We start from the raw sequence: 72,089 nt of genomic DNA on the forward strand, positions 1-72,089 counted from the left end.
GGAGCGTTGTAGAGGTTATGCTGCTTGGAGGCCTAGGCTTTCGCAAGTTCGGGCCCGTGTAGGATACGAGTATGAGACACACGTGCCCCCTAGTTTTGCACTTTACTGGTGTCATGGGGAATTCGTGTGAGGCATCGGCCTTGGCTTTTGCAAGTTCAGGTCTATGCCGAGCACGGGTACGAGGCATATGTGCCCCCCGGTCTTGCACTTTACTGATATCGTAGTGACTTTGTACTGACATCATATGAAATTATATTTTCTGTTGAAAACACGTTTTTAGATTTTTGTTTTTTATCCTTTTCTTTATTTTGCATTTCTATAAGGAAACTCTTTTTTCTTATTTCCTCATCAGAAATCTCTTCTAGAATTTCTAGAAGGTGTTTTCCATCTAATGAAAGCATATTGATGCTTTTTTGTTCTTCTTCTATACTTGTTTCATATTTACAAGCGCAGATTCTATCATTGTAGCAGGTTTCAAAAGAGGTAGAAGATTCTCTTTCTAAAGTTACCTCTTCTTCACTATTAGATTCTTCTAACTCATTAATTTTCTTCAGGTTTTTAAAACACATATTAGTATATTGTTTTTCCCACATTTGAAGCATGTAGGGCTTTTGTACTCTTTCTTATTTTTAGAATATTTTGATTTCTTTACTCCTTTCTCATATTTTTTCTTATAGAACTTTGGTTTTTTCTTCCTATGCATTGGTTTAGAGCCAGTTGGTTCAGGAGCTACCCCAAACTGGTAACAAAAATCTCCTAACTCTTTTTTTTAGAGTCATATTTTTCTTTCTTAATTTGCCTTATTAGGCTTAAGTCATTTTGCGTAGGCCTACTTGTTTTACTACTTGTACTAAATACCCAAGTGTATAGTGAGGGTATAGCAGTCTACCACCACCTAGTAATTTTGTCTAGAGGTGGTTAACCTATGTACTTTGAACAAGAATACATATTTATAGCATCGAAAATCAGATAGTGTTTTACATCTAAGATTAATAAGTTGTTCGCTTATTCTCTCAGTCATATCATTAAAATTTCCTATGAAATGACTCAATATATTTAAGACTAAGTAGTTACTACATCTTCTTGGGTTAGGTAATGAAGCCACCATCCTTTAAGTTGTCCGACAAAAGACTCAATTATTACCATAGCTATTACCTTTTCTTCATTTCCTACCAGTTTGTTGGTACTAGTATACATGGTCATATGATGAACCATCTCATGGATTTGGTATTTAGATTTTCAATCTAAATTCTATTCGTAAAAGGTATTCCCATCATAACTAATCTGTGGTTTAACCAGCTCTTCAAACAATAAGTCTATCGGCATATGCCTAGGATAATAGGGCTTTTTACTTTTGTATGATAGCTTATTTAACTCTATTAAGGGGTTTTCTTGAAGTTCCTTTTCTGGGTCCAATTCGATTTCAGATCCTTCACTCAATAAGTTTATTGAATGTAAATCAGATGCCTTTTCTATTTTCTCTATTTTAGAGGATTTAGATGTTTCTCATTTTTCCCATTTAGAGGATGAAATTAATTTTGTAAATAGCTCCTTATAACCTACTTTAGATAAATCTAGAAGAGCTTTCTTGATTTTCATATTAGAAGGGGATTCGGTAATTATTCTCATGGGTCTCTCTTTCTTAATTATTGTCCTCTCTTTGGAGATTTCTAATGAATTCAATAATGTTTCTATCTTATTAGTTTATTTTCCTAAGACATTTAGGCATATATTAGTGTAATTATTTTGTTTTATTATTTGAGAGCAATGTTCATGTATTACTATCTCATCTTCTTTTATTATTGTATAATTTTTAATAGGCTAGCTATTAGCTCCTCTTTGCCTATTTTAATGGCTTCTAAAGACGGGTGTACTGATTCTACAATTTTACCAATAGAGATAATTTTCCATGCTCTAGAAAGTCTTTCTGTCACACAAAGATCTAATTCCTCTACTGGTGGTTTTATGTTTTTAAATTGTTTTTGCTTCACAAACCAATCCCATAAGGGAATATTTTCTTTCAATTCTAACATATCTTCATACCATAGTTCTTGAATACGCTCTCTCTCATTTTTAGAGAAGTTTTAAAGAACCACTTTTTCTTATTGGCTACGAATTGAATTCTAACCTTATTAGGTCTTTATCTATTTGAAATTCTTCTTCTATTTTCAGAACAATTATTCCAAAGTCTGCTTCAATTGGCTCGTAGGATTTTACTGAGGGGTTAGCCTTTTGAGCTAATAATAATTGAAAAAAGTGTTAATTGTTTTTACATGTTGGTTCATATAGAGCAAATATTCCATTGATCATGGAGTTATTATTGTTGGCCTACGAATAGTCCTATACATCGAGGATGATGCCACTCAGTCCAACATTATCAAGGCGAATTAGGTCATTTCCAATCAATTTCTAATAGAACCAACACATTTGCTTACCCCTAGGAATAATCACACATGAAAACATACATGAGTCATTGCACCAATCATGCATGACAAAGTTATAAATTCTTTCTTTGTATGTGAATAAAATTAGCAAAAGAAAAACATATATGCAAGACAGGGGCTACAAATGGATTGGATCTTAATCCGATTTGAATTTAAATCCAATTTGTTCATATCAAATTTAATGTCCATTTAGTCATTAAGTAGATCAAATTGAATATGAACATATGATATTTTTGTCAATTAGATCAAATTCGAATATTTTTTTATTTGATTGTTAATATCGGATTCATATATAAAATTCAATCAAATCCTTTTGCAACCCCAGCAACTGACACCATGTAGTTATCCATATAAATATCTTTTGGTGTGTCAAGGCAGTCTATGAGATGCAAGAAATGAAATTGGCACCAAAATCATGGAAGAATCTAAATTCCAAATAAACCTAGCTTGGCTAGGTTTCAACCAAGCCCTCAAGTTGGTGCTCTCGAAGCCTGAGACATCGGGTCAGCTAACTAAGTGGGCTATCAAGCTGTTGGAGTTTAACTTACATTATCTGTCGAGGCCTAACCAAGCCCCTGAGAATGAGGAGGAGTAGATGCCAACCTAAACCTTGTTCATAGATGGATCTTCCAATGCCAAGGGAAGCGAAGCCGGCCCCATACTTCTCACCCCAAATAATAATGAGTTGGAATATGCACTATGGTTTGGTTTCCCTACTTCTAACAATGAAGCTGAGTACGAGACCTTGTTGGTCAGCCTCTAACTTGCAAAAGACCTCGGAGGAAAGCACATTGAGGTCTTTAATGACTCACAATTAGTTATGAATCAGGTGAATGGAGAGTATGAGGCCAGAGAGCCCAATATGGAAAGATGCTTGAATAACGTTTGAGCGCTAACCATCGCTCTACACCAGGTCCCACGGGCCATGAACACACTAGCTGATGCCCTGTCAAAGCTTGCTAGATATTCAGGGCCGGCCCTTCGCTACATTGTGCACACCGACAGCTTGACATGTCCCAGCATAGAAGAGAGGCAAGTGTGCCCCGTCAAAGCTGAACCTTGATGAATGGATCCCATTCTCGCTTACTTGTAAACATGGGCTGTTGCCATCTGACAAGAATGAGGCAAGGAGAGTCCGATGACAGTCAGCACATTTCACCATACCCGAGGGAAAGTTGTATAGAAGATCTTTCACCCTACGTTACCTTAGATGCCTCCGCCGAGAGGAAGGAAAGTATGTACTAAGAGAGATTAATGAAGGCATCTGCAGCAATCATCTAGGGGGTAGGGCCCTGGCATAGAAAGCACTTAGGCAATGATACTTTTGGTCGACCATCCAAAAAGACACTATTGAGTTGGTATAGAAGTGCAATTGATGCCAAAGACACTCTAACATCCTTCATTGGCTTGCGATGACCCTCTCGGCCCTCAACAGCCCCTAGCCCTTCGCAAAATGGGGAATGGACCTCCTTAGGCATTTCCCCTTGGCCTCAGGAACAAGAGGTACATTGTCATGGCAGTAGACTACTTCACTAAGTGAACCGAAGCCGAAGCCTTGGCAACTATTACAGCCAAGACAATTTAGAGCTTCTTCTAGAAAAACATTATTTGTAAATTTGGCATCCCATACATGCTAGTCACCAACAATGGCCGATAGTTCGACGACGCAAAGTTTAGAGAATGGTGTGGAAGCCTTGGAATAAGGCAACAGTACACCTCGGTTGGCTACCCTCAAACCAATATGCTACTCAAGGTCACCAACAAGACGATCCAAGACAAACTAAAGGAAAGATTAGACAGAGCGAAAGGGTTTTGGGTGGATTAATTGTACAACATTCTCTGGACATGCCAAATGACACCTTGGACTGCCATGGGTGAAAACCCCTTCAAAGTTAGGGAGCATCACTCCAGAGTCGGAGAGCATCACTTCAAAGAAGATGACCTCATCCTTAGAAAAGTCATGATTCCCGAACCTGGCATTGGAAAGCTTAGCCCAAACTGGGAAGGATCCATAGAATCAAGCAAGTAGTAGGACCCGACACCTTTCAACAAGTGTCTTTATAGAAAAAGGGCCTCTTATAGGAGAGGCGTCAACCCCTTACAAAAAAAAAAATTTAAGGGCACGTAGGCCCAAACAAAAGAAAACAAGAAAATAGGTCTACTACTTGAGCTTCATTAGCGAACAGATCTACCTGGTCGACATCGAAGCTTGAAAGGAATTTTGTCACTTGTGCCTTGTAGTCGTCAAAGCCCTCTAAGTAAGCTTGGGAGACAAAGGTGGTCAGGTTCGTCTCGTGCTCCTCTGAGGTCTTATATTTTTTGATCGCCTTTGCCGCCGACTCCTCCAACTATTGCTCCATTGATGCTAGGGAGGATTTTAGCTCATTCAGAAGCTCTCTATTATTCGCTACCTCAACATTGACTTTCTTGCGACGCTCATGCTCGTCACATGCTTGGCCCTTGACCACCTCCTGACCGGACTACACCATGGCCACTTGCTGCTTTATACGCTCAATCTCCTCTTGCGCCTACCAAAGCTACTGGATCAACACCATCTACACAAGAAAAAAAAAATTGTTAGTCACATTCCTCCAAGAAAACCTCGGTGACATGTCGAACTTGAAGAAGTGCGTGCATACCTGAACGGCCTTGTCCAGAAGTGTGTCCTGGACCGAATCCACCAAATATTGTGTCCAGGACTTGCAGTCCCCAGGAAGGACCATGCCGACCGCTAGCTACCAGCCAACGCTAATAACTGATAAGGAGTCCCCCCTCTCGAACACTCCATTATGGCCGGAAAGTTCGGTGAGAGGTGAACAAATCATTCTCTCAGGGGTCAGACTACCGAGGCACTGCCTAATGTGACCCGTCCGAGGTCCCTTGGACTATAGCTGCTCGTGCAACTAAAGTCTTTTGGCTTGAGTGTCTCACGCCATTTTTGTAGGGCACTTTTGCGCCTGTGTCTTCTTACGGACCGCCTCGGCCTTGGTCCGTTGTCATGTGCCCCCCTCCTTTGGCTGACGCTGAGGCATGCTTCCAATAGCTCCCTTCCCAATGGCTCTCTTAGACGCTGCCTCCAACAACTTCGTCTTCCTGCTACCTTCCATTTGTACAAACAAGAAAAGCAAACGGGTCAGAAAAGCGCCAACAAACTCAAGCAATTTCACAACTAGAAGATAGCGAGAGCATCCATACCAAGGGGGGCAAGACAAAGGCCGGCCATCACCAAGGCCTCCTCCTTCACCAAGGGTCTGGCGTGAATCATCCCTCCTAATCGAAGCCAATTGATCACGACCTTCTCCTCATTGCTGCTACATGGCTTAAATCTCTCGGTTATCGTATCTAGGTTCCCCCAACTAGACCGAAAGGACCACCCTTGGGGGTAAATAACAAAGAAGAATTTCTTCTTTTAGTTGTGGACAGATGACAGGTTGTCCACCACCCTTTCCCATCGACCTTGGAAGTACCACAAGCATTCCCTGTTAGGATGCTTCCTCAATGCAAACAAACTCCGAAATATGTTCAGCGTCACTAACAACTCTTGGAGATGGGCCATCACCAATATGACTACTATCATCGTAACAGCATTGGGAGTGAGTTGGTTGAGGGTGAGGTTGTTCAAGATCTCAAGAATGAGGGGTGCAAGGGAAACCACAACCCAAAGTGAAGGTAATGCTCGTAGATGCACACCTCCCTTTCGGGAGAAAGCCACATCCTATCACCCTTGAAAGGGACTCTAACCCTGTAGTCCCACAAAATGTAGTACTTCTCGACCAACGCGCAAAATTTCCCCTTGCTGAGAGTGATGTCTAAGTTGGATAAGGGATAATGCCCCAACGTCACGCCTTGACCCGCTCCTCAGTCGTGGGTTTCTCGACCTCTTCCACATCTACCGCATCAAGGTACCCAAGAACATTCCCTAGGGCGTTGACCCTTGGCAGCGTGGAAACAATACTCTCATTGGCAAACTCCGCACTCTACTGGTCACGCTTAGCCGCATGAGGCATAATGCTCTCCCTTAACACTTGGACACTAGACGTCCGAGAGGAGTTCTAAGAGTCACTACTGTCACTCCTATCACTACTAGGAATGCTGCTAAGAGTACTTCAGTTAGGAAGATTATAAGCCTTAGAACCAGAATCTGAGGCCAACATGTTGGATACAAGAATTCTTTACCTAAAGATGCTAGTTAAAGAAGGTCTAAGGGATTAGTTGTTGATAGCTGATGTGTCTTCAGTGGCTCCAAGGCGAAAGGTTTTGAACAAATGGTGAAGAGTCGCTCGACCAGCCTCCCTATTTAAAGAAAAATGTATAGCTCAGATCCAATTGATAAACAGTTACGGACCTACCAACCTAATGACCCAAACCAACGGGCTCTGTGAGACATTGACCTCGGAAGACAAAACAATGCCAAGAGACAGGACCGGTTTTCCCATTGACTCTAGCTTAAGGATGTGACAAATCGGACCCTCCATGCCGTCTCGTGCACGACCTCAATTAGTCGACTCTGACGCCCGTCCTACATATGGACCTCAGACAGCTGATGTCAGCACCCGTACGGGGCACAAGCAATGCACACTGATAGCCTACGCCTATATAGTTCATAGTCACATGCCCTCGGCTTGGAGCGATCCTTTATTTATGCGAAAGATGAACAGAGGAGCAGGCGCCAAAAAACCGTTGAGAAGAGTTCTACAGCCGAGGTCGACGCCTCCTCACGAATGTATTGTACTCTTTTTGGCCGAAGTCGGGGCCTCAACACAACCCGCTAACTAACCTACGGCCTCGAAAGTGGGGGGCAAGTAATGTAGGGGTATCTGGCCGACCTGTAGATCTTGACACGTGACATAGGCCAGATGCATCCCAGCCATCCCATGGATGCTAACACGTGGCGTCAGCCGAACGCACCCTGACCATCCATCAATAACCACTGCCAACCACCACCACCTGCTCCCAACTACTCGGACTCTAAGGCAACTCTGACTATAAAAAGGAGTTCCCACATTGAGCTAAAGACACTCTACTAACTTGACTATTAGAGTCTTTGCCCTTGGGATAACTCCCGGGCCTCTAACATCTTCATTCTCTCAATAGATTGGACTCGTCGACCTCGAACTCCATATTCAATAACAACAGGTGCATTTTAATTTTAATTGTTTTTTAATGGACTAAGTGCATGCATCATCTATTTTTCTTCATTAACCAACCATCTAATTTCTTACGCAGAAAGTTTTTTATTCCACTCCCCTACCAAGTACTTCTCCGCTAATTTCAATCAGAGAAAAGTACAGAGTCGAGGAATTCAACCATTTGTCGTAGAAGGAGCAGGTTATTACCGTTTCAAGTTTGCTTTCAAGGGCGTAAAGGCCAAACGCCCAAGTCGAGTATGCTTTAAAGGCCATAAAGGCTTTCGGGTTCAATTCAATATGCATTGTTACACATAAGAAGTAGATCCAGGACAAGCTTTTGGATCAGACCAGCGTTACACACCTTTTCGCCATTACCAAGTACCTTGGATCATTAGCCACTGGATGCACTTAATTAGTTCAACAAGCAAGAAATGAAGCAGCTGAGTTCTGTTTTAGATATGGATATGAGATGGTTGTGGCTGTATTGACCAAGTGGATCTCAGACAAATCACAGATATATACTAACATTTCTATATGCACGAGACCTCTTGGAGTAGCTGCTATGGTTTTGGGCATTGATGAAGAAGCTGTGGCAATTAATTTCTTAGAGAAGAAAGTGAAGAATGATCCCACATTCTCATACGAGGAAACCATGCTGCAATTTCCGCTATAGAAGGATTCTGAGGCCAATGAAATTGAGGTGGGGAGTAAGGAAAATCCACTTTTCAGAGTGTTGTCCACGGCGGAGATTGACGAGCATTTGACGGCACAAGTGAGCGTGACTAATAATCATTGAGTATGTACCAGGGCCACATGTCATAAACTCTTCTACAGGTTGATTAAAGATAAAATCTGTTATTTTTTTTTTGGTGGTGGTGGTGTCGCTGTACAACTGGCCCCATACCTACGTGAAGGTTCAAGCTTTTTTTCTCTAAATGCTGGTGCAAGCTGATACAAAAGTTTCTGGCTCCATACCAAGGTCACTAGGTAGGTTCAAAGAGCTCCAAACCATGGTTTTCAAAATCAGACCGGACCAGAAAAACCGGGAACCAGTCAGTTAGATAAGTGGTTCCATTTTTTTTTCTAAAACCAGATTTTGGCAAAAAAAAAAATGATTTCATCAGCAAAGTGCTCACCTGGGTGGTTGAATTGTTCAAACCGCTCAAAGGTTTTGACTTTTTTTATTTTTTTAAATTATTTTTTATTTATCATAACAGTTCGAACGATCGGCCCATTTGACCTGGGAATTGGACCCCTAACTGGTTCGTTCCCCAGGTCGATTTTAAAAACCTTGCTCCAAATGCTCTCAAGTAAGCATCCTATTTGGGTTTTTCCATCGAAGATTGGTAATTAAAACTCTCTTAAGCAAGAATACTGAACAGTATTTCTTCTAAAGGGAAATTTTGGAATTTTAGAATTGTTTCAAGTTGTATGTGACCTCAGGTGCATTAGATAACTAGCAGACTATGGCTTTTAAAACTGACCCGATGACCGCACTGACCAGGGGTCCGGTTACCGATTTGAACGGTTAACCGGCCAGTTCAGCAGCTTGCAAACCAAAATCAATGATTTTGGGGAAAAACTGAAAATCGGTCATGGTCCAACTGTCCAGTCTGATCCGATTTTGAAAACCATGTAACAAACTATTAATCATAGGTACTAAACTAGCAGTTTTTGAAAGTTCAAGTACTATAGTGGCACACTTTAAAATTCAAATACTAAAGTGAGATTACCCCTAAAATGCAGGGTATTTATCTCGAATTTTCTTCTTTTTAGTTAAATATTAGTGTAATAGGTGGTCTTTTCCCTGGAACGAGATTTGCTCCTTACATTTGGGCGCCTCACATGCACATCCACCTTGTATTAGGAACATCTCCCATGAAAATAACTTACAAATACGGGAGATATTCCCAATGTATAGTAAGATGTGCAAGTGAGGCGCGTGTGAGGCACCCGATGTGAGGAGCAGATCCGGTCTCCTTTTCCCTAACATGATATATACAAAATTTACCAAAAAAAAAAAAAAAAACACACATAGGGCAAAAGAAAGAAGGATGCGGTAGTTTTTTCTCTTCTGCTTTTCAGAAAAAAGAAAGCTGCAAAATTACTTTAGAATTTTTGATAGCCCATTAAGGTATAAACTCGGTTTGTTTGTGGTGTGAGTTTTATTTGTATGGAAATGCAAATAAAATTTTGATTTACACTTGCTTTTGGAGTTGACTTTTTTTTTTTAACTTTTGCTTTGGTTTAATTTTTAGGATAAATTACACAGATCCCTTGTAGCATGGTTTTGAAAAACGAACTGGTGATCGAATCGATCAATTGTCCAGTTACCGGTTCAAACAGTTTGACCGTTCGACCCGAACGATTGGACCATTCTGACAAAAAAATAAATTAATTAAAAAATGGTCAAAACTGTTCGAATGGTTTGAACGGTTTGAACAGTTAATTGGCCGGTTCAACGGTTTGCTGACCAAAATCAACGGTTTTGAGAGAAAAAGGTTTTGGTGGAAAATGGAATTGATCAGGTGACCCATTCCTGATTTTTCCGGTCCAATCCGGTTTTGAAAACATTGGCTTGTAGCATGCGTCAGTGACAAAAATCCCTGCATTTTTTTTGCAACAAAGACCACTAAAGTCATATGACGGAATGTGTTAAATTACCAAAATATATTATTAAATTTTCTCTATTTTTTTTTTTCTTGCCATTCTCTCTCAAAACCTTACTGCCCTAAAAATACCTTTATTCATCGCCGGAAAAGAAAAAAATCTGGTGAAAAACCTAAATTTCTCACCACCAAGCAGTGGGCTCCTTGGTCTGCCCCAAAAGCCCTCGCCAGTCCCTGTTGGTCCACATAAGTCTGTTACCTCCTCCTATATATCATACTCATACTTCTACCAATCCCAGACTCCCATTCAAAACTGAAAACCACAAATTCGTGATTCACCAAATTGTCCTTTCGCTTGTCATATTAAAAGCCAAAAGCCAAGAACAATTGTTGTACAAGAAGAGAACAGAGAGCAATCCACTGGTCGATCCAAAACCAGTATTCCATCCGTAGCTCAGCTGTAGAACGTAACGGGCGATCTCCCAAAGTTCGAGCTTTTCCTCTTCATTCAATAGCTGCTGCTGCAGCAGCATAGGCAAGGCTTCGAGGAGATTGAGAAGCATGACGATGGGGAAGCAACAGAGGACGCGGTTCTACATCCTATGTCACTTTACTGATAATAGTCTTGGATGTTCCTTTCTCTCTCGTAAACACAGTTCCACCAGCCGAGGCATCAACACTTGTTGAAGCAACAGTGTCCTACCATTTGGGAAAGACCTGGGAAGATAGCTAGAACCACTCAGCAACCTCAGAATTTGCATCAACACAGCTGTAAAATAGAGCAAGAGCTACTCCTAATTGTGGTAACGGTAGATGTAGGCGGTGATTGTGATTGTGTGGTATAATAAAATGTTGGTCTACTTTGGCGAATTAAGTCCAGAATTTTCTGCTTCCAGTATATATAGAGATGAGCCAATCACCATTTAATCATCATTTATCAGTTGTGGTTGTGAGGTTTGTTTGTCGGGAGAATGACGGTTCAGCACAGGGTTAAAAATTTTAGACCCAAAGTACAGTTAGAGTAAGTGCCATCTTGGAATTGATGCCAATTTATGAACGGACATGGTGTATAAAGTGGAAGTTTTTCCCGTTGTTTGTTTGCTTGTTAAAGAGAGAGGAATTCTATGGATAGCATTAAGTGAAAGAGGGAGAAATAAACCACTTATTGTGGATATGAGAACGACTCTACACTCGAATTGAGATGAAATCATGGCTCTAAATCTACAATGAGAGTGACTGCTACTAGTTGTTGTGACTGTGAAATCATGGCTCTGTATCTACAACTGCTATTAGTTGATACTTGAGTTTGTGAGGTAGTGGATTCTGATGTGATTGTGACTATGAAAGCATTATTGGTAATTTTTGGCCTCTCGTGTTCTTGCACCAGCCTCGGCTATTAGTTGATACTCGTGTTCTTGCACCACAGCCTCGGCTATTAGTTGATACTCGTGTTCTTGCACCACAGCCTCGGCTACTAGTTGCAGTGGCGACATCCCAACAACATCCCCTGCTCTCTCTCTTCTCCCATTTTTCAATACCTCCCACTCTCTTCTCTCTGACATTCTCCTTCCTCTCTCTCTTGTTCCCTTGTTCATTTTCTAATGTCATTCCCTGTAATCAAGTCAACTACCGTCTCACTTTGATCGCAGTACAAGCATTCAAATAAGAAAAAGGTAAAATAAGAATCTTTTTCAAAGTAAACTGACGGAATATTAAGGGAGGAAGACTTTGTCTAACGGCCATAATTTTAGGAAGGCGTTTGTCGAAAAAAAAAAAAGTGCAAGGGTCTTTGTCACTGACCTCATATTTTAAATTTATTTTTTTAGCTTAATTATAATAAGCAAAATAAGAAATAAAATGAATTGATCCCCAACTTATATGAAAGAGAATGGAGGTAAGAAGCAATATGATGTCCCCGTCTCATCATATGAACTGCTCCTCTCACGATAGTATAAAAATCAATTTGATGTTTCTCATATTAATTATGGTCTTTGCACTGTTGCTTGTATTCTAAGCCATGTCCTAGATGCCAGAAGCTGTAAACAGAGAGGCTTGAACTGCCTGGGGAGCCATTAATATGGCACTGAATTTCCATGAATTCCTGTCACTATTGAAGGTGACTCAAAATGGGTGATATTGTGTCTCAAGTCTAAAACACAAGGTGAAGCCCCATGGAAACTGAGAAGCACAGAAGAGCTACACTAGAATGAAAAACTCCTTCAGTAGAAGACTTGCCTTTCACCATGTCTAGCAAGAGACAAATCAGACAAAGGATCGGCTGTGTCACAAAGCTAAATTGCTTTGCTGATTTCGGGAGACGCACCACCCCCGTTGTGTATGGTGCCATTTGGGTTTTATTAAAAAAAAAAAAAACAAAGTGGTGTAAGTACTCCAATTGCAAATGAGATCAAATGTAAAAATTTTATATCAGGTCCAGTGCAGAAACGGGGATATAAAGCTGAACACCGGGTGAGAAACTGAGAATAATTTTGTTTGTTAATTTTTTTATTGCAAAACAGAGAAAAAAATTCTCCTACAAGCTGAAGACTAACAGAACCCCATGGATCACACACAAACGAGAGTCCGAGACCCACAAAAAAGGCATACAATGAACGGAACCTGTGCCATGTCTGATAAAGTTGTGCGTTGTACCCCATGGAGTCATGGACCGCAGAAACGCGTCTCCACGATCGAAATTAACCGGGGCACAAGAATCATTCCACAAATTGGGATTTGGGGTTGAGGAGGGCTCCATCTCCTTAAATCTTCATCTTCCCCGTTGGTTTTCGTCAATTAAACCTGAAGCAGAACCTTTTGCAGGCGATCTGCCACCCGGCTCTCGTTTCCTGCAAAATTTTCACATCCATGTCATGGGATGTCTAAACCCCTACGCTGGATCTAAGCAAGTATTCTAAATTCTCTATCGGATCGTCTATTTCACTGTGCAAGTACGATCAAAACCTCAGATCGCAGACACAATTGAGATTGAGAAAGCTGGCAAGACAGTAAGAAACTAAGGACTTTTTTACAAAACCACGCTCATACAGTAAAGCACTATACCAGTACAGACACGAATATTGCATCCATCAGCCCAACCCCAAGACAAAAAGATGCCACCTCCGTGGTCCGTGGTTGTTAAATTTCATATGTAATCCTACAATTTACCACCCATACTAACATTACAAAAGGACCAAATAGAGAAGCACTAGTCAGATAATCTAATCAACTCAACCAGAGATCTCAATCGACTTTACATCGGGCTTCTTCACCTCCTCCACTTTCGGCACGGTAACAGTCAACACGCCATCCTCCATCGCCGCTCTCACTTGATCGACCTTGGCATTCTCCGGTAATTGGAACCTCCTCAAGAACTTGCCACTGCTCCGTTCTACGCGATGCCAAGTGTCGTTCTTCTCTTCCTTCTCATGGCTCCTCTCTCCGCTGATCTGGAGGATCCTTCCGTCCTCAACCTCCACCTTAACCCCTTCCTTCTTCATCCCCGGCACGTCCGCCTTGAAGACGTGAGCCGTCGGCGTCTCCTTCCAGTCGATATGTGCTCTTGCAAACTGTGAGGTCTCGGTTGGCAGATTTGAGAAGAATTGGTCGGAAAACGATCGGAAATTGCTTGGGAAGGGGAACCCCTCGAACGGATCCCAGACGTCCAGGGAAAAGGGATCATAGACGTTGGATCGGCGGCCGAAGAAGTTCGGAATGATGGACATTCTTTACAAGAAAACAGAAAGCCACTTCGAGATTGAAACCGCAGACAGAATTTTCTCAGTAGCTTACGAATGGGAAATCTCTCTAGGAACGGATTACTTTTATAGATGGAAGAGGATTGGGATAATACAAATCTGGATGGTTCTGGAGATCTCTCACTCTCACCTCCTTCAAACCCCTTCTCGAATGTTCTACACAAGTCTATCGTAACCAGTAGTACTCCGTAAGCATCGAACGTGTTCCAGAGCAAACAAAACCGTCGGATCCGGGCACATGGTTAAAGGTAAAATTCCACTTTAGGCTAAGTTTGGAAGGATGATAAATATAAATTTGTAGAGTACAAAATCTCACATTTTATATTATTTTGTATGTATTTGTAATGTACATATTTGTATTTCTACTCCTTGCAAATTGAGCCTTTAGAGAAAATTCTCGATTACCCTACATTTTGAGCCTAGTGTAACTTTGGTCTCCAAATTTTAAAATACAATAATTCAATATTCAAACTTTTAAAATGTGATAATATAACATTTGTCATTAACTAGCTGTTAACAAGTCATTAAATGGCATTTAAAAAAGACATAAATGCATTTCAAGTGTTATTTAATTTTCTTTATCAATCATCTAAACATTGACAAAAAAATTAACAGTCTCAAATTCTTGCCTTTTTCATGCAAGAAAATTGCGATCATGTTTGAGTGGGCATTTTGGTGATCCCAACTTTCTTGAATAGAAGAGGCAAGGATTTGAGATTGTTAATTTTTTTGTTAATGTTTGAATGGTTGATAAAGAAAATTAGATGACACTAGAAGGATATTTGTATCTTTTCCAAATGCCACTTAACGACTGGGTAACAACTAGTTAACAACAGCTATTGGATTATTACGTTTTGAATGCTTGGGTATTGAATTATCACATTTTAAAATTCGGAGACCAAAGTGGCACTAGGCCCAAAGTAGGGTACTAATTGGGAATTTTTCCTCCACTTTACTATATTGTACTTTGGGAGTAGTGTCATGTTAGTACCCAAAATTTCCAAATGTGTTTATGCAATATTCAAACTTTTAAAACGTGTCAAATAAGGTATAAAACCATTAATCGACATCAAGTACCATGTAAAAGAATAAAAATGCCCTTCACCTATCATTTAATTTTTATTTTTTTATGGTTGGTATTGGAGTGCCTCTCCAATACTTTCTAGATTCTCTTTTCCTACGCCCATGCTCAGAATCACCCTCCAACACCGCCAAGAACGAAAACACATCAAAAGTTCTTTTTCACTTTGAAGCCACATAGAAATCGTTCTTTTTCCTTTTCTTTTCCTTTTTCTTTTTTTTTCTCTAGAGCATATGAACTGATGATGTGCGATCTAGCAGCTCCCTACTGGCTGATGACTCAAAAGCTGAGTAGGAGAGTTCCTTGCTGGAAGGTGACTCAAATGCCGAGCTGAGTAAGGCTGAGCTAGAAGATAGCTCAGATGTCAAGCTATATAATGGAGAGCTGTGTAATTTTCTGGGAGAACTATAGTGAAATAATATTAGAGTGCCTAGGTTTCTTTACCTGGGGTGGCCACTCCAGTGCTTAAGTTAACGAATTAGAGACTTTTGAGAGAGCTAGAGAACTGCGAGAACTAAATTGCGCATGTACCTTGTGAGATTGGAGGTGAGGCCTTTATATAGGCATTGTTTGGCGTGGGCTTCACGCACAGTGTCCGAGATCTCTGGGAGGTCGTGGCTAGCTGAGCCGAAGTCTTCGGAAGTAGTGGCGCACGTAGACTAGGCTTTGTGCCTCTGAAACATTTGGTGTAGGAGCTGACTTTTGGAAGACCCGGGAGTGATGGAATTCACACACAAAGGAGGTCGACGAGCATGTCTTGCAAGTCGCCACCTGGACCTCAGTCGAGTCGACAAGTCCTCAAGGGAGGTCACTCCTCACGCCGAGGTCACTTGGACTAGTAATGGTGAGGTACCACAGGTCGGCCCTAGACAAGGTGTTCCTAGCCGCCTTACCGAGGTGCCTAAGTTGTAAATGAGGTTGCCAACTAGGACTCTAGTTAGCCGATGGAGGTAAGTTGCCAAGTCAGATTTCAGCTAAGGCAAATCATCGCCTACGTGGTGCCGAGGTGTTGTTTACATGTTTTGAGATGCCACATGTCACGATGTCAATGGAGGGCCCAATCTGCCCTCATCAATTGCCCCCCATTCCTGAGCTGAGGTTAGCTCGACGAAGGGAGTAGCTTGTTGCATGTCCTTTAGCCCAGAATGACTAGTTCAATGAACTCGTAGGCATTGGTCCAGTTCGCTCCCCAAGTCGAAAGTCTTAAGGGTTAAATACAGCCTTACGCAAGGCTTCACCATCTTGATTATCAGGGCATGGGAGAGAACTCATCTGCTCGAGGAGAGGCAGAACGGGCACCCCAAGGACATCTACCTTACTAGGGATGCAACCATTAAGGAGTTCTACAATTCGGCCATATACCTCAAGAGTGAAGTTCGTCATGCCATCCTCACAAGGGGCTTCCAACTATGTGAATGCCTCTTCAAGTCGCTCCACTTATGTAGACTACAACGCAAAGTCCCTCATGTCGGTCCTCGAAGGAGTAGCCGACAAGGTCGATGCAAAGCCTAAATCCGAGGTGGAGGATGACTGTGAAGAAACCAACCAAGTTTGCATGTCTATTGCAGTGCTGAAAGTGAACTAGTTTTCCTTTATTCCATTTTTCTTTTTTTTTTTCTTTTTTTTTTTCAAGTCAACGATGAGATGTCAACGTTCTTTGAGTGGTGGCAATGTTGTCGAACTAGATAGATGGGGAGTCGACCAGCTTAGATCGGTCTACCCATTGTCATCGTGTTTCGAGGTTGGCTTGAGGGGGCCTTAGCTAAAAAGCGGTATGGCTTTCCCTTAGAGCTTAATTTGACCAGGTCACCAAAGCGGATGGTCATTCTGTAGTAGTTTTAAATGTGGTTGCATCTATGCCATCACGTGGTTGACTCTCATGGGTCTGTGCTTGTAGGTCAATGCCATACATGTACTACACCTACTTCTAAAACTGTTGGCCGCCCACTTTTACTAGAGCCATGGGGGGCTCACCTTGAGGGGGTGACTCTACCATCAGCGGGTCGCCTACTCTCACAGGAACCATAAAAGATTTGACCTATGAGGTCGGTTCCTCATTCAGTTAGCTGCCAACTCTCACGGGAGGCATGAAGGGCTCGATTAGTAGTGAGGCTTCGCAGTTTGGGCTGGGAGATAATTTGTGCCAGATCGCTAAAGCTTGCCCGGGCTACAGGTTCAGATTTTGCCCTTGTGATAGCTTTGTCGATACGTGCATTGCTGTCGGCATTGGATGGTAGGTCGGTGCCATGATTGCATCGTATCAATTCTCCGAGATGCTAGCCGTCTACTCCTAAAATAAGCCGCAGGCAGATTGACTTACGGGGGCAGTTCTACTAACTGTAAGTTGCCAACTTGCATGGAAGCCTTGAAAGGCTCGACCCGCAAGGGCAACCACACAGTCCGTTGGCCACTAACTCCCATGGGAGCCACGAAGGGCTCGACCTGTAGAGGCGACCTCGCGAAACAGATTTGACGAGGCTCATAGGGCAGCTCCATAGTCTGTTTGCCGTCAACTCCCATGGGAACGACGAAGGGCTTGATCTGCAAGGGCAGCCTCACTTCGGGGTTCTTGTCTCCGATCTGGTGATTGTTTAGGTTGTTTTATTGTTGATTGTTCTATTGTTATTAGTTGTTCTGTGGTGGCATGAATGCGTCAAACTTCTCCTACCAAGCACGCATTTGGAGATTCAATTTATGGACGTATTGCACTAGCTTGTAGAACCTTCGTGCATTAATCCTTGTGGGAACCATTGATGGCTCAACAGTAGGGAAAGGCACGTTCACTTGGTGCAGCAGGAAAGTTGGGTTCGATACTGCGTGCACACCAGGTAGGGTTAATGGTATTGTAAAGAAGGTGAGAACTTGGCTTTTTTGTTATGGTTCCCACAAACGACGCCAATTGATGATGTGCGATCTAACAACTCCCTGTTGGCTGATGACTCAGAAGTCGAGCTGGAGAATTCCTTGCTAGAAATTGACTCAAATGCCAAGCTGAGTAAGGTCGAGCTAGAATATAGCTCGAATGTCAAACTATATAATGGAGAGTTGTTTAATTTTTTGAGAGACTTGTAGTAAAATAATATTAGAGTGCCCGGGTTTCTTTACCCGGGGTGGGCACTTCGATGCTTAAGTCAGTGAATTAGAGATTTTTGAGAAAGCTAAAAGTAAGAGAGCTAGAGAGCCACAAGAACTAAATTGTGCATGTACCTTGTGAGGTTGGAGGTGAGGCCTATACATAGGCGTTGTTTGGCATGGGCTTCACATAGCGTCTGAGATCTTTGGGAGGTCATGGCTGGCCAGGCCGAAGTCTTCAAAAGTAGTGGCACACGTAGACCAAGCTTTCTGCCTCCAAGACATTCAGTGTAAGAGCTAACTTCCGGAAGACCCGGGACTGATGGAATTCACACATGAAGGAGGTCGGCGAGCATGTCTCGCAGGTTGCCACATGGACCTCAGTTGAGTAACTCGAGTTGACAAGTCCTCAAGGGAGGTCGCTCCTCACACCAAGATCACTTGGACTAGTAACAATGAGGTACCATAGTTCAAGGTGTTCCTAACTGCCTTACCGAGGTGCCCAATTTATAAATGAGGTTGCCAGCTAGGACTCTAGTTAGCCGGTGGAGGTAGGTCGCCAAGTTGGAATACAACTAAGGCAAATTATTGCCTACGTTGTATCGGGGTGTCATTCAATTGTATTGAGATGCCACATGTTGCAATGTCAATGGAAGGCCCAATCTGCCCTCATCATGAACAGTTCTCTCTCACGGTGTTACTTGACGTTCCACCGTGACAAACATTTTTTTAACGTAGCCAGTCAATTGCTTTCTTCCGGAAGAGCACGAGCTGCACGACTGATGGAGCCACCTAAAAGGAGAGAGAGAGAAACTCTTAGCGAGTCTATGCCGTTGCGGTACCGTACGTCATTGAATCTATAAATGATAATCACAACTGTAACTCTACGAAACCATGTACTCAATGCCAAATTGCCAATGGCCAACTCTTTGCAATCTCTATTCTTTATCGTTCCCATTCTCTTCCTCATCCCATACAAGGCGACATCTTCCGTTCATCACCAACACCACCACCAGCAGGGACTTAAAACCTTCCACTTCTCTCTCTATCAATAAGGGACGATCAACAAGACCGGATACGTCATCGTGAACGGTTGGGCCTAGTAATTAGTGAGTTATTCCGCTTTTATATTTGGTTTCCTTTTAAGTAACTTTTGAGGTAGAAATCATGTCAAGTTAGAATACTAAGCTTCAATACTAACTTCATACTATCCCCAATGTTCAAGGTATTTGATAGTGCGCAATCTGGCTACTCGTAGTTGAAAGGCGATCCAATTCCAATTGAGTGGCAAGCTTGATCGTTCTGCAAAATAGTGGATCATTGAATTCAGGGTAATTAACCTGGCAAGGTCGCTCCGATGCTTAAGTCAATACTTATGCTGTGATTGGGAGTAAGTAGAATAATCACGCACACCTTTGCCTTGAGGTTTCATGTCTTTATATATTGGAATAGTCGTGGGCCTTACGAATCTCTGAGATCTCTAGGCTATGTAGATGAGGTTTGTTCCGTTTTTTAAGGAGAGCAATATGTTGATAAGGTTTATCGTTTTACCTCCGATTCAGGCGGAGTTAGGACGAGTCTTATCATGATCCCAAAAAATTCGGGGCCCGTTGGAGAGGCTTTGGAGTCGATCACGTGACATTTTGGCTCTTTAGCCCCAGACTGCCATTTCGATTCTTTAGTCCCGAACTAGATTGGGTGTTGAGATGCATCTACATTGAGGTGGTTTTTTGGGCCAAGATGGCTGAATACCCGAGCTCCGAATGTTACAAACTGGGTTCGCTTGGCTGAGTTGTCACCCCTCAATTAGATCGTGCCTACATATCCCCTTCTTGCTAGGTCATGCCAAATCACCCTTCATCAGCATTAAAATGGATTTTTTCTATGAAAAGAAGAGGAAGTCAATTCAAATAGATTCTCATCCAACGGTTGCAGAGGTGCTCGTCACATCCTTAAGAGGACATTCTCCTCTTTCTTCTTCCTTTTTCGACAAGCATCAACGCCATGCCCGGGCTGCCGCGTAGGCCTGCGGTTTTTCTTTTTGCCGCTTCTCTTATCTTTCCTTTCAATTCTCGTCAGTTTATTTTGAGTCATTATTACAATTTGCAACAAGTTGGACCAACAAAATACGCTGAGGCCGTCGTGTATGTTAATAGTGTGTTGAAACATATTTTGTTGCTAGGTGATTCAATCTCATTTGCAATGGGAATTTACATCTGCACCCGATAGAGCGCTCTCTAAAAACGCCCCACATGCACATCTTAGTGTGCATCGGGAGTATTTTCCATATTAATCATTGGAAGATGCTCTAGATACATGTTTGGGATGTACTATTCGACGTTTTTGGGGCACACTGTATGGGGTGCATATATGAATTCCTCATTTAGAGGTCTTCATTAAATGGTCAAAGTGTGAAATTAAATCGTATTCGACGGTTTACTCTGATTTGACCTCAAAATGGGTAGGCCTCATGGTTTTCAAAACTGGACCGGATTGGATGGTCAGACAAAAAAAAACCAAGAATCGGTCAGGTGACTAGTTTCGTTTTACCCTAGAATCATTATTTCACCAAAAACTGTTGATTTGGTCAACAAATCACTGACCCATGTGGTCGAACCGTTCGAACTGTCCAATGGTTTGGCTGTTTTTTATTTTTAAATTTTTTGTTAGAACAAGCTGTTCGTTTGGTTCAAACGGTCGGACACTTGACCAATTCGTTGTCTGATTTGGTTTTAAAGACCTTGATTTATCTGGTTTGAGAATTTCTCAAACCTTAATTTGTTTTGTCTGATTTAATTTTCTAAATTTTAGAAACCAGATCAAATCGTAAGTGGTATTAAACAAAATTAACATATGTACATATTTAAACATATGCATGTATATATTCATTTTATATTTTATACATTATTGTTGTTTGTTTCAATTTTTAACTTATAATTTCATGCCCTAGGACATTATTATGTTTGAGAAAGTGTAAATGTAAATTATTTAGTAGTAGTGTGATACTTGTTAGCATTTCAATTTGATGTTTGTATTATATTTGTTATTTATGCAGATATGTATGTTGTTTGGACTTTCTAATTGGATGAAGTCCAATAGAATGACCCAAACTGGATTGTAATAGTTTGATTTGATTTGTATATTAAATGGTTTGAATTGGTATAAGAATTTCTCAAATCATAATTTACTCGTTTAATTCGAGATGTTCATCAAACTGCACCACAAACACCCCTGTTCGCATTCGCATAAATGGAGAATAAAGGGAGCATTCGAAGGAAAAATAGAAGAAATGAAGAACAGGGCCCAGTTAAGGCTTTTGTGTTGTAACGTATGACTTTACTGAGTTGTGGGCCGACTAGTGGACCAGCAGGTCCAGCACCACTTAGATTGACAATGAATTAACCCAAAACATAAAAGATAGTGGGCTGAGTCTGAGACTGGGCCTGCATATCATTAGGAGAAGGTAACGAGGCTATATCATTATTCATTAAGAGATCGGCTCTATTGACTATCGCGTAGACCCTAATTCCAAATTATACGACCGTCTTTAATTTTTTTCGTTATGTCTCAGTTTGGAAAGGGTATAAATACAAAATTGCGCAATATAAATATATACAAAATAATATAAAATACAAGATTTTACATTCTAGATATTTGTATTTATACTTCTTTCAAACTGAGCCTACTAAAATTGGATTACAGCTGAACTAAAACAAAAAGAAGCTTGTCCAAACCAAGCACCATAACTGTTGAAATTCAAACTCAAAACATCAAACCCTAATAAAGGAAAATAACATATGTGCAAGTGTTTGAGCTAAAGTTCTGTTATCCATCAGGTAATTATTCCATCTCTAAGTGGCAGGTCTATAGTCTAGCCTCCAAGGAGCTTTCAATTTGTGAAATCAATTGGAAGTTTTGGGTCTTGTTAACAGATTCAGTCTATTTCCCTATATGCCCCTATATATATATATATATTCAATCAATGGGCAATGTAATATATATCCCTATATATATAGAGAGTGTAAAACTTTATATTTTATATGTATTTATATTGTATATATTTGTAATTATATTCTTTACAAATTGAGTTTTTAATTCAATATGTGCCGTATCAGTAGGGATGTGGGAAGAATATGAGGATAGAAGATCCCAGCAGAATTGCAGGATTTCTTGTAGTCGAAAAAAATTATATTATTGAAAGCGATGCGAACTTCAAGTCTTCTTCAATTCCTTATGCAGCCAATTTCTTTTCTAATTCCTTAAAATAAAATTGGACTGTAACACTCTTTTTCATTCATTGATAGGAGCAATTATTGAAGAATTGAAAGGTGATAAAGTTGAACCAAAATTAGACTGAGACCAACCATTGATGTCCCTTGCATGTGCCTGCTTTGTATTTGTAACAACACATCAACAATGATCACCCAGGCATGTTATTTCTGAAACTGTCTATTTTTTATTTTAATTTGTTAAAATTATTTAAAAAAACCATAAATACAAACTGTGATAACGGATTTATCTTTCGCTCGATTTAAAAAAAGTATAAATACAAATATATACAAAATACAAGGTTTTGAGTTCTACACATTTGTATTGGTACTCCCTCCAAATGGAGCCGCTTTACTTACTAAAATTACCCATGTTGCACATGTGGCTTTTAAGATTTCTGTTACAAAGTTAAATTCATGGAATTCTAGCTGGTCCCTCCAACTAAGTCTGTGGCTAACACAGATTCAAACAAATATTTCCTGGCTTTTGCACTCGAGAAATCAAGACTGTAATTAATACTAACAACCTCTATTATTAGAAAACCCTAACAAACCCCAAGCAACATTTTTTCTTTGTTGTATGTCTTAGAAAAAATAAAATGTTCCTCTACTCCTCTTTTCTTAAATCCTTGTCAATATGCCTCGGCCAATTCTGTTCATCTTAAACGTTACTATTATACAACATGCATCTTATTGGAATGATCATCAAATTGACTAGGTCTCCACTTTTCCAAACAAATTCCTTTATATCCATTCTTATTAATATTTATTGAACTTTATTGTTGTTATCGTGTGCGAACAATTCGATTAAATTGGGTTTCCCTGGGGTTTTTTTGTTAGAGGCGCTTTCAAAGGGATTTCTTTGAAGGGAGCCACCCATCTGGTTTCCCCTTCCCCTTCCTCCTTTCGGTTTTCTCTCCTTCCTCCCTCTCTTTTAATTTTGAGAGAACCTTCCTCTCAAGTTTTCTTGAAGCTTCCTCTTAAGCTTCTCAAAGTTTTGTTTCTCTGTCCGTGGTTCTCATTCAAGTTCATTGTTCGTCGGTGAAGGCGGTCTTTTGGTTTTCTCTGTACGCGATTCTTCAGCAGTTGCTGTTCATGGTGAGTCTTGTTTGTGGTTCTTCGGTTGATACTGTTCATGGTGAGATCCGTTCGCTATTCTCTAGTGATGATAGTTTTTTGGAATCTTCCTTTGTTAGTTTCGTTCGCCGTCTGTGATTGATTGGATATGTACTTATTTACTTTTATTGGTGATTTGACCTCACCATTTCTCAATTGCAAAATATCTTTTGGTTCTCCATCTATTATTATATTTTGTTTTCTTGAGAAATTGTTTGTATTTTCTAATTGGCCTTATGGACTTTTTTGTATCAATTTCTTGATTGAATGAAATATGATGACTTTAGGCAATTTCATAAAAAAAAAAATTCAAAGCTTTATACCATCTTTCAATTAAAAAGAAGGTGAATAAAAGAGGGTCTTTTCGTTTTTAATTGATAGGCAAACTGAATCGGACTGTACGGAGTCTGGATTAGGCTATGCAGGCCCCAGCACACCAACCTGCTGTGACTGAAGAGTGGAGAGTGAAGAGAGAAGAGATACAACATTACCAGACTTAAAAACCATTGAAGTCATTCATTCCCTTGTGAGTTGTGATGAGCTCAAACTTATCCCGTTAGTGGTCCACGAAGAGATGAATATTCAAAGTGCTTTTTCATGGCTATCTATGTTTGGACTTGTCTACTTTTCTCTTTCTCCCAACTTTTTTCTAACAAAATTTCAACGAAGAATCAAATATTCAATTAAGGTTTTAGGTGTTCCCCCCCCCCCCCCCCCCCCCCCCAAAAAAAAATAATAATAATAATAAAAATAAAAAAACTAAAACAAACAAAATTACAATTCTCAATGGTTCACCAAACAAAACTGAAACGTGGCATTGCTTAATGAAATTAGAAATTTATGGCTCATGATTATAAACCATTACAAAAGAATAATATTAATTGGTCACACTAGAGTTGTAGTGGTACACCTCAGCCACCCCATTAGAAGACAAGGAGAAAAACAAAGACCAGGTTATAATAATCAGAAAGCTTTGATAAGATCCCATTTACTATTGGAAAACAAGTTGTTTCATGGCTGAATTGGGGATAAAGATATGATGGAGATGCTACGACGACTGGTATATATAATATATAACAGATAACGATCGATCAAGCTAACTAACAAAAATCATGATTGCTTCCAAGAAAAAATTGTTTATAGCTAGCTAGTAAAAGCAAGAGATGAGTCGTGACATAAATTGTAGACTTCCCTTGAAAGAAAAACAGATTAAGGGGTGCACAATTATATATTGGAAGACCCAAGCCCTTACTACTTTACTAGCTCTGGCTCTTGTTGATTGAGACATTTATGCAAACATGTCTCTCGCTCTCAATCACAGGAATATATTCCCACTTAGCCTGAATCTGAAGCCTTTTACATCTTTCAATGATATATTTCCCTTCTGCTAGTTGGTAAGATATTGACAAAACTGCAAGTCTGAGTGTCTTTGATCTTTATCTTCTTCATCACCAGTTTCATTTAATTTCTAGATTCTTCTTCTATTCATACATTCTATTCTATAGTACTCCTCTCATAGGGTTCCAGTAACCAGCCCTATTAACAATAACCCCAATCATGTAATTATATATGGGTGTATTAGTTTTTAAGTGGGTTGAATTGGTACAATATTTGGAGCTGAACATATATAGCTAGGGTGGTATTCTGCTAGCATTCAATCGGACGTTCAGGATTGATCGGTCATCAGGATATCTTTGGACCACAGAATATTAAGCCCAGCAACCTAATGGCCTATGTGTCTGCAACCCAAGCCACAACCGTAGGTCTTACTCAACACTGGTGGTCAGTAGTCACGGGTCTGATAAGAACTTCATTTGTCACTGTTGGCAGAGTACAACTTAACGACACTCTGATTTGTTTAAGTAACCAAGAGATAGAGAGCATATATAAGACTCCAAAGTTTAATATTTTTAGAGGATTCTCATTTATTACACCTTAGTCTTACATGAGAAAACATCAAAGAAGATATGATCCTTCTTGTATATGTTTTAATTTTGTCAGTAAAAGTAAACAACTACAATGATTTAACTCCTTTGGATCGATCTGGGTGGGTGGGTGCGTGCTTCAATATATCTATCGTCCATGCATCGAGATTATGGTTGCTTTATAGTCTCAAAACTGATGAGCTTCAACTTTAATAAAACTAAGGAGGCAGAAGAAAAGAGAGTCTATGGAGACAAAGATGCAAGAATATCGTCTCTCAGGCCCGCAGAAAGCTCTTGCCTCTTGGTCCATATACACTGACATAGTCCAAAGCTGTAAGGACTTCTCATGGGCAGAATTTTGGGCCTCATTCTATATAAAGTAGTAAACGATTTGGAAATCAAGTATGGTACCATCTTCCACTTTAGTTTGTATTTTTCCTGGAGAGAAAGAGGGCAAGTAGGGCCCAGCAGAGGTCCAGATCCATGTGAGCTATTAGGTGGTGTTTGTGGGGTGTGGGATGGGCAATGTCCCCAAGGCATTAGGCAAAGGCAATTAAGCAACGCATCAATTGAACAATTGAACGTGGCCTACTGTCCTCCATGCTTAATACACAAATGCCAGTACTTGCCATGTGGGTTTGCATGCTTCTTTAGGTTTGGGGGCCCATCATTCAATGATCCACCTTTCATACTTTCTACTACAAACTTAACCCATTATCATTTCCTGTTTTTTTCCTTTGGGTGTGGTAAAATCGTTGGGCACAGAATTAATGATATATTACTACACATTGTCACCATTGAGTTCTGATTATTAATAAGGTCTCGACTCCATGTCTGCATTTTGAGTTCAGGCTCTGGACTGATTCTATCTGTTCGGCCGTTCCCATCCAATTAAGCAACACATTGTTTATATGTTAACACGTAACAAAAGATACCCCTAATGTTTAATGCATCCTTCTCATAATTTACCTGCAGTAATTCAATATAAGATATATATATATATATATAAAGCCATTATTTTATAAAGGATATATTAGATACTTTGAAAATAGAAAATAAAAGAATTAATAATAATAATAATAATAATAATAATATTATTATTATTATTATTATTATTAGTGTAAGAATACATACTATGTTATGCATGTGTATAAATATTAATTATATATGATATTTAGATTTAATTTTCATACTCAAAGGCAAATATATATGGTTTTTATAATAATATAGATAGATGCTAGGTAATCAAGCTGCTCATTCAATTGTTCAATTTATTGGTATTTTGGGAAGAAACACTTCCAGCCTAGTTTAGTCATCTCTAGAACTTGTATTCTGTAAATGGTTGTTTTTAGTGTATGTACATTCTACCACTTCACAAGGGGATTAGTTATTAGTGTCCAGTCCTACATATACATTCTACCACTTAGGTCTTGTTTAAATTTAGCCTCTACCCTATTCTCCTAAAAAAGGCCTGACAAACATTTAATAGTATTTTATTATTTAGGAAAGCTTCACAAAAGAACAAGTATTTTATTGTTTTATTTTTATTTCTTACTTTTACTTTTTTATGAGACAAGAATTATAATTTTTATTTTTAATTTCATATTTATTTCATTTATTTAATCATTTTGTGTGGGTTTTGGACAATAGATAATTTTAAAAGACCAAGCTCCACTCCTAATAACGGGAGAAAGAATATAACCGAGCATTCCTTTTTTTATTTTCGTTCATTAGTGATAAAAAAATTAAACACACACAAAAAAAAAGAGATTTATATAGATTTAGGACTTAATGGATATAATTTTTGACATAAGGCCAACTAGTGCAAAGAGTTAATGTACCATCTTTAATGGGAAATCAAATCAGAATCATGTCCAGTGTTTTCATACAGCCGCTTCTGGCTTTGTAAGGTGGGCCTCATACAGGGGTAGAACCTAGAAACTATGTTTGGTAAAAAAATATCTAAAAGCCAAAATGTGCTTTAATTTAGCTAATAAATTGACTTTTCAATGAAATTAATTTCAATAGCTTCTTCAACGTAGTTCAATCAATGCAGCTCTTTGAAAGTTGAAGCCCTCCCAAATGGGCTTTTAGTATCTCTCTCTTTGTCAGGCTGAGAGAATAGTTAGATAGGGTTCAACTATGATATCGGAAAAGACATAAGTACCCCCCCGGAAATTAAAAAAAAAAAAAAAATCTTTAACCAATCATCAGTATTATAGAATGGTATTTATCAATATTGGTCCCATATCATACCGGCAGCATAGATTTTCCCTAGTTAATTAAATAAGCAACACAAAAAACTTATTTAAAAAATATTTCACATCTTTCCACCGTATTTAAGACCACAAATTTCACATATAAAATTTTATACGCATTAAAACCACGAACTACTCTGCAAATCTTACAGAATATTTTCAACCCACATTTTATACCAAATTGTATAGAATTCTACGTCTGCTCAAATTGCAAAAGACCTTCATCCGATTTTCAAAAATGAAGGTTCACACTTCAGAATATTGAATATTTATGTTTTTTTAGTGTGTTTAATATAAATGTTGAATAATTTATATTCAGCTAGTTAATATTTGTTCAGTTTCCTTGCTAATTAAATATAATAGAAGAGATTAATTGTCCAAGGCTTCAACCGTAACCGTAGTGCCCAAGCCAATGTTGTTAGGAACCCAATCCTTTCTGGATGGGCCAATCAGGTTCCAGCTAAGCTTCATCATGATTCATGCAATGCAAGCTGCAATCTAATAACGGTGGTCCAGACCCACACACAATTTTGGCTGCTCCATTCTGTAGTCCCCCTCCCCCATTCGCACCGGACTCGGGTCAGTCGGAGCATTTTGGTTGGTTTGTTTAACTAATATCCATAAAGGAAAGCGGTTTAGGAAAGCAAACCCACTCCACTCCAACATACCAATACCGTTAATAAAAGTGATTCTCACATGATTGTGTTTCCCTTCACGTGCATTTGTATATATTGCCAATTGCTATAACAGAGTCAAACACTGGTAACTGGACCGTCCAGTTCGGTTTCTCCTGTTTCTGGGCCTTGTAGCCCCCGTGTCCTATGCCCACCTGCTTGTTCCAACCTAGGTTAATTGTAATTACGATGGCAAGTTGGTGGCATTTTTGGAAGGCAGGAGGAGTAAATTGGGTTAAAAAATAAAGTCAGTGTAGGAAAGTAGGAAACCAAAGTGAGAAGAGGCTCAGTTAAAACGGGCATCTCACGGTAAGATTTTTGGATGATTCTAAAAAATAATAATAATTTTGTATTGAATTTGTTTTTTTCCAAATTAACAGAAGATACAGTCATACAGATGGTGGTAGGAAATTTTGTCGTGTATCTTGTTTTTACCCCTAAAATAAAAAAAAAAAAGGTTTATCAACGTCAGGTAAAGGATTAAATCTTTTTTTATCATCCTTAGGATTAAATCTTTTTAATCAGACGGTTTTGGCCAAACCAATAGCCACTGCTGTGCTATGTGCCATTCCACTACATCTACAACCCAAAGGAAAAAAAGAAAAGGACAAAGGAGAAGCTCGAAAACCCTTCGACTCTAAATCCAAAGCACCCAGGCTCCAAACAACCGAGTGAGATTACATTGGCGCCCCACATACACATCTCAGCGTGCATTGAAAGAATCTCCCGTATTTATCATGGGAGATACTCCCAATACACGGGTGGGAGGTGCTGTGGAGCGCCCTCTCATCACCTTAGAGTAGAGCCTTGTTAGAGCGCCCTCGAAAGGCTAAAAAGCAAAATCGGACGGTCTCGTCTCGTGACGTAACCCAAACCAGGTGGGGCTCATTATTCCCAGCATTGCTTTGGAAAACCCGTTAATCAACAGTACAGGACCTCAACCTCAAGTGGGCCCCATGCCCAATTTCCCGCGTCTTTAACCGATGATGCTCACCATCCGCACCCGTATTACGCTCCCTCCCGCTTTTTGCCCTCTCTATCTATACTCTACTACTCTACCTCATGAGTCATGACAACGAAAGCGCTCGTCCTTCACCCCCTCTCTCTCCCTCTCTCTCTCTCTGAGAAGTAATCAAATCAGGAACCCACACCCACACCCGCTGTTCGACTGCCGACGACAAATCCATCCCGGAAAACCCTCTCCCACTTCTCCCTCTCTTTCTTCCTTCTGCTTCGGCTTGGGATGAAACGCATCCGCGTTTCGCGATGATCTTGTTGTCTTCTTTGTGTCTCTGCAAATCTTCTTTGCCTTTAGACTACATTCATCCTAGCAGCTTCCCCTGAGTTGATGTGCCCAAACGCACCGGATCTTCTTGGAGACCCTCGACTTCCAAACAATGGTGGTCCCTACTACTGCATTTCTTCGATGCCATTCGGTATGCATTTTTGCTTCTTTTTTCCATTCAATAGATAAACCTTGGTAACAATGTTTTTGTACAACTGTTGTTTCTTCTGCGCTTATAACCATTTTCAAGACCAGGGCTTTTTTTTTTTTCTTTGCGGTGGGTGGGGAGTAATTCTAGTTCGTAGATCTATGGAATTCTGAGAGGCTTGTTTCAGTCCTAAGCATTGGCCTGATTTGGGAGAAGAGGATTTCAATTGTCTAAGAGGTTTAACAAATGTTATGATGTAACAGAACATCTAGATTTACGATATTGCCCCCACCGCGAAATGATGAAATATCTATGCATGTACAGTTCAAAAATGGGAAAATTCAAGACAAAAATCGCGCATTTTCTTCGAAATTCCCTTGCACCCTCCCGAAAAAATTATAAAAAAATCATGATCCAATCTCTTAGGTCCTTGCTCTGCTCGTGAATAGACTACAAAATCTTGTCTCATCCGGCATTCGTAGGATACTAGAAGCCGTAGAAACTAAGGTGAGGATCGCCAGACAATTTTATCATCTTGAGAACTTCTGAAATTGGGTTATAATGGACCATTCAATTTCTTCGTGTTCACTAGCTTTCTGTCTTGGTGTTTTGTCCGTATCGCCGTCTTTTATCTACTCGCTTCTTCAATTAGTCGATGTCAATGTAACAACCACAAGCTGGCAAAATTTCTAACAGTTGGTGGTTACTAATCAGCGAAACGTTCTAATTCTAACATCTGATGTCTTCACCAGTGGTTGGCAGTTTCCCAGGTCTACTTGATCGCCCTTTTCGTTTCCTTTTCTCTCTTCCCTATTTTCCAAAACAAAGCCGAGGGGGGGGGGGATAAGTTTAAGTTGGCCATTAGTTTGCTGAACGGTTCGCAACTTTAGGGGGTATTCAGGAGTTTAACTCATGGGTGAGCATGCTTGCTTTCGTCAGGAGAAGACCAATTCCAAGAACTGTCAACAAAAATTTAGCCACATTATCTTGAGTTTAATGAAACTCAAGTACTACCACTTTTAGCCCGCTTAAACATAAGGCATACTCCTTGACTTCTCAAGAAGTAGTGCCCGTGGAATACAGGTTAGTCCACTATTAAGGCATCATCTATTACCTTCTTAACGGAAATGAAATCAATCATTGCAATGTCTCTCCTTGGAAATGTAAAATTGCACTGTATATGTTCCAAAATGCAGAATTTCACATCCAATCATATAATCAACTCACCCAGTAAATGAGAAGAATTGGCTGAATGAACAGTTAGAAACTCCAGCTGAGCTCCTTGTCTTGAACATATGACAATCATGGTCTATACAGTTGATATAGTGTTGAAAGAATCCTACTTAAGTAGACATATTATACACCGTAGATAGAGCCTTGAACAGTGTGACTATTTTAGGATTCTAAGGTTTTTTAACCTTATGATTGGAATGATTTGCATTGCCTAGGTGCTTGTAATAGAAATGTTTTAACACTGTGGACTTTTTTTGCATTCTTTCCACTAAACCTTTTCAATATAGTTTTGCACTGTATATCGATTTGTATGAGGGTTATAGAATTCAATTGTTAGCAGAGACACATTTTCCCGGTTTTGATAGATTGCACTCTGTTTTGCTTCTTATCTACAAAATGCACATACCTCTATGGTAAATCAAGTAATGTGGAGTGTACTGAGAAAGTCTAAGGGTATACAATATGGAGATGAAAACAAGTTCAAGGCATCATCAGAATGATCAGATGTCAAGAACCGTAAAGGAGGTCTTGTCACCTGAAGAGAACAGAAGTCTAGACCTTCAAGACAGGTTGAAAGCTGAACAGTCTAGCAGTCGGTCAAACATTGAGGAAGCAAAGGGAGATAGAGAAGGTGAGACCTTCGTCCTACCTAAAACTTCCAGGAATCCACAAAAACAAGGGAGTGACAGAAAGGCAATTGAACATGACGAGCTTGTCAAACATATGTCAAATTTGCCTTGCTATCTACAACACATAGAGAGGGGAGAAAACCTCCAAGAGAAGGCTTTGAATTTTGGAGTTCTTGACTGGAGGCGTCTAGAAAAATGGAAGTTTAACCAAAAGTGTGGCCCTGAGGGAAGTTCAACATCCACTAGTAACACTTCCTCATCTCTCTCAACTGTTGAATCCTTAGACGGCAGAATTTGCAATAGCTCTCCTGCTCATCAAAGGGTGCAATCCCCTTCCCTGTGTTCTCAGAATTCATCTTCCACACATGGCCATTCTCAATGTTTGAAATCCTATGGAGCAAATTCCGTGGGCCTTCAAAGATTCAAAGCTCTCTCTCAGAATACCTCAGCTGGGCAGCAAAAGCTTCCTAGAACTGGTCTGCCTTTTGGCAGGATCTATTTCGAGACTAACCTAGAAAAGAGTAAGAGGAAAGATTTAGATCCAAAGATCACTCCAGTAAGGTGGGTTTCATCATTAAATTTGAAAGATTGTGAGGTCCCTTTATGTTCAAAGGGAAAGTTGAAGGCTCCAGATGGTGAGTTTGAAAATAGAACAGAGCAGTTGCCTGCACTGGGCCTCGATCATCCTGACCAGCACAGCCCTGGCAGCCCCAAAAACATCATAGTCCTTTTCCCTAAAGGCTCCAGTAGTTGCTCAGGGATCTACCAGCAATCTTGGTCTACATTACCAACAGAAGCAGGTCGCAAGAGTTTTTCTCCTGAAAAGGAGGTTCACTTTGCAGAGCTCTACTCTGACATCCCACACTCTTGCCCACTTCCTTGTGGAGTTGAAACTAGCAAACAATCGGATATGAAGTTACCACATTCTGTTGATTACCAGGTTACAAGAGTTCCCTCTCAAGCATTTCCTTTGCTTCCAAGTTCACATGGAAGAGAAAAACGGCAATCCAAAAATGAAGATGCAGAGAGAAACAAGTCAACCACAAATCCTGCACATTCAGTTGTTATTGAACCTTCTGATAAACTGGGTTCACAATCAGCAAAAGCGGCAGCTTCTAAAGTAAGATATCCATCTCCTAGTAATCAGCCCAGCACTGGTCGGATGATAAGAAGTTTCAGTTATAAAGAGGGTTCAGTTGTACCACAGTTGAGCCCAACATACATCACTGCAAAGTCTGGCCCAGTGAGATCAGATGCTTCTGTTTGTTCAGATAATCCAAATAGAGATAAAACAAATACTAATAGCAGAGGCAGGTCCAGCCCATTGAGAAGGCTACTGGACCCACTACTGAAGCCCAAGTCAGCAAACCGTCTTCAATTTTCTCAATCATTAGAATCATCATCATCAACACGGAGGGTTTCTAGATCATCTGGTGGACCATTGGATTCTACTACTCTTCAGTCAGTGAAAAGAAACCTTACTTTCTCAAATTGTGGCCCATCCAATGCCGATGATTCACATCAGAAGGAGAAACTTCTGGCATCAACAATGCAAGCTCTTTTACACATCACAATTAAGAATGGACACCCTTTGTTTACATTTGCAGTTGACAACAATAGTGACGTTCTAGCCGCCACAATGAAAAAAGTATATTCATCTGTGAAGGATGAATTTAGCTGGAATTATACATTCTATTCCATTAGTGAAACTAAGAAGAAGAGTGGGGGATGGATAAATCAAGGAAGTAAAGGTAAAAGTCATGGTTATGTCTCAAATGTTGTTGGTCAAATGAAGGTTTCCACCTCTCATAGTCCTAAGTTGACCACACATGATTCCAAGGATCATTTTTTGGTGAATGAGTTTGTCTTGTTTGGTGTAGAACTGAGACACACAGATCAGGGAACCCCTGACCTCCAACCAAACAGTGAACTCGCTGCTATTGTTGTCAAAGTACCAAAAGAAGGCACAGGATATTTAAGAAATGGACAGCAAAGCATTGATGAGGATGGCTCAGATACTGGTTTTGCCAATCCTTTCCCAGAAGATACATGGTCATGCAACTCTGGTGGACACATACAGAATGGGTCTACTGTTGGAACTCAAAGCCTTCCTAGTGCAGTAGTCATACTTCCAAGTGGTGTTCATGGTTTGTCTAGTACAGGAGTACCTTCACCTCTTATTGACAGATGGAAATCAGGTGGATCATGCGACTGTGGAGGTTGGGATATGGGTTGCAAACTCAATATACTAGCCAATGAAAATCAGTGCAATAAGTTAAGTTCATCTGAAGCTTCTCCCACACCAGATCGATTTGATCTTTTTGTTCAGGTACAAATTTTGTTTGGAACTGGAAGTCCTGCATTAGTACAAACTCTTTTGTGCACATCCTGTTAACTGACAATCTTTCCCCCCTTTTACTCAGGGAAGAGCTCAACAGAAGAGGCCCGTCTTCAGCTTGGCATCATTCAAGAAAGGAATCTACTCAATTGATTTCAATGGCTCAATCTCGTTGCTACAAGCATTCTCTATCTGTATAGCAGTCCTAAACTATAGGAAGCATTACAACCTTGCTGAAGCAAATAATCTGTATGAAGCAAAAACTTTATATGAGTCCGTGTCGTTAGAAAACGACAGAATAAAAGCTCCTGCGAGAGCTGAACCTGGAAAATATGTCTCATACCCGCCCCTATCTCCAGTTGGGAGGGTCTAGGTCATAGGAACTATCTTTAGGTCCATCATTTTTAGTTATATCGGATATGCATGGGGCAGGAAGTGAACCACTTAATAAGGGGTCTTATCTATGTATTTGGTAGTATTGACCTCTGCAGACTCGATGCATAAATTATTGAACAAGAAGGCACTCTGCAACCAGTCCTTTTTGTATTGGTTGTAGGGGAGGCTTGGGATCAAATCTTGCTATCACTAGGGTTGGTGGGGTTATGGGTAGAGGGACGAGCTACTCCCTTGTATGCAGGAAATAGTGTTTGTATTCAATACAAATGTGCATTTTAAGCCCAACATAATAAAAAAAATTGTCCATATTGTATTTTCACTTTTCCTAAAAGGAACCAAAGCAAAATGCATAGGTACATCTCATCAGTTCTTTTGAAACATGTTTGTGGTGAGTATTCACAATTTTTGGAAATTTCTATTAATTTCTTTAAGGGTAAATTTCTTAAATTGCCCTTATGGTTTAGCTAATTGACCAAGTGTACCCTTACTATTTTAAAATTAACTAATGCTACCCCTATTGTTTCAGACAATTGATTAAGTCTATCCTTACCGTTAATATCCCTTAACTTTCTGTTACATATGATATTATTGTGATTAGTATATTTACCAAAAATTCTGAAAATACCCTTCCCACCTCCATTCCTAAAAAAACCCTTTAACCTCTACCCACTAGTTCACCCCAATGTTGCTCATCTTTCTCTCTCTTATCCCCATGTGAAGCGTGAAAGAAAAAGAAAAAGTAAAAACAAATAAAAGATTACAAAAAGCGAAAGAATGAACAAGCACTTCCAGCAGACATTGAACCTCAAAGAAAGAGAGGAAAAAAAGGGGGTCCAGGCATCTTGCTCGGCGACGAGTAGCTTCAGAGGGTCCAAATGTTGCTCTTCACCCTCTCTTTGGCTTGGCGGCAACCATTTTATTCATCCCCCCCCCCCCTCTCTCTCTCTCTCTCTCCCAATTGTTTTCAATTCTCGGACATTCTAAGTGAACGGTGAATGGTGAAACCTTCACTAGAGTGAACGTGAACGGGCAAAAAGCGGTGATCTGTCTTATTTCATTGTAGCTGGCTCAATATCTAGCTTGTCGACGAATAAACGATGATTTCTTCATGGGCTCTGAAGAAATCGCCATCGAACTAAGGGGTTTATCACCAATTGTGGAACTCGCCAATTGTCAACGATCTGTCTTGTTTCATTGTAGTTGGTTCAATATCTAGCTTGTCGGCGGATAAACAACATTTTGAATGGCATTGAGGGAAATGGTTTGCATTATCTCTAATCTTAGCTGTTCTTGCAAAGATCCAGTTGGGATGCAAATAGATTTAGAGTTTCAGATAACAAGGGTTGTGGGTTCACAAATCAGACATGCCAATCTCTTGGCCTAGATTCCTTCTACAGACGATCACAAGTGGGGTTTGGGTTTGGTTGAGTGTGATATTGGTGTTGCAATAACAACAAAGCACACATCACTCTCTCACAGTCACTCAAATAATAAGAACAACATGAGAGCGCAAAACAGAACACAGTCAGTCGATGCTAATAGAGCTGCAGAGGAGACTAGTGATAACTAAGGGGTTTATCACCAATCGTCGTCGTTTCGTTGGCAAGTCCCACTCAATCTTAGCTAGTTCAGTATCTAGCTCATCGGCGGATACTCTGACGTCGAACTAAGGAGTTACCTCTGATCCTAGATGGGAATTGATGAGGGTAGATTTGGCCCTCCATTGACATCATGACACGTGGCATCTCAAAACAGCTTGATGACACCCCCAACAGCACGTAGGTGATGACTTGCCTTAGCAAAAATGATGGAAACCTACCTCCAAAGACCTACTGGAGACCTGACAACCTACCTCCAGAAACCTATTGGAGACCTTACCTCCATAAACCTACTAGAGACCTGGCGACCTACCTTCGCCGACCTACTAGAGACCTACCTCTAGAGACCATTGGAGACCTAAAGACCTACCTCCAAAGACCTACTAGAGACCTAGAGACCTACCTCCGAAGACCTACTAGAGACCTGGAGACCTACCTCTAGAGACACATGGCATCCATGTAACACCTCAACATTGAGTAAGCAGATCACCCCAGTAGGTTGGCTAGTAGCACCTCACCCATGGCTGACCTAAAGCACCTCGACATGGCCGACCTAAAGAAACTCCACTTGAGGAGTGACCTCCTTTGGAGATCGGCTGAGCTAAGTAAGGTATAAATGATGACCTACAAGGTGTGCTTGCCGACCTATTACACAGATCTGTTATCAAGACTAAGTTCTCCAGAGTAAAAATGCTCGACCGTTAGGCTGACCTACCCGCGCCAGAGTTATTCGGGCGAGCCGTAACGCCCGCACAGATCAAGTAACCGATGTAATAACTTAGCTAACTATGCGAAAACGGCTTCGTGAGAAGATGGGACCCGTTACAAGAGGTCTTTAATCCCTCGCACCTGTATAAAGACAATTTTCTAAGAGAAGCTATGGGCGATTACAAGCTCTCAAGCTCTCTCACTTTCTAAAATACTTTCAAAACACTCTTTGACTTAAGCATTGGAGTGCCCTCCCTAGGTAAAGACACCTGGGCACTCTAACTCCGTCTCTCTTGTAGAACAAAACATCTCAGTCATTTCTAACTTAGCCCAACATAGCTCAACTAATATTGTTTTTCTGTTGGTCTCTCAAAAAATTACACAGTTCTTCGTTATATAGCTCGGCCCAACACAACTCGGCTATGATTGTTTCCCTGCAGGTCTCTCAAAAAATTACACAGCTCTCCGTTATATAGCTCGGACATCTCCAACTCGGCCCAACACAACTCGGCCTAGACAAGGGAACCATCCAAATCAGCTTCTGAGTCATCAACCAGTCAGGGAGCTGCCAGATTGCACATCATCAGAAATAGAGCAGAAGACGCTCATTGATGGCCTTTAACACTACGCATAGAGGTCACCAACGTTTTCTCAATCCGAGCCCTAATCAAAGAAGTCGGAGCACTCAAAAACGAGGGGTCATTGGACTCTTAGAGAAATATACTTGGCTTTCCCAATCACCTGAATTAGCGAAGCAATTGGGCATGAACTAGAATATTCCACCCCACTGCGTATGCCATCGATGGGTGGCTTTCGATGGTTTAGACTTCAGCAATCTAAAGCTACTAGTTCTACCGTTGTCATTCCCAAAAAACACATCTAAAGCCAATAGTTCCATCTATATGCCTATTAGCATCATCTGATCAAACCAAAAGGGCCGAAATAGGCCCCAAACTCAAAGATTAATAGATACCTAACCTGGCTCGCATTTTTGCTTATGATTCATCATTTTTGTTGATCAAAGATTATTCTAATGATTTTTTTTACTAGTCAGTCGTATAAAATTTTCTAAGAGAGATATCAATATGGAGATAAACCTCGGTAATCTAAGAAAGGTGTCAAAAGTTTCATTTTGAAAATTTAAAGAAGAATGATGGGCAAAATAGTCTTTTTAATCCTTCCATTGATGAACAATGGTGATAAGAAAGTATTAGTCAATTGTTAGAAAAAGTAGGAATAGTGTTTGCATGCATCCCTCGATCTGAGGATTAGACCAGTCAAAAAGGAGAGTCGTGGCATCCAAAGAACCATGGACCATACCTTCAACGTTATTTTCCCACTAGTGGGCAATTAGGGTAGCAACCATTGTTGGGCAATAAGCATGACATCAATATCAATGCAGGGTTAGATCCTGACTAGGAGATTACAAGTCCAAACTACAGGGACATATAAGCATAAACATTACATATTCATATTGTTGATAATAAGAAATATCAGATTAATATATCACTACAAATATTTGCAAGGTTATTATAAGAAACTTACAGAAATACAAAATGTACCACGATTAAAGTTTTTTTTATAGTAGTATTTCCTCTCCTAGAAATAGAGCACATCCTCTAGCTACGCTGACCCATACTTCAAAGAGGTAACCATCCTCAGGTATAATCTCAGAAATCCAAGACAGACTCCCTTCCCACATATCTACTGTATAGATTTGGCACTCAAGGCACTTATCACGTGGCATAGCTTATATTTTATGTCTCACAAATCAATATGTGATGCATGGTGGATACAAATAAACCAACGACCATCAATCCTCTCAAACACATTCGTGGCAAACTGTTTACCCCAATTGCTACCTTTCGTCTTAACTACTTCTGTGCATGTTACATACCCAACATCACCTCTAACATGAACTTGAACATTTTTCAGCTCGATCTCAAGTGGGAATTCATAATCTGCCCACACAAATTCCCAGCTCCCCATGACAAGATCATAACCAGATATTCCAGACACACCAGGGTGTACGCAGCAGACATGCTCCCCCTTTGCCCAGAGGGATTGCATTGTAGCCAGATCTCCAGTTCTGAATGAATTGTAGAACCGCGCATTTGCTGCTAGAACTGAGGCCCTGCTATCCTCGTGGAGAAGCCGAAGGCTATCTCTTATTTTTGCTGCTTGGGCATAGTCCTCCTCCTTGATGGCTATTTGCAAGTCCCGCTCTAAGGTTTGCTCATCCAGAACAATGCCTTCGCTGCTTAAAGTTCCCTCTGAATCCCCACTTTTAACTTGGGAGGGTCTCCATGAATGTGAGCGAGTTCGGCCATGGAGTACTGCACTGAATAAGAGCAGAATTAGAACTGTAATGGTGGAGCAAGGAAAAGTGAAAAACTACATGATGGTCAGCAACCAAGAGGATGGTTGCTAGGATAATAGGATTACATGTGTACTGATTTAGAAATACAAGCAATCTATTTGGTAGGTCACAATTTTGACAGGAAGTAACAGATACCAGCACAATGTGCAATTTTCTATTTGAATCGTATATGTATTACAATGCATACAGCAGGATAGAATGTCATCTTTTTTTTTTTTTTTTTGATCAGTAACATAGAATGTTTTCCTAATTTACCATCAATACCTGGTATGATGGACTCAAAATCATGAACCATATCCTTTCAAACTTGGTCAATTGGGATATGGTTGAACACGTTATTTTCACCATATAGCAAGGTTAACTCTCATGCAGTTTTTTTTTTTATTCATAATATTAAAAAAAAAAGATGTACAAAGAGGTTAGAGGGAGAGAAAATCTTTCTTAGCTCTCCCCCACCCAGATAACATGAACACAAGATTACAAAACAGCCCAAAACAAATGATCCCTTCCCACCCCCTGTTTTGCGAAAGTATCAGCAAAAGAGTTAGCATTCCTTTTCACCATTGCACATTGATTTCCATTCCTTGAGACAGCCATTTATTCCTCTCATTAATATAGTTCCACCATCCAGCCTCCTCTTCCTTTTGCAGCCACTCAATAACTAACTTTTAGTCCCCGTTAATTAGTAGTTATGAATATGCAGCTCTTTAGCCCTTTGGAAGCCTCCCAACACAGCCATTATTTCAGCCCTCAGAGAGTTTCCCACACCATTCAGACCTGAGTAGATGGCAATGGTTAACTTTCACACTTTCCTGTCTTTCTTCAAGAGGTTTTTGTGTCTACTTCTCACTTTGAATCATATTGTGTTTTAACTTGTAAGACCAAAAATCCTATTTTGACATGTGATAAGTTACTCTATTTCTACTCAGGACACGATTATTTTTTGTTTTTTGATTGTTATTCAGGACATGATTCTGCCTTCTCCATTATTTTCTAGATTCACAGGTCATGTTGACACAGATTTGAGAAGTTTTGATCAGGACTTTCCTTTGGAGAAGAAGATAATCTTTCTTGAAAAAGTACCTAACTTCTTAAAACCCAAATCCTATGGTACAGAAATATGCTTCTTGGTACGGGTACTGATAAACACTGTAAATCTGTAGGTGTTACACAACCAAGGTTGCAATTATGCATCCTGTATTTTGGTAGAAGATGGACCAACATAGTCCACATAACTGACAAAACCACTGTTAATATCAGTTAGAAGTTTGGATGTTGCACAATCAAAACTACACCCCTCCTTGCGCAAGATCCCAGAGCTATATAATATTTCTCAGTACTGGCACTAGCACCAAAGACAAGTACTCTTTAACATTGAAATACTCTTTCCAAAATCTATTTTCTTTTTCCTCTGTTTCTTGCTTTCAACTTTACACCTCTAGGTGAAAATACAAAAGGAATCAAAACATCCTCTGGGAACATCAAAAAGAAATGTTTTCTTGTAGAACCATTTTGTTGGAAATCTATTTTCTGATTTTAACTTCACTTTCTAAAGAAAATTTATTATTGCAGACTTGTAGTGTAATTATTGTTAAGTATCTTTCAATGAAGCAGCATTTTGAACATACAAAAGGAAAATGTAAAGTCTTCAGAACCCTTCATGTATATAATGAGAATGAAATGAAGTATAAGCAACAAGATATTTAAATCAGAGGGCTTAGATTTGTCAGTCTACAGTTCAGCTTTTGCATTCAAAATACAACTATATCATCTTTTCATCTAGAGAAAGTTCATCCTCTACCACTATGAGATATTAGTATTTTTGGATCAGGACTTAAGAAAGTGAGATTTTATGAAATGAGAAATAGATTTCTCAGGAGTCGGGACAAATTATAAATAGACACCAAGCACACACCCATCTGAAATTCCCTATTGAGTCTAGCCAGTCTATTACAATTTTTTTGATTAAGACTTTAAGTGGGATGATGCTTTGACATCTCTGAACACATCAGATCAAATGGTGGTCAAGACTTGTTTCTATGCCTTGATTTGTTAGTGTGGAAAATCAGATACTTGGGTGGCAACAAAAGGTGATTCCAATTATATGAAAGCAGGAGAATTGCCCATGAAGAGGTTGATTTAGGCATCATGTGCATAAAGTTGTATAGACAATACATTATGTCGATGTACTAATCAAAAAAAAAAAACATTATGACGATGGAAACTACAAATCAACCTAGTCATGCCAAAACCATTAAATCATTTGCACAATGTTGTTAATGAGGCTTGCAAACAAGTATTGGGTCCTGAACTTCATGCAGTCTAAGACCGGAAGTAGAGAGTCAGCAACATTGATATGTGCCCCTTCAGAGACATCTGATAAAGTTGGAATAACACAGGAAGATAGCATGACCTCTGCACAAGCACAAATAGAGATATGTCTACAACCTACTTTCTTACATCCACAAGTTTCAACAACAGAATTGTGGTGATATAGGACCATAGCACTGATGCCAATTTTGTTTTTAACTCTAACCCAGACCCTTGAGCTTCTATTGTTTTTGTAAACAGGTCAGTGGCAAGTGTATAAGGTGTTATCAGATAAAAATCATTGCCTGATGGCAGCCAAAGCCCAAAGAAGGTAAAATGAATTTCACCTAGATCTGTTACCCATATAGGGTTTCATGTATGTAGTAACAAAGAAGAATTTGGAAGGTGTATTCAATAGAATAGCCCCACTCCTAAAGAGCATGTTTTATTAAATAGGGCAAGATACACACATTTACATAAATGCCCCTTATGGTAGGCAAATAACAAGAAAGCCTATATACATCCTATTGCAATACAATAAGACCCTCCAAAGATTAAAGGAAATAAAATGAACACATACAACCCTATCTACAAGCTCAGGGTGATTGAAGGCCAATATTGAAGGTTGTTTTTTGAAAGAAAGAAGAGTATCCTTTGGGGTTGTTTTTCGTGATCATGTGGGTGCTTTGGTTATTATAAAAGGAGGTCCATTACCTGCTATATCAGCTCAGTTTTCTGAATCCTAGGCCATGAGATAATGTGTTTTGCTTGCAAGAGGAAAGGGCTTTAGAAGAATTATTACTGAAAGCTATTGTAAGCTTTTAGTGTCTTGTCTTGGTAAAGTGTCAGGGCACTGTGAAAAGAGCTCTTGGTTTGTTATCAAAGATATTTTGAAATTGTTGGAAGGAGTCTCATGTCGTGTGTCATTTGTGTCAAAGTCTAGCAATATGGTTGCTCAGTTTTTCGCTAGGCATGGTCCTGTTGGTGAAGTTTTTTGTTTAGAGTTTTGTCCAATCTGCGCAGGGCAGGTCCTGGCTGCAGTTGTTGAGAGAGGATATGTATTAGTCGTTGTTGGTTGTGTTTGGTCCGTGTTGTTAGTGGTGTTTTTTGTTGTTACTGTATTTTCTTTTCATTGTTAGTGAAGCTACCTATATGATTTTAAGACTAAAGGGAAGAGTTGAGAGGGGTTAGAAAGCCAATTGGGTGGCATTTTCAATGAAACTTTATAATGATATTTAATATGAGGGATTTAATTCAAAAGCATTTTTAACAAGCTATCAACAAAATGACCAAAATTTGCCTCCATAAGAAAAATTACCAAAATTGTAGAGACTATGATTTTAGATGAAATTTGGAAGGACAAAATGGGATTAAGATCTATGGAGAGTTACCAAATATGAGAGCAATCAGAGATGGTTTGACACAAAGAGGTGAAAATGAATAAAACAGGAAATACTTCAAGAATGCCTATGGCTTAATAGGTGCTTGCAATAGAAAGATAGATAGATGTAATCACTCAATGCTCTTAGAATAAGCTATAAGAACTCAAACAAACTCAATTTGTTTATTCTCCCATGTCTTTTCATGTAGAAAATTACACTAATGCAATTATCATACTTTGACTCAAACTCAAAAATCCTTAACTAATTGAATTAATTATTAAAATTTTAACTATAATATACAAATTAGATGATTAGAACGGACTAGGGGTGAGCAAAAAAAACCGAAAAACCGAACTGACCGAGAAAACCGACTGAAACCGAACCGAAAAATCGGTTAATATAACCGGTCGGTTCGGTTTTGGTTCGATATTCTTAAAAAACCAACAGTTCCGGTTCGGTTTAGGTTAACCATTTAAAAAAAAAAAACAGCAGTAAACCGAACCGACCAATATATATACAATAATATATATTTTATTTTATTTTTGAAAATCGAATTGAAAAGTTCCAAGAAAAAGGCTAAAAGTCTCAAATTGCTGACTGCCAGACTGGTGACTGCTAGTCTGTCTCTTCGAAAATCTAAACGTTCAGCCTTTCTCTTTTTCTCTCAGTTCTCACTTTGTCTCTTCAACTTCAAATTCGAAACCCAGTTCTTAGTTCTCTACTTCTCTTCTCGGCTTCTCACATGTCATCTCCGTCGCACAGCCCGCACCAACCACCAACACCAAGCGGCATGCTGGTCGGCGCCTCGCCGGCAAGCAAGCACCAACACAACACCATCTTTGTATCTCTCTTCTCTCTCTCTCATCTCTCCTCTCTACGGCTCTGCCAGGAGCCACCTCTCAAGCTCTCACCGCGACAGCCGACAAAAACCTCTCTCTCATCTCTCTTCTCAAGCGCTCGATGCAGGATCTGAACTGAGCTATGATGTTCCCCCTTTAAAAATGAGGTCATTTCTAACCCTCCAAAGCTCCCAGTAGATGACGGCGATGATCGGGTGTGTATCTTGCATCACCAAATAAGTTAGAGATCCAGCACCCAACTTGTAATTTGTAAAGGCCTAAAACCAGCAGATCTGAAATTTAGGGGGTTAGCCAGCTAAACAGTTCTCGCAAATAAACAGGAGAGTAACAGATGGTTGGCACCAACAGCAACCACCGGTCCACCGACAGTTTTAAATTTTTTTATTTTAAGTGCATAAAAAAACTGAACCGCGGTTAACCAGTTGCATCAGTTCGGTTTCGGTTTGGGTATTTAAAAAACTGATCAGTTCGGTTTGAAAAAATACCCGACGGTTCGGTTAACCGAACCATGACCACCCCTAGAACGGACCACATAGATAACCTATAAAATGACTAAGAGATCCTTACCATCTAACGGTTGTTCAATGTTGGTCCTAGTTATCTGGGGTCTTGAGAGGTGTGGATTGAATACAAACCTTATGCTTTGCACAGAGTGGCTGCTCTCAAACTAAAATCTGCATTCTCATGCTTGTTAAGCCTAGGATCTTACCAATGCACTAAGCAATAACTAGTAACCCCACTATCTAAATAAAAAAAAGAAAAAATTCACAACAGTGCATTTTCATATGGGAAACAATGGTACAGGAATTCAAAGAAAAAAACAATGGTACAGGACTTGAAGGTCATTATGTGAGAGAGATCAATTTTTTGTTTTTTGTTTTTTTTTGGATATGTCACATAAAATGATTTTATTATTTGAGATGGGCATAAAGTTCAAAAGAAAGACATCCCAAAGGATATGATGGGCTGCATAAAAAAAATTTGACAAGATTTGGAGAAACATAAGGTACTGTACAAGCCAATTTTGGAGTTTGGACACAATAGAACCCCCATTACCATCTACAGCTTCATGAACCACTACATGCAACACCCAGTGCTTTAACAGGCGAGATGCATTTTGATCTCACTTGAACCAAAAGGCACCCACACAATGTCACTAGGCTGAGTTTCAAGGCAAGCATGTGCCTTTTTATACTTATGGTTTTTTGCCAATAGTTCTTTATATATTTGTAACGGTCTACTAACTTAAAAAAATAAAATCTCTTTTGTTGCTTGTTACTAGTTATCGTGTATGTGGGAAAACAGATGGAAAAGATTGTTGGCAAATGTTACTTGTTGATCATATGAAAAAGGTTGTAGCTCCTTGGGAGCAGGGGCTGATTACAATGTGGACCAAGGAGGTGGTCTCCTTCAAACAAAAAAAGAGCTTGATTTGGGAGCACTTCTCTTTATTTGGTGGTAGGTGACTACCCCCCTGGCAGACGTTGAAAGCTTGTTCAAGAACCAATTATTTTCGATAAATACATAAGAATTAGAAAACCATATATTTGGCTCATTAGCTCCTTCATTAGACCTCTCATAATCGTAACTTAAGGAACTGTTAAATCTAAAACAGCAGAAGAAACACAGGTGACCATTGACAATGCAGAAAGCAATAGACTGAAAAAGCCTACACTGAATTTAGAAGAGGAATTAGATTATGTACAAAAGATTATCTTTATCTGTATTACGTATAGAAGATCCATAGAGAAGTCTGATTGTTACTTGTCATTCATATCTTGCTTTGAACATGTTTAAAAGTGTACTGAATATCTTAAGAGCAAATTCAAAGAAACAAAGGGAAGAATACTTACTTACTTCGGTACCAGCATTTGATCGCAGGCTGGGAAGATGATGATCCGGCTTGCACCAGAACACTCCTCGACCTCCAGAAGAGATTGTTGACACTGCATTGCATTGTTTAGAGAAAGGCCGAGTTTGGTGCCTAAAGGGTCCAGAATTATTCATGAACGAGCATGGCGTATTGAATTCCTGGATATCAAAAATACATGTCTAGAAAATAAAACCTCGAAATAAACATATATACATAATAATAAGGGAATCTTAAGTAGGCCATTTTTCCAATTAAATTTAATAAAGAAAAGAAAACTCTCAGTTGAGAATAAACTACTGAATTAGCTCATTAACCATTACGGCAATATAAACCACAGAAAGCCCCACATCAGATGCGGAGTAAAATCTACTGAACCCACGATTAGACAATAAACTACTAATTGGTGAATGTATGGATATTAAAACTAATAAATGAGCCAGAAACCCCCAAAAAATAAAGAAAGAATAGAAGTTTTAAGTGCGCACGCAGGGGGCGGATGGGGGATTAGAAATTGTCGCGAAAGGGGGGAAATATAGAGAACTTACGTTGCTGCATAATCTGGACAAGTAATGTGTCGAAAGCTGCAGGGGACTAGAAGAAAGACGAGAATTCGGTGAAAGTGCAGAGACGTTCGGAATCGCCATGGTTTACTACGAAAATTAGGAAACCATGAACTGCAAAAGACTAAAAACAAAAAATAAATGAGCAGTAAGAAGGGAAACGCAGAAGAAATATATGTAGAAATAAGAATAGAAACCATTAGATGAAACACATTGATATCTAGTCTAGAAACTAAAAACAAGAAAGCAAAAATGCGTGAATAATTAAACTATTAAAACTAGAAGGATAATTGTTGAACAATAGTCAAAAAAAAAAACGAAAAGAAATTAGCTGAGAACAAGCGAAGAAGTAGGGTTAGGGCTAAGCAGACACCAGTAATGGATTTCGAACACTGCTCAAGCCTCCGTGCTGCTCAGATTCTCAGATTCTCTTTTGGGCATTTTGCTAGAGTAGAAGATTATCGGCGGCAGGAAAGATTAAATGGGTGAGGCCCCATGTTAGTTGAGCCTTGAGAGGCCACCAATTTGGACTGAAACTTCAGAAATGATGTGTAGATGGACCAGGGAAGAACAGGCACAACAACCTATTAAGCTTGTCGGGCGACTCGGACTTGGACCTAACCAAGAAAAGCCCAGAACATGAGGCCCAATAACGAGTGGGGGAAAAATATTTAAGGGAGTGCAGATTAGATGAGATCAAATCAGCAGCCCCCTAACTCGGATATTTAGATACACTAATGGTGGCTGATGTGGGGCATCATTATACGTTAAACAGCTCCTACCACATCCATCATCAAGTGCTGCAGCTAATGCAGGCAGGTTCTTGTCAATGTGTGTGATTTTGTTTTTCAAAACAAAACCAACCGTCGAATCACAAAAAATATACTGATATTTTGTTAGTCAGTGTGGAAGCTGTTTCTTTATTTGTGAAAAACAAAATTCCCAACTGCCCATATCTCCATGCCCAAAAACCCCTTATGGATCAATACCATGTTTAAATCAACGTCGTTTCTTGAGAGGTGTTTTATAAGAAAATAGTTCTGCATTGGTATGCCATTTTCTTAGAAGATTTTTTTTTTTTTTTTGCTGTAAATTGTTATCGATGTAGTTCAATGCCAATGACTTCAAATTAGTGAACTGTTGGAACTTTTTAAAGTGTGATAATCGATGTATAAAATTGGCGTAGTATTTACATCGACGTAGATGTAAAACTCAACCGTGCATGATGTAACATCGATGCTCACACTCCAACCAAATGCATGAAAATACAGAGTAGAAGTGGAGTTTTACATTGGTCCGTACTTACACTGAAAATAAAATGTCAATAAATGCAAACTGATGATAGAATTTTTAGTCAATCAACATTTGCACCGCAAACAAAGGCAGCATTTGGAATCATGGTTTTTAAAACCGACCCAAAGATCGAATCGGTTAGGGGTCTGGTTATTAAGTCAAATGGTTCAAACGATTAACTGCCCACTGGTTTGTTGACCAAAATCAATGGGAACCAACCACCTGACTGGTTTCCGGTTTTTTCCGATCCGACCATCTGGTCCTGTTCGATTTTGAAAACCATGTTTAGAACTGTTGCTATTAACAATAAAAATAAGAAAACCATCAAAAATATTTCTAACACTACACCTTTCCCAATTTTCAAGGCATGACAATATTTTTTCAAAAAACATATAACGACACAGCAGGCATGGTCCGAAAAACGGATTTCAGAAGTAGCGCTGGTGTGCCACCCTCCATATTAACGGCATAGGTTACAAACACAGGCCACGAGATGTTTGCACAAACTTTCATCGAGTATGAAGTCCAGCTATGTCCGCAAGAAAACAAGAGAAAAACAGAAAGTGTGAAATTTCTTATGAACTTTCATTCAGTGTTTTTTTTTTTTTAATTTTTTATATCAGGGCTACACAATGGGGTAGCCCATAACCCCCCTTCCAAGTTCCAACGTAGGTATAGGCAGGATTCCATTTTAGTACCCTGAACTTTGAGAATAGTGTCAAGTTACTACTCAAACTTTTAAACATTTTACTGTAGTACTTAAACTTTCAAAAAGTGTTAAATTGGTCTCGACTATCGGTTGTTTATTGAAAATGTCAAAATTACCCTTATAAAGAAGGCACTATTCATTGACTGAACCTGTTATCAAAGAGAAGAAAAACATGAAACATAACATAAGGAAACAATAACTGTAATCAAAGAAATAAATAGATAAGAATGTATTTTAGATATAAAGGTAAAAAACAATGATTTTATTATTCTAGAATTTCAAACGCCTTAACCAATTCTTTTTTTGAAGGATAGTTATAACGTTTTTAAACAGATAATTGAGGGTCGATACTACAGTGACAAGTTTGAAAGTTCCAATACTAATTTTAACACTACCCAAAATTCAGGGTACTAAATAGAATTTGCCCTTGTAATGAGTAGGTCCTATTTCCAATTATTTCCAATTGAAGTTCAAACTCTTCCTTTGCTTTTGCAAGATCATCATGTCATCTACTTTTTTTCTGGGTAGAAGATCAGTTCCTTTGCAAAACAACATTATTATTGTCTGAATTTTAGAGCGATGAATGATAGCGACTAGCGAGAGGTTCTCACGAGATATTAGATATTTAATGAGAACCTCCTCGTTGAACCATCACCACTCCCTTTATTATTTTTCTTTTCATCTTCAACAGTATAGTATAGTTACAGTAGACAACAGCCTATGCCTGGGTGTTTGTTCTTCAATCTGGTGGTATATACTCTGCAACTAATTAATGGGTGGAATTCATCAAATACCGATGAAACTCAGCATGTAATAGTACTCTTAAGGATCGATCTATAAGTGAAGATGTCGTATATACAAAACAAAAAAGAAGGATGTTTTACAATTTACTCTTCTTCATCTGTGGAGTCTGAATCGTCGACATCGACTGCAACTATCCTTGAAGAACCAACCCTGACAGAGGCAGATCGAGGCTTGAGCGGAACACGGACATCAGTGGCCACGATGTCATAGCCTTCCTGCTGCTCTTTCTTCAAGTCGCCAGGTGGCAAGAAACAGTCCTTTGACAACCCCCGAATGTTAAAGTCAACCTCTTCGATTGTCCAAACCTCTTCCATTCGCGTCCTTGAGTGGGTTTCCGAGCTCTCCCCAAACCTAAACAATGAAACGGCAGTCCGGCCGGCATGAGCGATGTTTATGCCATCTATAGGCCGATAGTCCGTGATAAAAGACTGTATGGTGGTTTCCCAGTAAACGCTATCATCACTGCTGGGAGTCTTGATCCTGAGAAGGTGTGAGTCTTCAAGCTCAACAAGAAGCCCAGTTCTCTGGCTAAAGTAGCCCCACACAGTGTGGCGGATAATCTCCATGCTGTTACTACTTCTAGCTCTCAATGATGAGGGTTCCGCTTCCAGCTTTAGCACAAAACAGTCTTCACCCTCGATTGTCCTCTCGCCTATGCATACTGAATTTGAGAATAAATTGGCAGTAGCGGTTGGATCAAGACCCTGCACGTAGAGTATAAGAATAAATTACCAGCTGTTGCCTGGAAATGAAAAAGAGAAGGGAAAACAAACGAAGAAGAAAATTTTAGTTGATTCTTTGCATCAGGCGGTAACGAGGGCATTATTATTACAAACTTTTTATGTGTAATAAGTAATTACCACCGTCCACCGTTTTCAGAAAACCACCGCTCATCCTTTTGGAAAGGAGGGAATGCTCCTTTTCATGGTGGATAGCATAGCGCAAGACCAGGTCTCCGCCTCCCATGCATGTTTCAAAAAATCTTCTACTTTCATGATAACATCGATGATGTGGTTTTAACATCGACTGTGAAAAGGAGCTTTCCCTCCCTTCTAAAAGGAGGGAAATTAACTCCTCCTTTGGATTTTTTCACTCTAAGAAAGTCTTGATTAATTATTAAAATAATGCAATCTAAGAACCATCAATCCGTTGATGGAGGCGAAACAAAATGTTGGATTGACAGACCAATGATCTTAACCTGAACTTGGTCAACTAAATACAAAAATATATCGATTATTTAGGGTTCTTTTGATTAGAAAAACCAGAATAAGTTGGTAAGAGTACGACTTTTTTTATTAAAATTAAGTTGTTTTTCTTTTCAAACGAAGAATAATGCAAACTCTGAAGACCAGGAATAAAGGAGTATTTTGAATGGACTTTTAACGACACGGCTAAGCTAATTCGACAGATTTGAGTCCTCTGTCCTCTGCTAGAACTATATTGAACCCATGGAAATCAGTGAAAAATAAAAGTCAAGACACTGTCTGGAATCTCTTCTTCTTCAAGGATTCCTCACCCTCATGCGCCATATCATCGGACTTCTATTTATTCCGTTCACTGGGAAAATGAAATTCTATTCTAGACCTGGTTTATAGAAAAGCTGTAAACTTTAATGAATCGAAGAACATGGCTGATAAGCTGTAAAGAGAGATTCCTTCTGTCATCTCCAGATACCAACATGAATAGAAACTTTATTTCTCTCTACTATGGATCGTATTACTGCATTTCAGTTAAAGACCCTTCTTTTTGGTGACAACCAAGTGAACCTTTTTCTTTTTTTAGTACTTAGGCGAAGAGATTTAAAAAAGGAAATCTGGTTTTATTTATTATCTACTATGAAAATTCATCTCCACCGAATCACTAGTTCACTACCCTCAGATCCTGATCCTGAAGTAATATAACGGCTAGCTAGATAGTGCCTTGAATACTGCCATTAAAGCAGTTATTTAGCTCAAGTTTTTCTGTATATACAAAAGCCATTATCGGTCTAAAGTCTAAACCCTATTGTTGAATCTCGACGATTGTGTGGAGCTCGAGCCTCGAGAGAGTGGGAGGGAAAAGGAAATACCTGCAAAGAACGACGAAGCGGTCTCGGAGGACCTCGAGATGCGTGTGAGCTATGCCATGGGGTCTGCCTCCATGCTACCTTACCATCACTCCCTGCGCTCATCTTGCATCCAGATACCAGGAGCTCCAGGCACCAGAGTTCGGGCTTCTTCTGCCACAACACGAACCCCCCCACCTCGCCTCCATGTCCTTTACTCTTAACCTTGACCGTCTTCTTGCCGTTTCCTCTGTTATTATTGTTGCTGTCACCCGTAGAGAATTCCAAAGCCATCATCTTCACCTTCCCCACGGCGTACATACTATCTATAGAGTTCAAAGCCTTCTCTCCTCCTGTGGCCGCAATGTATTGCTGAACTATATACTTAGCCATGGAAGTTTCCTGCGTATGACAAGACGGGCTTCTAACTTGGAATCGTAATTTCAATCTAAATCCTTATCAGATGAAGAATGGGTTTTACTTACAATGGGGTGGTCTTTGATGTTTCCATTGATGGACTGATCTCTACGGACAGGAAGAGGGACTAAAGGGGCACCAACAACTCCCAACAAGAGCTGTAGCTCAGTGCTTCGACCTCCGACGAGAGCCGCCGTCGATGGTGCTAATCTTTGAGAATGTGATCTCATCCATGACTTCATGTTCTGCCATGATCTGCCGCTGTTTTTAGTGTTGGATACGAACATCTCTTCTGGGATTGGAACTTCAAGCACGGTGTCAAGTCCATCTTCACGATCGAAGTTGGGGCAAAGCCTCCTCATGAGAAAGATAGAGATACACGACTAGCAGCTAGCTATGTCCAAAAACCCAGAAGGCAATCCCTTCTCCTTTTGAATTTCTACTTTAAAGTGTCTTAGAAAAAGAGGAGACTTAGACTCTAAGGGACGGTCGCAGCTGGTGGCTGGTGGAGGAATTTACCAACCAACCGTGGCCCATGCTAACGTGCTCTTCTTTGTCGCCGTCGTGATCGCACGCCTCTCTCCCTCTCTCTCTCTCTCTCTTCCTTCAAACTTGAAAAGAACTTTAATCTTTAAAGCAGATTAGAAAACGAACCTACACTGTACTAAACTGACTTTAATTAATTCCTGTAATCTCTAATTCTCTAATTAGTGATGTTGGTTTGTCCCGGCGACACGTGCCGGATGTCGGTCGCAGTAACTTAAAAACCGATGGAAATTAAGAAAAGAACATGGTGGGGTGGATTCGATGCTGGGGATCTAGTGTGACCTAAAGTGTATCGACTCTCGACCAAGGTTGATACTGTAATGTCTGGTTCTGTGTATTATATCCCATATATCTGACCAGTAGAGAAAATGGTGTGGGTATTATCAGCTTTGGGCCATGACGACCCTCCGAGTCCGAGGGATATATTTTAATTTTTAAGAGAGATTGTTTGTCTCCAATCATGTCTTGCACGTTCAGACCAATTAATCTATAATTCAGGTTGGCATAATTAGCTCATTTCGGCCTCTTATTATCAATTCTTAATTGTTAATTAGTACTCTGATCTTTGATTAAAGAACTCATGGCCTCATGGGTTGGTAATTATGGTAATTTTTTTATGCGACCCGCCAATCCATCCAATTCACTCATGTTAGTTTTAAGGTCTCAATTAATGTAATAATTTCATCTACAGAAAATTGATGGCGGTCTAATATTGGCTTTAAACCTGTCTAAAGTCAAAAACCAACCCACCAACCGTACGTAGAACTTGAAAAGATCATTTTTCCTTAGCTTGGTACAAGATTTTAAAAGCAAATTTCAAACCAATGACATATATAGTAGACAAAGAGGATCAAAATAATCTGCTTTTGCAAGTATAAATTTGGAATCTTGATCAACAATAATGAATCCTAGGCATTCCTTAATTATTATGAAACCCACGTATATAATTTGAACATAATAATGTAAGAAGACGACATCATTAAAAAAAAAAAAAAAGGTTTCTTGGCGCGTGACACGTGGCAGAAACAACAGCTCGGCAAAAGGGGCCAAGCCTAGGCAGGAACAAGGGCTCTAGCGGAGCTCCCTACCGGGGGCCCGAACTGACCCACCTTGTAACAGCTCGGGATACACTTCGCCAAACTGACCCACCTTGTAACAGTTTGGGATACACTTCGCCGAATTGACCCACCTTGTAACAGCTCGGGATACACCGTCGAACTGACCCCTTGCAACAGCTCGGGACACACTTCGCCGAACTGACCCTTGTAACAGCTCGGGACACACTTCGCCGAACTGACCCACCTTGTAACAACTCAGGATACACTTCGCCGAACTGACCCACCTTGTAACAACTCAGGATACACTTCGCCGAACTGACCCACCTTGTAACAGCTCGGGATACACTTCGCCGAACTGACCCACCTTGTAACAGCTCGGGATACACTTCGCCGAACTGACCTGCCCTATAGATACCTCTGAACTCAAGACCGCCTCGCTCAGCACTTCGCATCACTTGGCACCAAAACCAAACAAGTCGTACCACGCCTGACACTAAGGAAGTTCGTGCCCAAGGGCGCCGCGCCTGACTGACTTGGGATCTGACGTTTGGCGGTAGCACCCTAAACGGCCACCTGCCACCGCTACTGACACTGCCATCTCCAATTAGATGACGGTTAGGCAGTGACGATTCTGTCTCAGCAGAAAGGACGATGGCCAAATTGACAAGCACAAGGGTAATCATACTTGACCTGACAAGGGCCCCGGGACGAGTGCACGAAGTGACTATAAGAGCTCCCTGCCCCCCGACAACAGAGGTATGCAAACTTTGCGCTATCTGGTATTACCTTGCTTTTGAAGGATTCTAACTTGAGCTTCGGAGCCTCTACATCGGGTTCCCCCCGGAGCTTCTCCATCTCCGTTTCAGGTTTCCTGCTACCCCGTTCGGAAGCAAGGCAGCGGACAGCTAATACCGATCGAATCGCAATCCATCACTTATTGTTTTGAAAAGATAAATCCAATGCATTCTTCTGTAATCTCCTTTATTTGATGAATAAATCAAGCAGATAAGCCAAAATTAATGTTTTAATGTCTCCGCTATGTATAGTCATTGAGTGGCCTCGCCACGAGCTCTCCCTCTCTCTCTCTGAAGGTTAGACTGTCAGCGATAATTGCGGCTTGACAATAGCAACAACACATGCAATAATCCGACTCAACGATGTTATCTAATCCAACTCCAACTACTGCTGTATTCCATCACTCAAATTCACTTCCCTCTACTGAACACATGAGATGAGAGAGAGAGCGAGAGAGAGATGAATCCAAGTGTAACCACCGCGCAATCCACCCCAACTCTGTCTTCTCCGGATTGTGTTCCCGGCAATAGATCCATGTGGCTGTCACAAAATCCTGCTTTGCTTTAGAGAAAGCAAAAATTAAAAATGAAAAGATAAAGGCAAAGATTCGAGTCAGAGACACTAAATCATAGGAGCCTGGGCTTCTACCGATGGTGTGGTAAATAAAACCTTATACCGTTAAACGACAACACTACATTATCTGGATTCATAAACATAAATATAAGGCCCTGAAATCCAAGTTCCACAATCAATCAGCAACTTTTGGAATTAACTAACGCCATCACACTAACCACCTCGGATCCTTATTCCTATTTTTAACGTTTCTTGGATGGAAATCGATAGAAAAGGTTCTTCACACAGACCCTCCATATCACCTGATCACTATACCTTAATAAATCTCTGCATGATGTTTCCAGCTGCACAGGCACAGCACATGTAAGATTCCTGGGTCCTTTTACATAGGAGACTTTAGTAGATGGTTAGTCCGGTATATTCTTCTTTCTTAACGGAGTTGTGAATTGTAAATAGGGATGGCAGTTTTTCCTATGTCTCCTATTCCCATGGAGATCCACCCTGATAATGGAATAAGGATGCAAATGATGTTTTCTTGCGGGGATGAGAATGGAGAAATTTTTGCCCTCTATTGGCAGGGATAAGATTACATCTACTCTCCACAAGGGGATATTCCACAATGCACCACAGCACATTCCCACCGTGTATTAGAAACATTTCCCAATGATAATATCAGAACCAATGATGTAATCATTAGGAGATGTTCTCAATACGTAGCGGAGATGTGCTGTGGGGCGGCCCCCCGTGGAGAGGAGATGTGAACTCGGTAGGGGTGGGGCCACAGGGTCCCCGATCCAATATCAGGATCAAGGACCATATATAAAATTTCAAACCATAGCTATTTAGGTTTTTAATAACTAGGTTGTAAGGCTTTGAGGCTCAAAACTTGGGATTTATATTAAGTAATTGTGTTCTTCTTATAAATTACCCAATGAATTTGTCTTAATATTTTTATAAACTATGATTGGATATATTTGAGCACACTTGATTATTTTGATAGAATTGTAAATTGTAAATATTTTATTTTTATTTTTTTGAAATAAAATATAAATAAAAGATGAAATGGAATCGACATTATATAAAAAAATGGTTAGGAGTGGGGATCCCGGCCCATGGAAGACATTAGACAGGGATGAGATGTGTTTTTTCACGGTGATGGAAATGGAGAGTGGCTCACCATCCCCACCCCTAACCCCACCCCATTGCCATTCCTAATTGTAAGCGGCGTATTATGCATTTAGAAAAATAGACCATGAAAATATATTTGAATATAAAAATATCCCATACTTTGATCCATAGTAATTTTGAAAATTCAAACCATTCACTTGTTATGCTTTATGCATTATTATTTACATATTTTTATACTTTTTAAAGCTTCATGGTATGGTATTTTCTTAGGCAAGCCATGGGCTAGCTGCAAACTCTGAGTATTTTCTTCACATACGATTTTAATTCTTAGTTATTTTCAAAACACATGTTTCTATTTAAGACTATACATTGGGTGACGATTCTTGTTATGTTCATCTTTTTATACCATTAATTTCTTCAAATTTCTTTCCATTTCTAGCCGCAAATACATAAAAGTAGAAGAAAAACATAAGTGAAAACATTATAATGCCTTTGCTTTAGAAAATCCATTTACGTTGAACTTTATTAATAATAACTACATGTAATTTAACGACCAGTTCATTGGTCATACACAGTTATCCAATGCAATAAGCAACCAAGCAAACTTTCCAATTATTTCCTTTTCTGTTTTTCCCCCACTTTGCTGGCTTTTCATCTTTTTTGACTTGAAGTGTGATAGTTTACCTGAGAATTAAAGTGAACTTGGTTTCACATCAGCGCTGCCAAATGGGGCAACCTTGTTCCACATGGGTTGGGGGATGGGCTGGGCTACCCTTGTGTATAGCCCTTCAAAAGAAACATAAAAAGAAAAAAGAAAAAGAAAAATTACATGGGACTTGAGCTAGGGTTTGGGCAATCGGGCCCATTTAAAAGGGATATTTGAAACCATGAACATTTTTTAAAAAAACGGTACCACATTGGATCCACATAGGTGTTTTAACAAATGCCCATGTATTTCATTGTTTGGTTCAGCCGATTATTAAAAAATCGGGCATGTCTCGAAAATCAGGACCCCACCAATGCATGAAACACCAAATTTGGCGTTCCATTCATCGGTGAACCGTTTCTCCCAATGGTTGACTGATGTGTATCCTATGCGGTGCTTACCTGTCAGCATATACATAAAAAATGGTGATGAAAATTACCTTACTGAATAGTATAATATTGCTCACTTCCTACATGGTAGAAGCGTTTTTTTATGAAAAACAAGTCTTGAAAGCATGAGCGTTTTTTCTTCAAAATCGATCCCAAAAAATGCCCATGCTTCCAAACACCATGAAAATTTAATAAATTCCAACTCAACCTGATCCAAGTTGCACCCTTAAGCAAATCCTCCCACCAGGCTTGTGAAAAAACTTTCTAAGTTTCAAGTCCAAGGCTAGTTGCAGGGCTTCAAGTAATACCTTGGCCTCACACTCCACCGGAGAGCACAATGGAAGAGGAACAACCACCACGGAGCCAACATGCTTTCTGATCACTAAACCAGCACCAGCTCTATCAGCAGAGACCGCACCACCGAAATTAACTTTCAGCGAGTTAACAGGAGGTCTCAACCAACAACTCTCATGGCGAAGAGCAGGTAATAGAGCCTGATCTTCCAGAGAGATTGCAAAACCATCCCTTGCAAATCAATAACCTGGGCTTCAATCTATGACTGAACTTTTGACACGACCAGATGACACAAAGGCCTGACGTGAGGTTATAATGGACCTGGGCCTAGGTTTTAGCACCATGGCCTAGACTGAGCCATACCATCTACTTCTTAACTCTTTCAGTCAAGTTACTGTAAGCCCGATCTAAGATTATGATGGGCCTGAGGTAAGGCCCTGTTATATATGCCCTCTGCTTCTTTCAGTAAAGTTACCAGACTGGTCAGATGTTCCAATCCAAACATCTGGTGCCAACTGCCAACTGTTAGAAGATAGAGATACAGAGATAGAAAAAACCCTGGTATTTGCATTTGCAGGTGACTTAACTCTTTCTCTTTGGATTCTAGCTAGCAGACTAACAAAAAAAATCACTAATTTTGTGTTTGGTTGCAATGCAAATAATTTTGCACTAATGCAAAACTATGGCAGTGTAAATGATTTAAGTGTAAATTCTGACCTAGTTTTGTTTCAAATTTTAGGTTATTTTGTTTGATTACAGTATAAATGAAGTAAATTAATACATGAAGCAGGACAAAGTAAAACCCAAAACTAAATTAAACGAGAATTTGCATTTTTTCATTTGCACTCTCATGCATTGTACTAGTGCAAATAAAATTGCATTGCAACCATTTTAGCAATGGGACAAACAAGGAGCCCATGAAAACATTTTTTTTTCATCTGTTGCCCCAACATGGGAAAATCTATAATGTGGAAAGGTATATATATATATAATAAAAAGAAAAAAGTTTTCCAAAAAAATAAAAAGAGAAAAGAAGGGAGGTGATGGTCTTCTCACCACAGAGCTCACGCGTACCATCTTCCCTTAATAGTCAATGCTTGTAACATCTCCCCTGCCCAATAAATCCTTATTTTCCTCTTAAATATCTCTTAATCCCTTTTGGCTCTCTCTAATAAAGTAGGGTGTAAATTAAATGGGCTGAGTTAGGTTAAGGGTCGACCTTATAAATATGAACCTTAGCTTGGACCCATATTAATGTCTAAAAACCCAAATTTGCCCACCAATATATGGGGTGAAGCAATCTAATTATCTTCATTAGTTCAATTTTGAAATTGTTTTTTTCTTTTTTAACTTGTTTATTAATCTCATAGTAAGCACATTTTTTTGGCTTTATAGGGTTATAAAATGGGAGGTAATCCATTACCCCAACCCAGGTCTCTGCTACAACTAATTAAATAAGGTATCAACTATCAACTGAGTCACCATCAGTTGGTTTATGTGCTTCTTATAATAAATAAGCTATACAAAAAGAAAAATTGAAGCTAGAAATACAATATCGCATGCATTGCTCAGGTCACCATTAGCAATACTGAAAGAACATTGACCAATAAACATCCCGTGAGTTCTGATGAAAACCACCCTAATTAGTTACCACTTTGATGATACTAATTGATTGGTTATAAGTATTTCTAGTATCAAATTAATCCAACATAGATTCTAACTGACTACATTGATTAATTTTGATGAATAATGTGATCTATCATTGGACCGGCAATTGGGTAGATTTGTTGATCATCTGCACATCCCATTGGATTCGCTTCACTTCGTAGGAAATTGACTAGTCGATTTTCCATTATTACTGCATTTGTATGTTGACAACGAATATCGTGGTCCCCCGCTTAGAAACAACAATTGAAAGGAAGCAACTAGCAATGGAGGGTCTAATAGATCCAAAGGCGAACAATTGGTTTCAGATCACCCTCGTCCGTCTCCACCACATGGTGTGCTCCAGGGTGAAAAACATATGACTATATGAGATGGTTTTGGATGCAGAAGGAAATAAAGGATATAAACAAACAATTGAAGAAGTAAAATTTGATTTTATGAGGATTCCTACAGCTTCTGGCCTTCTGCATTATTGATGGGTACTCTTCCTATGATGAGTTAATTGAACATCTTGTCCGTCTTCACGTTGCACACAGCCCACTGCAATTTAAAGAGAAACAGCATTTATTTCTTTAGCAGATGGTGTTTGGGTACGCCTACCCTTTGCCTACCTTATTATTATTATTGCGTGGGCTTTGTACAATTAATTAAAAGCATGCATGAGATGTAGGTTTTCTCCTTTCTTCTTCCTCGATCGTAAAGTGTTTTCTCCCTCGTGTTTTGAATGGCGGATGATTCTACGATACAAGAGCTCTCTCGCCTCCTTCTCCCTTCCTCTTCTTCTCCACTTTTAGCAAACTGAGATGATATTTCTCCGGTGGATGACTGGCAACGAAGTTTGGTCTGTAGAGTAATAACTGACAGACAATTGCGTGTTACAAGTCTTAAAAGAGATGCTGGTTAAATCCTGGAAGATTGCTGCTCTTCACAGTCGGTATATTAGATTTCACCGATAACTATTTCTTGTCCGATTCCCAAGCAGCTACGAGCGTGACCATGTATTTGAAAAGGGCCAGTGCGTGGTTATTTAATAATGATCTCATTGCCATGCAAAATTAAAAGTTGTTTCACATAAGCCATCAGAAACGTACACTTTTCGTCATGCAGATTTTTATGTTCCATCTACTGGGGTTACCGGTAGACTCTAAATATTAATGCGGCCATGCATATTGGTTCTAGTATTGATCGGCCGTATCGCCCTTCTGGCAACGAGACAACAAATTAAATGGAGCAGATTTATCAGGTTGAAGATTTCCATCGATATTTCCTCCCCTTTAGATCAACAGGTTCTTTATCCACTTCTGGATGGGAAGACCATTAATGTTAGGGTCCAACATGGTTGTTTAACCTCAGCTGAAGCTTACAAATTCCTATCCTCTTCTCAAGAAGCTCACTCTTCCTCATCGAATTTTGCTTTTTAAGAAGTAGCTTGAAATCAATTTTGGAAGATCAAGCACCTTCCACCTCGTGTGTATGTATTCCTTTGGAGATGTTTAGTGGGTGCATTATTTGTTGAAGCTGAAAGAAGGGTAAGATCTATCTAATGGACACCAGGAAGGGTGTGGAATGGGTGGGCGAATTTCAAAAATTTTCATACATTTTTTCAACTGGGGATCATATTCCCTAAATTTAGAATACAATATTCAATGATTCTACTTGAACCATAATCAAATCAGATCTGAACCAAAAGGAAACATGAAGGATTATACCTGATCCGGAGAAACAATATCTCCCAAAGTTGGTTTCACGCCCAAAGAAAATACCAAGAACCGCTTCTGCTGAATATGGCACAGCTGTGAATGGAACGGAACCAGCAGGGTGCGTCCTACACACTGGATCCTTCGCAAGAACCCATTGAAAACTCTGAACACTGAATCATTTTCAGTCTTTTCTGCAAGACTGATGTCAAGAACCGATTTCTTGACTTCTTTCTCCTACAAAGATCGAATCTTGCAAGAAGGGGTGGTGGCGGCTGGAGGAGAATTCCTGGGATGAAGATGGCTGAACAGCTTTTCTTCTCTCTGGAGTTCTTGAGATCAAGTCTCTGTTGCAAAAGACTTTCTTCTTTCTTAGAGAAAACTTAGTTTGAAATCTGGTATATTCGAACCTTATTTTCTCCTCCTTTCTTCTTGATGAAGAAAACCCCCAATTATGAGTTATCTCAATCCAAATCAATATTTGGATAGGAGATAATCTTAATCCTATCTCTAGATTAAGTTAGTTTACTCCTGATCTTATCAAGGGGTTACTAGATTCAAATCTGATTTGAATTTGGTCTCCCAAAGTGGATAAGGTAAAAGGCCAAATCCTTTCACTAATATTAATCTCAGATTCGCCCCACAAATGGGTGATCATATCAGCCCAGCTCGTAATGGGCTTTTGGCCCATTAAGTGTTCAGTGTTTAATTAGTTTCCAATCTGCTGCCCAGTTGGGCTTCTTTGTATGGTGTGGGACCCAAGCCTTGATCTACACACCAGCCACATGGGTTCGGCCCAGCCTTTATTACAAGGCCCAACCGAATTCACTGAAAAACTCAGTGACCCCCTTGAGCCCATCACATGGACCCTATGGGCCCAACACTTACATTAAATGGTCCCTGGGCCAAGCCATCTTATAAAAACCCAGCGACTGTGGGCAAGTACAAGATTAGCCCATCAGGTATTATCCTAAATGGTCTTACACTTAACCTTTCAGCCCTTAATGATCAAGCACTACCCGACAAGAGAAGACATCTCCCTCGGCTGTAAGGAACAGTGCCGCACTCTCTACTCACATGGATCCCGGGAATTAAAACATTTTGCAAATGTTTTTGAAACCGTACATATATATATATATATATATATATATATATATATTAATTTTGCAAAACAAAATTCCAACGATTGAAATCAACTGTCGGCAGTTTGGTTTCCATTAGAGAGAGTGCATTCCCGATCATTACCATTGTCCGACAAAGGGGCTAATCCTGTCACTATGATAACTCACTTAGATGAATTCTCAGACTGCCCCAACATGTCTAGGTTTTGACCCCCACTAAGGATCTCACTGATTGACATATCAAAGACTACCCGATCCGATACCTAGTGAAGTGTCATAATCGAGTCCAGGGGTCAGGTGTAATTTTCCAGTTTTGCCCATATGTCTCCAAGGTCTAGGGCAATACTGGAAATCTAGTCCGGTTCAAGGATTAAAGCAATCACATACTGCATGTGCCTTGGGTCTTACCCTGATGGCCGAGACAAGCCATCCTAACACTTAGTGGTACATCAATATTAGCCTTGGCAGGATAAATCTCCCAAGACTTATCCAATGGCTGTGAATATTTAAAACTAACACGAGTCTCTATAAGTGTCCAGTTTTAGGGTCTTACACAGAAATATACCAAACAATATGAATCAAACATGTACTTTGTTTATTTACACTAAATGTCAAAAGTATATCAAATTGGATTGAAGCTTAGGGCATACAAAACTCTCACTAGACGTTGCAAGAGTGGTTGATGAATTGCTGGTATCAATTAGATGTTCAAACATCTTCGACTGAAATGTCTATTTTTGCTCAAGCTACAATCTACATGTGGAACATTTGGAAATCACATTGCAAAACTGTAATGAAAGGTGAGACATTTAACCCTAATTTAGTGGTTTTGGCCTCTCAATCCCAATAAAAGTTTGAAAGATAGAAATCTAAAAGAATGGGTGGTCGAATTTCATTAGACAATTAAGAGCTTGTACAAGGCTATATACATATAAGAAGAATAATGAAAGAATTAGAAACAATTACAAGAATAGAAATTACAAATTAAGGCAAGAGCTTCATTAAGAAACTTCCAAAGAGGAGAGTTTCCTTTTTGCTTTGATTGGTCTCTCTATGGTAGGAATTCTCTCAATAGTAGCTGGTCAATTTTTAGCAAGAAGAATAGAGCTCTCTTTGGTAGGGGATCTAGAGCTCTCTTTGGTAAGAGATCTAATCTAGAACCTTCTTTGGTAGGAGGAAGCCTAGGCTGGTCGACTCCTCAATATGCCCCCTCAAGTGAAAATGGACAAGAAACACATGAAGCTTGGACCTAAGCCAATCAAATCGGTGAGATGACAAAGGCTTAGTCAAAATATCCGCAACTTGGTCTTCAATATGAAGGAATCACACCACCAAGGACTTTTTAAGAATAAGATCACGAAGAAAGTGAAAATCGACATCAATGTGTTTAGTGCGAGCACGAAAAATGGGATGAGCCACAAGGAAAGTGGCCCCATTATTGTCACAATAGAGAATCAGTGGAGATTGAATTTTGACACCCAGATCAGAGAGAAGAGAATTCAGCCACAATAGTTCCGTAGTAGCACTAGCTAGAGCTCAAAATTCAGCCTCTGTGCTAGACCGAGTTTTTGTAGGCTGCTTCTTAGTGCTCCACGAAACCAAATGAGAACCAAGAAAAATACCATATCTGCTATTAGAATGTCTATCATCAAGGCAACCAGCCCAATTGGCATTGGAGTATGCTGTCAAGGTGTCCGATGAATGTGCCAAGAAAAATAAACCGGAGTCAATGGTTCCATTGGGATACCTTAGAATCCTCTTTACTGCACCCCAATGTTCATCAATAGGAGCTTGTAAAAGTTGTCAAACTTTATTCACTGCAAAGGCGACATTTGGCCTTGTCAAAGTGACATATTGAAGGGCACCTACAATGCTCCGGTACTGAGTGGAATCAGATAGCGGTTCACCATTAAATCGAGAGAGCCAGAATAAGGTGGCCATTGGACTAGAAACAGGTTTGGCCATAGCAAGGTTAGTCTTCAACAGAAGATCCAAAATATACTTACGTTGAGAAAGAAACAATCCGGTTGCATCACGATGAGATTCAATACCAAGAAGGTAGTGCAACGACCCCAAGTCTTTTAGAGCAAAGGTCTGGGATAAATTGTTAAAAATGTGAGAAACATGAGTAAAGGAGGATCTAGTAGTAATAAAATCAACAACATAAACAAGAATGTAAATGGTAATTGGTTTTTGGCTATAAATGAACGGAGAGGGGTTACACTGGGAACCCCAAAAACTAGGATCATATAGACGATTGCTCAACCGGAAAAACCAAGCCCGATGAGCCTGTTTGAGCCCATAGAGAGCCTTATGAAGTTTGCAGACATGATGGGGGTAATTGCTGTCCTCAAAGCCTTTCAGTTGATGCATAAAAATAGTCTCGATAATAAATTCATTAAGAAAGGCACTATGAACATCCAACTAGCAAATATCCCAACCACGGGAAGTTGCAAGAGCAAGAATAGTGCGCACAGTAGCAGCTTTGACTACAAGACTAAAAGTCTCAGTGAAGTTGATGCCCGAAACCTGAGTGAAGCCTTATGCAACAAGACAAGCTTGGTAACGATCAATGGAACCGTCAAAGTGCCATTTGATTTTGAAAACCCACTTAGAGCCAACCACATTCATAGAAGTATCATAGGGAACCAGTTCCCAAGTACCATTTTGAAGCAAGGCATGAAATTCGGCAGCCATGGTAGCCCGCTAATGAGGAGACTTGGAAGCCTATCCATAAGAGGAGGGTTCCTCCTCATGAATATGAACATCATGTAGTAAAGCAGTTGGGAGATGATGGCAAGTGGCAGTTAGTGCTAGAGCCGACCTAGACATCATAACCTTGTCATCATTGTATGAGTGTGCAATAGAGGATCTACAATAGGAGTTCTGTCCAATAATTCCTGAATAGGACGGGTACACAGAACTGACAAGGAATCAACATTGAGAGAAACTTCTTGGTCTAGCTCAAAGGAAGAAGTAGCAGATGTCTCATTATTAATAGATATAGATGGCAGGGGAGAAGATCACTAATGGTGCCTAAAGAAGGAAGAAGAATTCCAGTGCGAGTAATAGGGATGGAAGGTGGCGATGACTGTGCTAATCCAGGAAAGGAGTGCTCATCAAAGACAACATGTCTAGAAATTATTTCTTTGCCAATAGCAGGATTGTAACAACGGTACCCTTTGTGACTGTTGTCGTAGCCAATAAAGATATAAGGAGCAGAGTGAAAATCCATCTTGTGCGCATTATAAGGCCGAAGAAGAGGGTAACACTTACAACCAAACAATTTCTCATAAGGAGAGAAATTACCAAGGCTCAGAGTTGGCAGTCGATTGACGAGGAAGACAGTAGTTTCAACAGCACCTACCCAGAAAGACTAGGGAAGAGAGGAGGACACAAGTAGAGACAACATGGACTCAATAATGTGACGATGTTTACACTCAACACTACCATTCTGCTCATGCGTATAAGGACAACTGAGGTGGTGAATAATACTAGCATTATCAAGATAATGAGAGAGATTGCGAAATTTGCCACCCTAATCACTCTGAAACATCTTAATTTTTGTAGAGAAAAGGTTTTCCACATGATTCTTAAGGTTAATAAAAGCATTAAACACATCCGACTTCCGTTCAAGAGGAAAAATCCATGAAAATCAGGAATATGCATCCACAAAGAAAACATAGTATTTAAATCCCTTATTGGAGAAAGTTAGAGCAGGTCCCCATACATCAGAAAAAATTAGTTCAAGAGAAGCAGAAAAAGTGGTAGTTGAAGATGGTAGATTTAAACGATGGGTTTTACCCATTTGGCAAGCTTTACACACAAAAGTACAACTGAAAAAGTCAGAATAAGGTAAACCAAATTTAGAAATAATATTTTTCACAACTCGAAAAGATGCATGACCAAGTCATTAATGCCATTCTTCCATAAAAGTTTTATCGCCTACAAAAGTTGTCAAATTCTCTATTTGTTTTGAACTACTCCAGGAAACTGATAGAGTCTGTCTCTACTAGGTCCTCGGAGTAAAACTCTCCCGGTATGGTCCTTTAAGACAAAGAAATCTAGATGAAATTCAAAAATCATATTATTATCCTTGGTAAATCTACTCACATATAGAAAATTTTTAGTAAGAGAAGGAACATGAAAGATATTATTCAAGGCAAACTGATTATGATTGCAAACTAGAGAAACCAACCATGTATAATTTATAGTCAAACCTGTTCCATTACCAATCTTGACTTGATCAAAACCTTGGTATTCAGATTGGATTTGTAGGTTATCAACATTTGGTGTCATGTGATGAGTGGCGCCACTATCCGGATACTAGATTGGATCAAATCCGGTTCTAGACATAGAACTGTTGTGTGAGATGCCATTGTGAAAGGCTGTAGGATTTGTCGGATGTTCTCTCCTTGATACAAGAGATCAAATCTCTTGTAACACGTCGGTGCTCCATGCCTTGGCTTGTTACAAAGACGACAAATAATACTATTTCCTCTTCTATGACCTTGTCCACGGCCTGAGGGCTAACCACCATGCCCTTGCCTCTACCACAATTGTTGCCACCCCTGCCTTGATTGTAAGAACTCTGAGAAGGCTAAAAACTGTTAGTCGAATTTTTATTATTATTCATTGCAAGATTTGCATTAGGACTTTCATTGAAAAATTGTGTTGTAAAAGCCAAGCTTCATGACTCAGAAGTAACCTAAGAGCATCACTAATATTGAGCTAATCTGCATCAGCTTGATTAGTAATGGTTGTAATAAGGAATTCATACTCACTACCCAAGTTGAATAGAATGTATAAAACCATATATGCTTTTGCTTCTAGTTCTGAGACTATAGAAAGATTATCTGCAATTGTTTTGGCTTTCTGAACATAATCGCTGATGGACAAGTTCCCTTTCTTGAGGTTTTAAAGTCGACGCTTGAGTTGAAGTACCCTGGATCGAAAATGAGAAGAGAAAGATCTCTCCAAAGCACTCCAAACTTTGGCAGCTGTAGAGAGTCCAAAGACTTGTGCTAGGATTCCTTCAATTAAAGAAGCTACAAGCTAGCTTAGGACCAGCTTATCTAGCTGCACCCAGGTGGAAAATTCTAGGTTTAGAATTCTCTTACCGTTATCAATAGGATTTGGAATCACTTATGAGGGAGGTTTAGCCAATCCATCAATGAGCCCTGGCCATCAACTTGTGGGCTCGAAGTACTGGAAGCAATTGAGCTTTCTAGAGAAGAAAAGTTTCGCCATTGAATTTCATTGTCAGATAATGAAAAATACTAGGAATGGAACTGATGTTCATTGGTAGGGAAGAATTCTGGGAAGAGGTTGAGCTCGAGCTCATTATCTCAGAAGCAATGGAGGTGTTGTAGGCCATGGCTCTGATACCAAGTTACAGCTTGAAAGATAGAAATCTAAAAGAATGGGTCAAATTTCATTAGACAATTAAGAACTTGTACAAGGTTGTATATATACAAGAAGAATAACGAAAGAATTAGAAACAATTACAATAATAGAAATTACAAGTTAAAGCAAGAGCTTCATTAGGAAACTTCCAAAGAGGAGAGCTTCCTTTTTGCTTTGATTGGTCTCTCTATGGTAGGAATTCTCTAAATAGTAGCTGGTCCATTTTTAGCAGGAAGACTAGAGCTCTCTTTGGTAAGGGATCTAGAGCTCTCTTTGGTAAGAGGAGGAAGCCTAGGCTGGTCGACTCCTCAGTAATCCTAAATAAACTTGATCTCGTTCAATCTCCTTTATGCCTTGGGTACTACGTCATCTCGACTCTCTACAATTCATCCAAGGTGTTGGGAAGCTCCTCCTCCAAACTTTCTCAAGCTTCATTTTGATGGGGTTTCTAATCATTTGGTGGGTGGAGTTGGTTTCATTTTACGAGACTCTGCTGGATTCTTTTGTTATGCACGTTATGTTGGAAACCCACTTCTACTCGAAGCTCAGGTAGCCCGCTTAGCTCTCCTTTTGTAGTAGAATTGGGAGCCACTTTTATCATTCTCAAGGGAGATTCTCTTTCAGTTGTTGAGAGTTTGTTGCATACTGATTCTCCGTCTCTGTGGAAGATCAAACATCTTATTGAAGATAGCAAACTTCTTATGTTGAGCATCCCTCACTGTTTGGTTCGTTGGATCCCTTGTGGGGCTAACCATGCAACGCACAAATTGGCCAAACATGTGCTTAGAGGTGCAAAGTGTGTTGTGTCGGGCCGGCATGGCACAACCTGTGAGTGGCCCACACAAAGTGTGGGCTATCACGGACCGTGTCGCCCTCCCCGGTGAAAATTTTGGGGGTCAGCCTAGCATGACCCAGGCCCATGTGATCCCGTGCCATGCCATGCCGCGGGTCGGGCTGGCCCGTGGGCCAAGCCTTGGTCCAAGTCATGCCATGGACCGAGCCACAGTTATTTTTGCCTATTTATTTAAAAAAATGAAAAAAAAAAACTTAAATTTTTAATTTTATATGAATTTTGATGTGTACAATTGCTTATATATACAATAATTAAATAAATTAGTATATAAAATTGAAAAGAATTATTTATTTTATTAATATATTATATACTATATATTATTATATAATTATAATTTATATAATATATTCTATTATATATATATAATATAAATATTATGTATATATATAAATATATATAAATAGTATATATGAACCTTGCTAGGCTGTGCCGGCACGCAGGCCATAGGCGGCACAGCCCACTTGGTCATGTCATGCCGTGCCAACCCATGGACTTTGAACCCCAAGCCAGCATGGCACAGGCCAACATGCCAAACCTGACACACCCCATGGGCTGTCATACCATGCCGGGCCAGGCGATACTACGGGCGGCACGACCCGATTTACACCTCTACATGCGCTTTCTATTTCTTCTCTTTTTACTTGGTCTTTGCCCCCTGAATTTCATATTTGATACTTTGTCTTCAGAGTGTAATACCGAGCAGGTTTTTTAATGAAAGTAAGCTGTCATCACTCTGATGACAGGCTTGTTTGCCTTAAAAAAAATAAATAAATTTTAATAAAACTATTATATATACAAGACACAATGAAGGGGAAATCTGTTCAAATGGGGTGTCTTTGCTCTATGATTTGTTAGTAAAATCTCATAAACGCTGTGTTTGTTTGTAATGCAAACATTGAACTCGTGAAAATATGCATTATAGTTTGCATGGGTTTGCATCTATTTGTTTGACATAGAAAAATCCTTCCAAGAGGTTGCAAAGTTGCATTTACAATGATAACTTTATTTTCTCTCTTTATAAGTTGTCATTTAGCCGAACAAATGAAAGAAAAAAATATATACCATATATATCTATATAAGAACATAACTTTCTTTTCTCTCTTTATAAGTTGTCATTTAACCGAACAAATGAAAGAAAAAATATACCATATATATATATAGAAAGAGGAGTGTAAGGAAGGTGAAGGATCTCTCATCACAAGCTAGGCTCAAATGGAGCCTCCTGTGTAAAATTAAAAATAGAGTTTATTAAAATGACAAAAGTACATTTTTAAATCAAGCATCTTAATTTCCTATCGTAAAATCTCATAAATCTTAAGGTACAGACATGTCTCCTCATAAAAGATCTCCTAATTTTCTTTATTAAAATTTATATTACTCTGTTCTAATAAAAGCATTCTCAAAATTTTCTCACTTGGGTGGGGTTAATTAAGGGCCAATCCAAAATTAACCCTATACAAGACCTAAATTTCCCAATCCAAAACCTAACCAAATTTCTATTCAACCTGATTCATCTGCATGAATTTACTTATTAATTCGCCCTATTTAACAAAGATAAAATACCTAAAACAAATGCGCAGTTGAATCAAGTTTGCACGTATAACGTAATATATTCATCTATTCACGCTTAATTAGCACGATGCATGCATTAAGCCATTAATGCTTTGCACCCCAAGCTTATGGTAGAGAGGTCCCCAACGATGTACACGTGAACGTTGGTCCTGATGACCATTCACAGATACCCAGTTGAAATTACACATAGAATGTGCTTAGCACGGTGTGCGTGTACGGTGCATTTAAATTTCTACACTTAGCATTACTCTTTTTGAGATGGAAGTGGTCGGGATATTGGCTCTTGAGTTTTGCGTGGCGACAAGTTTCTTTATTTTGGTAAGGGCACGAGGGGGCCGGGACGAGTCACTCTGCTCATTACGCACGTGGCTTAACACTGCAGCGACCAGAACCTTGTTTGTTATTAAAGCAGAAAGATCAGATCGACTGTACGCTCTAGTAGGGTGGCAAAGCTATGTCCAACCTGGCAATCGGCTCCACCTGTCCTACTCAAAAATCCCAACGATCAGATTCTGTGCTGTGAGTCTGAATATTTTGTTTTTTCTCCTTCTCCCATAATTAAAAGAAGTTTTTTCTATTATATTATGATTTTCATTTAAGACATTGTCATCGGTATTGTCCCACTTCAAATTCGAACTCAATCTCTTGATCCAAATTCGATCTGTATATGATTGGATGAGATAGGTTTGAACTTCAGATAAGTTATTTTAATTTCATTTTATTTACGATATGCAATATTTAGTTCAATTTATTAATATTTGATCGTTTTTATCTTAAATTACTAATCTTATATATATATATATATATAGGAAACGGATGCTCTCTCCGTGCAGCAAATGGCGAGTAGATTCCCCCGTGAGAGCTCACAATCCAGTAATTACAGTAATTAATGAATAATTAATGGAATCTACTGATTATTACAGTAATTTAATAAATATTTAATTAGTGATTATAATTAATAATTATTGTTGTTAAAAAAAATTTTAATAAATAGATATTTACTTTAAATTAAAATTATAAATATTGTTATTAATAAATAATGTTAATAAATTTAGTAATTATGGTTATACTAAAAATAATTAAAAATGTTATTAAAAGTATTGTTATTGATTATTTAATAAAATATTACAATTACTGACTATTACTAATAAATACTATTAATTTAATTTAATTTTGGTAATTATTAATTTAATGAATATTGTTAATAAATCCTATTCATAAATTTAATATTTATTGTTATATTAAAAATAACTAAATAATATTATTAAAACTATCATTAATGATTATTTAATTAAATAGTATAATCATTTACTATTATTGATAAATGTTGTTAATAACATTTTGACAATCAACGGTTTGACCATTCGGTTCGAATGGATGGCCCGTTCTAACAACAAAAATTATAAGCAAAAAATTACAAAACTGTTATGGCCACTGGTTTTCAGATCGACGATTTGAACAGATGGTCCATTCTGACAACAAAAATTATAGGCAAAAAGTTGAGTTTGTGAGGTCAATTAAATAGTATCATACGTGTTCTGTCATTCGAGCGTGTGACTCATACGACTCAAAAACGGAACCGTTCTGGCCATCATTTTTTTGGGTCGACGGTTTGAACGGACGACCCATTCTGGCAACAAAAAATTACAGAACTATTCTAGCCACTAGTTTTTTTGTCAACGGTTCGATCGTCCGGTTCGAATGGATGATTCATTCTAACAACAAAAATTACAAGCAAAAAATTGAATGTGTGAAGTCCATTAAGCAATATTATATGTGTCATGTCATTCGAGCGTGTGACTCATACGACCCGAAAATGAAATTGTTCTGGCCACCGATTTTTGGGTTGATGGTTTGACCATTTGGTTCAAACTAATAGCCTGTTTTGACAACAAAAATTTAAAAAAAATGGCCAAAAACCATCAAACGGGTCAATAGGTTAATGGTTCGACCACTCGGGTCAATGGCTCGTTGACCGATTCAACGGTTTTTGGCCAGGGACCGAGATTGGGGTAAAATGGAACTGGTTGCCTGGGTGGTTCCCAATTAAAAAAAGTGGATGACCCATTCTGACAGTACCATACGTGTTATGTCATTTGAGTTTATGACTCATACGACTTGAAAACGAAACCATTATGGCCACCGGTTTTTGGGTCAACGGTTCGACTATTCAATTCAAACGGATAGCTCGTTTTAATAACAAAAATAAAAAAATAAAAAAATGACCAAAAACTATCAAACAGATTAATAATTTGATCACTTGAGTGAAAGAATCATTAACGAATTCAACAATTTTTGGCTAAGAAGCGGATCTATGAATCAACGGGTCCACGGTTCCATTGCCTTGTGCTATCTTATAATTAAAACTAGCTATACAATCTATGTGCTTTCAAAAGCATATACATTTTGTCGATCCATTTGCAGCCCTAATAAAGAGGGTCTTTGTCTCTGTAGCCTCAGAACAGTTTCCATCGATTCAAATTATTAGGGCTGCGTATTTGGATAAAAAAGGAAGGTCCAAAATAGTTCCCCTATTTAATGTTTTAACTGTCTATTGCAACCGTTTTTTCCGTTACTTACCGTGTTCAATGGTACCACCGTACAATACTGGCAACAGTTGCAGCCTGCAGGTTAGTCATTAGTGAAGTGGAACTCCGGCCATGGTTATTTGATGCTAGCGTCACGGAAATGTAATAAACGAAGAGGTAAAATCTCCGTGAAGAGGCTATTATTATTGGATGGTGATGTGGATTGTGGAATAATGGCACGGCTAACGCTAGGCATGCACAGCGCGCATGATATATTTGGTCGTTGGACTCATCCCAGTGGCTAGATGATAGATAGATCGTGTAATATTTATTGGCAATTTCACCGAGTTGTATTACAATGTTGTAAAAAGATTATAATATTATGACCTAATTCTCCAATGTAGATTATTCTAACGCTCTTTTGTCAATACCATTTTCAGTTTGGTTTTTTTTTCTTTTC

At 39.4% G+C, this 72,089-nt stretch overlaps 4 protein-coding genes, 1 long non-coding RNA gene and 1 pseudogene across 8 annotated transcripts; 3 read left to right on the plus strand and 3 right to left on the minus strand.

The window, feature by feature from the left end:
• Positions 1-5,991: 5,991 nt before the first annotated feature.
• On the plus strand, positions 5,992-8,369 carry LOC148870703 (proteasome subunit alpha type-6 pseudogene; annotated as a pseudogene).
• Positions 8,370-13,161: 4,792 nt separating this feature from the next.
• Positions 13,162-14,031, minus strand: LOC148870704 (HSP20-like chaperones superfamily protein). Its single transcript, XM_088973868.1, has one exon. The coding sequence runs from the start codon at positions 13,902-13,904 to the stop codon at positions 13,410-13,412; it is 495 nt and encodes a 164-aa protein (XP_088829994.1). The 5' UTR covers positions 13,905-14,031; the 3' UTR covers positions 13,162-13,409.
• A 9,165-nt stretch (positions 14,032-23,196) lies between these two features.
• Positions 23,197-24,069, plus strand: LOC148870705 (uncharacterized). The gene is made up of 2 exons (XR_016108236.1): positions 23,197-23,456; positions 23,856-24,069. It is a non-coding gene; the product is annotated as an uncharacterized LOC148870705 (long non-coding RNA).
• Positions 24,070-31,334: 7,265 nt separating this feature from the next.
• On the plus strand, positions 31,335-34,679 carry LOC148870706 (uncharacterized). Its single transcript, XM_088973869.1, has 2 exons — positions 31,335-33,955; positions 34,050-34,679. The coding sequence occupies exons 1-2, from the start codon at positions 31,460-31,462 to the stop codon at positions 34,335-34,337; spliced, it is 2,784 nt and encodes a 927-aa protein (XP_088829995.1). The 5' UTR covers positions 31,335-31,459; the 3' UTR covers positions 34,338-34,679.
• Positions 34,680-38,115: 3,436 nt separating this feature from the next.
• Positions 38,116-46,626, minus strand: LOC148870707 (Nuclear transport factor 2 (NTF2) family protein). Of its 4 annotated transcripts, none has more exons than XM_088971034.1 (4): positions 46,405-46,626; positions 46,017-46,145; positions 45,452-45,629; positions 38,116-39,002 (listed from the first exon to the last, which is right to left on the minus strand). In XM_088971034.1, the coding sequence occupies exons 2-4, from the start codon at positions 46,113-46,115 to the stop codon at positions 38,431-38,433; spliced, it is 849 nt and encodes a 282-aa protein (XP_088827160.1). In that variant the 5' UTR covers positions 46,116-46,145; positions 46,405-46,626; the 3' UTR covers positions 38,116-38,430. The 4 variants fall into 4 exon arrangements, with proteins under 4 accessions (XP_088827160.1, XP_088827162.1, XP_088827159.1 ...); XM_088971036.1 differs by having other exon boundaries at positions 38,116-39,007; positions 46,405-46,593; XM_088971033.1 differs by having other exon boundaries at positions 46,017-46,155; positions 46,405-46,593.
• Positions 46,627-48,844: 2,218 nt separating this feature from the next.
• On the minus strand, positions 48,845-51,903 carry LOC148870708 (uncharacterized). Its single transcript, XM_088968583.1, has 3 exons — positions 51,367-51,903; positions 50,906-51,283; positions 48,845-49,541 (listed from the first exon to the last, which is right to left on the minus strand). Exons 1-3 carry the CDS (start codon positions 51,658-51,660, stop codon positions 48,921-48,923), a joined length of 1,293 nt encoding a protein of 430 aa, XP_088824709.1. The 5' UTR covers positions 51,661-51,903; the 3' UTR covers positions 48,845-48,920.
• Positions 51,904-72,089: the final 20,186 nt, after the last annotated feature.

This window comes from Nelumbo lutea, chromosome 2 (genome assembly GCF_056320005.1).
Source record: "Nelumbo lutea isolate HS-2025 chromosome 2, American lotus-T2T, whole genome shotgun sequence".
NCBI classification, from domain to species: Eukaryota; Viridiplantae; Streptophyta; class Magnoliopsida; order Proteales; family Nelumbonaceae; genus Nelumbo; species Nelumbo lutea.

Bases quoted from the DNA above. Each gene is read 5' to 3' on its own strand.
- LOC148870704 (XM_088973868.1), bottom strand. From the start codon at position 13,904: ATGTCCATCATTCCGAACTTCTTCGGCCGCCGATCCAACGTCTATGAT.
- LOC148870706 (XM_088973869.1), top strand. From the start codon at position 31,460: ATGGAGATGAAAACAAGTTCAAGGCATCATCAGAATGATCAGATGTCA. The intron at 33,956-34,049 runs GTACAAATTTTG...CCTTTTACTCAG, and splicing joins GATTTGATCTTTTTGTTCAG to GGAAGAGCTCAACAGAAGAG.
- LOC148870707 (XM_088971034.1), bottom strand. From the start codon at position 46,115: ATGGCGATTCCGAACGTCTCTGCACTTTCACCGAATTCTCGTCTTTCT. The intron at 45,630-46,016 runs GTAAGTTCTCTA...TTTGATATCCAG, and splicing joins TGTCCAGATTATGCAGCAAC to GAATTCAATACGCCATGCTC. The intron at 39,003-45,451 runs GTAAGTATTCTT...TATTCAGTGCAG, and splicing joins AAATGCTGGTACCGAAGTAA to TACTCCATGGCCGAACTCGC.
- LOC148870708 (XM_088968583.1), bottom strand. From the start codon at position 51,660: ATGAGGAGGCTTTGCCCCAACTTCGATCGTGAAGATGGACTTGACACC. The intron at 51,284-51,366 runs GTAAGTAAAACC...TGTCATACGCAG, and splicing joins ACATCAAAGACCACCCCATT to GAAACTTCCATGGCTAAGTA. The intron at 49,542-50,905 runs GTATTTCCTTTT...CTCTACGTGCAG, and splicing joins CGCTTCGTCGTTCTTTGCAG to GGTCTTGATCCAACCGCTAC.